Consider the following 67625-nt stretch of genomic DNA (forward strand, 5'->3'; position numbering starts at 1 on the left):
CCTCTTTCAGTTGAAGTTTAGCAATCGAGCCATCCTTGCTAGGCTCAAGCAAGTTCCAGTGACTCTACTGAACTACATGCACACAAGCAGCATTCAGCCTTCTGTGTGGAAGTGATGCTGCTTCCCTGAAATCTGTATTTTCTCCCTCCCTTAGATGGCACTGGGTTACAACTCCCTGCTTTGTGACTTGCCCTAACTTTTCTATTCTCAGACTTCAGGGAGTGTAACCAGTCATTAATAAATGAATGCACATTTTAAAAAAGCAACTGTAACCTTACACACGGAGTGCTCCACCACACAGGGGAAAAGCAAGTGAGGCTGCTGCAAAGGGAAAACCATTTTGTCTCTGTGATTCCACGTATGTTCTGTCTTTAACCTTTCCCCTCTCTGAATATTTGCCACGTGCAAATCACATGCGTTTCATATGGCTCTAAACCATGCCGTATTTTTATATAGGTTACCTATGAGCAGTGAGCACAGCCTGCAATGAAAAGCAGAGGTTTCTATTACTTCATATCAACATATGATCTCAGCAGTATCTAAAACATACACTACTTACCATACCATTTGCATGTGTATTCATATGTTTTTGTTCTACTTGGGTTATCTTAGAGCCTTAGGGCCTACCCTATTTGCACATGTTTGAATTAGATGGATGCAAAACCACCATACAAAAGTATAATTGTGGAGAAGAGGAAGGGGGACAAATCAGAAATGTGGATGATTTTCCTCCTTGCCTGTCAATTCTAGGCCTGCATCTGCAATTATATGCATATGTTGCTGTCACATATCCAGGTTTACCTGGATTTACTTTCAGGACAAACAGTCCTGGAGCTGCATCTTGCAGCATTATTTAAAGCAATTCAAAACAGGGAATATAAGACTCTTCTCACATTTGAAATACAGGTGGGGATTCCTATTTTCTTATCCCCTTTATTCAAGTTTTTCCACTGTCATATGTGCACCTACAAGCTATTTTCCCCATTACTAAGTGGACCAGTGGTGTGTGCATGAATATTGACTCTGGAGGTTACAGTGAGGCAAACTCATAGTATTCTCTCTTTATGGAGCAGATGCATTGGCAGTTCATAAGTTATTCATGCCCCGTGCCCTTAGGGATCCATTTATATAAGCTAGAGAGATGTATTGGGTGCCTGACTATCTCTTATGCCTGCCTATCTGATGGCCCTCATAACCATAATCATATCCCAATTTATACTGTCATCATTGCAACATGCTTTTGAGGAAGAGAATTGCAACTGTTCCCAGTTTTCTCAAGGTCAAAAGGGCCCTGGGGGACTTGAGCTGGTTACACCACATCTCAAGAAGTTCATCCTGGCTCTCTGAAAACCCAAACTAACTCTGTTGTCTGTTGGACCTCTGTTACCCTCTCTGCCAGGGTGTGTGAAATTTCCTGTCAAACACTTAAGCAGCAGAAATTGGCAGATCCCAACTTGGCTGCCGCAACCCTATCTCTAGGCATCAACCTTGTCATTAGACACCAGCTCTTTTCTTAGTGGAAGATGCTGTGTTCTGTATGTTCCACTCAGCTTTTGCCAGTACTCTGTAGGGGAGGGATGGGTCACGGGTTTTGACATTTCCATCACTAGACAGAGTAGATAGTGGATATATATGGATATAAATTCTTCTACTCCATTTGGTTTGGTTTGGTTTGCATTTTGTAACAGATTGAAAACATGCAAAACTAGTGCATGCTTGGGTGCCTTCTTAATGCCTGTTTAGAGTTATGTGCATCATTCCTCGTGCTTTGTTTACTGTTGGATTTGCCTGCTTTTCTAAGTCAGCTGTAGATGTCCAGCTTCCAATTTATATAGAGCCAGAGATGCACTAATTATCTCTGAGCCTAGTTTTCCTGTGGAAAAACTCCAGGGAAAGTTGTGGATGCACTGTTGAATTAATCAGGATGAGGAAGTTTTCTTGGAAGAAGCAGAACTTCCTTTCATGCAGGATAAGACACAGCCAGATGCTAAGGGTGGGGAATAGGGATATGATTAAAAATCTAGATAAAGAAGGAAGTGTTTTTCCTTGCAAAGATGATGCATTTTCCTAAAATTTGATTTCTTGCATTGCTTGGAAATCAAGTTGTTCCACCCTTTTTTTTTTGCTTTATCTTCTGCTTCAGTTGCAAATTTTCCCTCTAACTCAGCAGACCAACCAGTAGAAACAAAATTTCCTTCCTCTTTGAAGCTTGCAGATGCTCAATTCAGGAAAGGGCAAATGGAGGAAGAGCACAGGCCATGCCCATTTTTGGCTGCAATTTATTCCCCCAAGGCGTGGATGATGGAGGGGAACACCATGGTCCTTTCCAGCTTTATTCTCAGTATTAGACCACTGACATCATCAGAATTTATTCCACACTCAACTTTAGCCTCATCACCGTTATTTGCTGCAGATCTATAATTAGCAGAGGTAGTTATGTGCATGCGTACACTCACAGAGAGGATTTATGGAGACAGTAGTGTGTTTCATTACTGCAATGACTACCAGGTGTTTAAGTGTAATAGGGTTACAGACAGCTTGATATTTATACAACAGCAGGACATGAGTTCTCACCCTCCATGCAAATCCTTTTGACTTTGTATGACCATACATCTAATGGCGCTGGCTTTCCTACCAGACCCCCATAGCCTTGTTCTCACTGCCTGCACGGATGTATTTCCTTTCATTTCCATGCAGAGTGTGTTACTGTTTCATAACTTGGTAAATCAGCTCACTCTTTTGATTCCTCCCACCAGTGCAGCTGTACATCAGAGCAGACCCCTGAGTCCCCCTGCGTGGTTTGCCAGCTGTGGCAAACGAACAAGGAAGCCACCAGAGCTCTGCACTTCTATTTTCTTAGCTTCTATGTGAAGACATATATATGAGGGGTTTTTTTCACCATGCAGACATCCGCCAGAGCTAGCATTGTTTTCATTGATTGCGGCCACTGGAGCTCTGGAGGCAGCAGTACTGATCCATATGGAAACAAGGTTTCCATAAATCTGTCAGACTTCAATTCTCTTGCAGTGCCTCATCCGGTTGCTTGCTTCTATTTTCTTTTCCGTGTTTTCAATTCCTTATTGAGTCAAGTTCAAAGAAGCAACTTATTTGGCAGTGCCCTTGAAATAAAGGTCTGGTTTAATTGTGCCTTGGGAAGCCTGGGAACATAAGGTTTCCTCATGCATTCAGAAAAAGTATATTCGCAGGTACATGTGCATCTGCTGTCCCACGTCCTCTGCCACACTCGGGGTAGAGCTCTCCCACATGCCTTTTTTTAGCATGTGGGGGCTGAGTGCTTTTCAAAGCCAGGGATTAGACTCTTTCTTCTGTTAAGGAGTGGCTATTAGCATTTGATGCCTTCTGTCCTGCCTGCTGCTTTTATGCTCCATTGGCGCTGTTTCAGAAATGACATTATCATGGGATTGAGCAGCTCTGAGGGATTGCAAACCAGCAGCAGAGTCTTTCCCCTCCAGGTCAGGAGTTCATCACTGACCTGAGCTATTACTCGCTGAACTTCATTAGCATCTGAAATGAGTTAGGGATCTCCTTTCCTGTTCCTACCAGATATCTCATGGCTCCCCAACACTGAATTTTGATTTACTGAACACTCTCTCAGTGTGCTGCAAAGACACCCACAGCTAGGAAGTATCCTTTCAGTGATGGTGTCAGGGCAGAGTGGCCAGGTGGTGTGAGCATAATATGCATAATATGCAGATGTGTGCTCCACTGTTGCCCCTGTCTATCTGTCACCACTATCAAAGTTAACTTGCACAGCCTTGGGCTACAACGGACGTGGTGAAGAGCACGAGTCTGTGCTAGGCTGAGAGTGTTGTTCATAAGCAGAACCACTTGCAAGTAAACTAAAATGTCTGCTCTCAATAAAGACTTCAGACTTTCACCGCCCATTCCTGTGTTTCTGTGGAAGGTTATCACAGTGAATCAGAAAGAATTTATGCTAATTCGTTGTCACCTTTGGGGATCAGAAGATGGTGTGGCGATAAAATCAAAAAGAATTTTTTTCCTTCATCTGGAGTAAACCGCGTGAAAGAAAATTTGCTTTCCATATGATACAAGATGCTACATAGATACCACATGCCTGACCTGCTCTAAAACCATCTGTCATCAGCTCCAGGCAGCGCCCATTTGTCCTGGTGGAAGATCTCCTCTGGCTGGTTTAGTGGTCTGTCTGTTTATATTCATAAGCCTATATATTCATAAGTGCTGCAGCTGGCTTAAACAGCTTATTGTTTACTGTATTTTGTTGTTTAATCAGAAATACTGATAAACAGTCTAAAAACTAGTGGCTTTTCAAAGGCTTTCATATAAGAGTGGCATTGGCATGAAAGCACAAAATCAAGTCTTGTGAAGATGCAGCTCAAGTCTGTCCTTGGCTCCTCCCCTTAGTTTTGTATTTTACCCCTCAGGAATGTGGGAAAATTTTCTCCTCAGAATTTTCTCCTTTGAGTTCTTCAGCTGTGGTGGGTTTATTATATGACCTTTTTTGTATCTAAGGAGGCTTGCTCATGTAATTTCTACATAAAACTAATATATCAGGTTCTCTTCTCCCCTGGCAAGCATCAGGATGTTTAAACCAGTGAATCCTGCTGGGGCCCATTCCTACAGCTTTTCTGCCCTCTCCAGTACTGAGATTGAACCTAGAGCCAATCTTGCTTTGTGGTCTGTGTTCATGGAGGTTACTGTGTCTGTGAGTGGGACCTACCAAATCCAATCTTGTCCTGAAACCTGTCTCTCAGTATGAATCAGCTGTTGGGAAAGCTTGCGGAACTGCTGGACAGCCATGAGAGCAACCGCATTATTAATTCCTGGCACACAAGAAGGAAAGGCGTGGAAGAAACCCAAAGGCTTTCTTAGGGCTCTGTCACTCATGGCCATACATGGAATTGCTACCCAGACAACACCATGGCTATTTGGCTTCCTCTTGCCTTTTCTGTGATGCTGTCTCCATGCGCAATATTTGCCTCCCTCCTTAGTTGCCATGCTACTGTTCGTTCCCTTTTAATCCTCACTAAAGAGACACATTCTCCTATGATTTCCTCAGGAAATGGAACAAACTTGAGTAAGTTCTTGAGTCCTCTGCCCACCCCCTTCCCCTTCTGTATTCTGCACATCTGCCTGTTAGATTATAAATGATTTGTAGAGAGGCTTAGTTTTAGCTGGAGCATTGTACATGGTCAACTTCATTGTTGTCAGTAAATGCATACTTTACTTGGGCTTCTTGCTTTCTTCTTTTCCTTTTAAAAATGAAAAATCCCTTGAAGTTCTAAAATAAAACTACAAATCCACAAAGGTTTAACTGCAGTGCCTTAAACAGGTTCTTTATCCACTGTTCTCTTTGAAATATGGATTCTACCTTTTGTGACAATCTAACAGCGATGCTTTGTCCACTAGAGAAAGCCTAATTGCTCCCCATGATGGCAAATAAATCTGTGGAGATTTTCAAGTTCAAATTTGGATTTCAGACTAGCTGCATTGTACGATGCACAGCACTATCTCCACATCACAGATTCAAATGCACTACAAATTTCCTGGAAAAGCCATGCTTTTTCTCTTTTTGTTAGTATTTATTTATTTGTTTTATCTAATTGAGGTACTTGTCAGAAGAACATTTGTTGGTGGAAAATGGAAATCAGATACTCTACACTGTAAGAAATTAGTTGGGCCATCCCTGTGAGAAGCTGGTGTGACCAGAGGGGTGAGGCCAGTTTATTCATTTGGGCATTAATCTTGATATTGGAATATGAACAGGTCTTTGGGCATTTCCGCAAGATTTAGGATTAGTTCCTGAGAAGTCTGGAAATCAGCCTAATCTCTACTTGTCTAAGTTCTCCATATGAGCAGTTCCTTTTTCCTAGCATAAAATGGATAGGGTTCCACAGTGGAAAATCAGGTTTTGCACTGAGGCAATGCTTTATTTTAAATAATTCCCAGATGTTGTTGGTTTAGGGTAATTTTGAAATTTCCCATGATGGCAAAGCAGCTTGTGAGAGAATATTTAGACAGGTTTGTCTTGAATCTGAATAGGTATGAGAAAGCACCTCCTCATTAGGCTGACTCGCACCATGCAAGGCAGCCAAAGCTAAAGCAGAGACCTGGCAGTCTGGAGACCTGGGCTCTCCTTCACTCTGCAGTAGAACTGAGGTGACAATGGCCCCAGGTTACACCATGGGAAGTTTGAATTGGATATTAGGAAAAATTTCTTCACTGAAAGGGTTGTCAAACATTGAAACAGGCTGTCCAGGGAAGTGGTTGAGTCACCATCCCTGGAGGGATTTAAAAGATATGTAGATGTCAAATTTGGAAACGTGGTTCTCTCTGTGCATCAGCAACTTTACATCATTGCCAAAGAAGGTGAGAGGGTGATGGTCACTGTGGGTTTGGGTCTTACCCTGAATCTGTGCAGAGCTCACTCAGAATTCAGCATGGTGTGAATTTTTGCATGAATAAATTTGGCTTTGTTGCCAAGTTGATGGACATAACCCACGTGTCCTGTCATAGTTTTGGAGCAAGTGCCTTGTCTGGATGCTGAAGGAATGCTGTACGTCCAGTTTGTCGAGGTGCTCGGAGTGTTAAAGGGCTGACAGGCAGAGAGCTTGCTCTGCTAATGGATCAGAATTTTTATAGGCAGAAGGGATATGCCATTGTTGGAGTGGTAAATCTGTAATGACAGACGTTCGTTCTATATTTGTGAATGACCTGATTTGGCATGCATGCGGTTCATTCTCCTGACAATAATGGAAACATGGTGTGAGACAGACAGAGAAATAAAGTGGTGGTTAAAGTGAAGCTATACCTTTATAAACGTTTTGATGTAAAGTATTTGCCCCACTTAATTTCTTGTCTTGTTAAAAAAAAAAGCAGCCCCTGTTTGAATAGTCTTTGTAAAGCTTCAAGCTCTCCTCCTCCTTGTTTTTCCTCCTCCCTTACCTCCCTCCTAAGCTGAAGAGATGAGTGTAAGACATCTGTCAAAGCTGTGGTAGCGTATTTCTGCTGCTCCGTGAGGACCCCAGGAATCTGTCATAGCATCCCTGGCTGCTGCAGTCCTGTCACTGGGTGATGCCTGCCCCAGAAGGTGAGAGTCAGGCACCGCTGGGACACAGACCACTTTGTCACAATGTTATTCGTCCCTGAATCGAGGGAGGGGAAGGGGAAGTTTCGTTATGAAAAGAGAGTTTTGAGGGGAAGATACTGGAAAGTTTAGAAAATATTAGCAGAGGTTGTTTTGCCCTTAAAGAGCTCTTGCTTTCTGCTTCACGTTTCTTCCTCCCTCCTTCAGGAAAAATTCCTAAACTGCTTTGGCTCAGTACCAACTATTCCTTTGGCCTCCCAGCCAGAAAAGCTTGCTGAGGATTGAGAATTAGCCATACACAGTGGTTTTGAGAACTAATAACACATGCATGCAGTCCAGCCTTGAATTATATGAAATTTGGTGCATAGCTTTCAATCCTGTTTTGTCAGAGCCCTTGGCTTAAAAGCCTTCCAGTCCCTCTCCTGCTTCTCTTCCTCCTCAAAAATAAATCCTACACATTTTCTCCCAACTTCCAGCATGTGTGACCGTAATTGTGTCTTAGATGTTGGCAGAGTGCCCGATCTGTCAGCCTCACATGGGAATGAGGAAGGATGCCTGCTGGATCAGCTCAGCTGGGAGGCAACGTGGGGGCTAGAGGCTGGGACACTTGCTCCCACAGCCCTACAGAGGAGTGGGAGGGCATGGTGCTGCCCCTCGCCTGGGATGCACACAGCAGGTCAGGATCTGCCCCAGTGGCTGCTCCCTTCTGAGGCAACTGCTTGGGGCCAGTGGGTACAACGGAGAGCAATTAGTTAAATCAAAAGGGGCCAGCCACAAGTGAACTAATGACATAGGTGCATTGTGCTTGTAATTCTTTTGCCCTGTGTTAGTACAGATGGGTTCTCCCTCGGTAAATGAAGACACTCGATGTGTTAGTCACACTGCTGGATCAAGGAAAGGTACTGAGTTTGCAACTGAACTGGATAAACTTGCTCAGTACCTGGCCCTTCTTTCATGGTCTCCAGCATGGCTACTTACGTTACTTAAAATACACAAAGATGCAGATCACACAGCTCTCCAGAGAGGATTACTCTTGGAAGTTGTGTGATGCCTAGGGGAACAGATATCTCTCTTGATTATGACCCATAGGGACTGATGTGATAGAAAAATCAATTTATTTCTGGAAGAACTTACCATTAAAAGACAATTTGTGGAACTTAATTGCTCAAAATAATTTGAGGTAAGCACAATTCTGGAAAATCTATCAGAGATAACAACCGTATACGAGTGGGGGTAGCATCATCCTCTAGTTCTTAAGAAACTCAGTTTCAATGGAAAAGGCTTTCAAAAGGCTTATGCTGTGATCAGCAGTGAAATAATTAGTTGTTAATCATTACACATTATTTTGCCACAACATGGCATGGCAGAAGCATATTTCCCTCTGGATTGTCCTCCAAAAGCAGGTTCAGTGTGAGGGATGTGGATGCAGCGTGATGCCATGGCTGGAGGAGAGAGTGAGCAAGGAGACGGTGTGCACAGTGCGTGTGATGAGTGTGTCAAAAGACAAACAGCAGGAAACGTGCTGGAGCTGTGCTGGGGACTCCAAGGCTTTGTTCTTATACTCAAAACTTCCAGGAAAACAACTCTCAGTTGCTTTTTCCTGCCCCTGCAAGGAAGATGAGGGCTCAGCTCCACAGCAGAATAATGTTATCTGCGGACATTTCTGCCATCATGACTGGCATTTGGCCTTGGTTTACTGTGGATGTGGTGGATACTGCGTGTACGCAAGGACATTGTTATGCCAGGCACTTTAAAACCACTAGTAGCCTGAAGATCTGGAATCCTAATGGAGCATCCTTTTCCCCAAGGACAGCCAAGCAGTGGAACAGTTTGCTCACAGAGTCTATGCAGTCTCTGTCTTTGGAGTTTCTCAGGGCCAGACTGGACAAAGCTCTGGGCAAACGAATCTGATCCCACTGATGGCCATGACTGAGCAAGTGGTTAGACCAGGGGCCTCATAGATTCCTTCACCCTGAATTATGATCCTGTGATCTTTATCTGGGGTTGTTTGTGTTTTTGTAGAGCGCACTGTGCCCTATCTGCAGACAAGTACCTGCCTACAAACTAACTCAGTGGCATTTTGTCCCATGCAGGGCCTTCTGAAGGAAGTATTATGCATATGGATATAGGGAGTCTTAGTTTCTTCTTACCTGCATCTTAATGATCGGGGCAGTTCAACATTAATTTGGAATATTTCTTTTAAGTATTATTTGTTAGCTGCTTCATATGTCTTCCTTAAGCTCATTAAGTAATTACTCACTGTTCTGTCATTCCTCTGATAGAGGCTGAGTACAGCAAAGCATTCTTTTTCTTTCCTCTCATGCTAAGTATGTATTTGCACAGCCTTTTTTGTTTTATCTGATGATGCTATTTTTTTCCTCACAAATGGATAATTCCTTCTCCTCACCCTCTCTATACCCCCATGCTTTCAGTACCATGATGGCAGCTCTCAGACTGCTGGTAGTCCCTTGGCTGTTGCAAATCAAGGGCTTTAATCACAGCATGATGCCATCATGTGAGCAAATATGATATTGATGGTGTTTGCTATTTTTTTTTTAAATGAAAATGTTAAAAATTTATCTTTTTTAGGGGGTATACATATTAATATGTGGTAATTTGAATATGTACTAATACATTTTGCATTTGGAATGCTTAATTGATAAAGATTATGTGGATAAAGATCTATAATTAACTGATAAACATTAAAACATTAACAGATAAAGATTTATATTGTTCCTGAGAAAAAATATAAGAGGTTTTCCTCTCTGCTGCACCCTTTTAAGAAGCCATAAAGGAAGAAAAATAAGAATATGGCATTTAGTGCAGTTTAAATATAACTTGCTTTATTCTGTTGTTGCTGAATTGAGGTAATTAAACTTTACACAAACTTTTAAAAATTATTTTTGAAAGAGACAGAAGTTAATTTCAGCATAATTGTTAGACTTTATTTTTGGAACCTAGAATTCCCATAATCAAGGATCAAAGCAGACAGACAGTTTTCCTTCATCTGGAAATCAGCAGACACCACAGCTTGCATAACAAAAGATCAGAGACTAAAGGCTATGCTGTCTGTCTTCATGAGACTAAAAATTTGCTCACATATGAGGAAGTCCATCAAAGCTTGTCTAAAAGTTGTATGTGACAGGAAATACATTCATTTTATAGGCAGAGTGGTTAAACAGATTTTCCTACCAAATCAAAAGTATAAGGAAGATTAGACCCAAATCCACCCACCTGTGGGACTTCAGTGAAAACACTCCCCTTGCCTCCGCATCTGGGGATAGTCCATCAGACTCCCAGATCTTACTCCTGCTGATCCCACCCTGGACTCACCAGATTTTTCTGCAACTCTACTAAGGAAGCTGCAGCCCTTGACTCCAATGGGCCAAGGGCTTTGCTCACTGCTATCTGTTCAATCTCAGTGGCACACTGAACCTTCCTTATTATTATGTCCAAATCCATCCTACATTTTAAAATACATCTTGTATGCCAATATTTTCAACTGTTGTTTTCTTTTTTGCAGCTTTTTAAAAAGGTTACTCAATGTAGATGTCTTGAATTAATGCTCCTGCAGAACAATGCTCAGGTGCAAGCATATATTAGTAATGTATGGACTATTTACAAGGTTTTCTTTTCATTGTGATAATCTACTCCTCAGCCAAGGCTTTTGCATTAATCCAGGTGAGGACAGTATCTTTCAATAGTTATATTTCAACATTAAATGCATGCCCTTTTACTTCTAAATGTCTGAGTCGTAAATCAACTACTCTGCTTGTGGAATATCTGCTAGTGCAATCCCCAGGGTCTCAGGTATTTTTTAAAGGGAGGACATCTCACATGCCCACCAGCACTTGTGTTTCGTGAGGAAACAGGACTGTCTCATTAGCACAGAACCAGTGTGGTTTCAACATACCAGGATGTACTGCTGCCAATCCTTTATCCTCCCAGAAGGGCAGTTAAGCGTTGGCATGGCCTGCCCAGGGAGGTGGTGGAGTCACCATCCCTGGAAGTGTCCAAGAAATGACTGGACATGGAACTTACTGTTATGGTTAAGCTGGCATGGTGGTGTTCAGTGAAAGGTTGGACTCCATGATCTTGGTGGTCTTTTCCAATCTTAATGATTCTGTGATTCTGTGACTGGCCACATCCAGTCTTTCATGTCTTAACAGCAATCACCATCTTCATCAATTCCCTTTTCCATCGTGGCCCTGCCTAGGAAGACCAGCAATGTTCAGGTAAATGCCAGTGGCAGGTCCTAGTTCTTCCTGAAGGCATCTCTGGTGACTTCTAACAATGTGATGGGATATGCCTGTGCCACTTGTCTCTCTGACTTCAGGCTCACCTGCAAAGAGAAGGGCCCTTCTGACAAGATCAGAATAAACAGAGGTGATAATTCTGTGATTACATCCAAAATAGTCAAAAACAGAGTCCCAGCATATCTGAACATAAATGGGCACTCTTCCCCTGGAGTTTTGACTCTCTACTGTCAAAAAAGCGCAACACAAACTCCTTTAATTTTATTTCTTATAAAAAACAGTCTGTTTGCCTTAAAGCATTATTGTGGCATGACTAATTTCACCTAGATTTTTTTTAAATTCTTGGTAACTAACTGGATGATTAACTTTATTAAGAAATCAGGTACAAAACAGGCAGCTACATTATCTTTGATCTCCTTGCCTGTGCTTCAAAACAATAGCCTATTTGGGTGCACTCAAGTTTAACTTTCTCTGGCACCACTGACTAGAGTCAGTGGTTGGAGAAATAGCTTTAGGAAATGTTGATTAAAAAAAAAAAGAAAAAAAGATCAGTCATACTGCTCTACTAATTACATTTGCCATATTAATGGCACAGACTGTTCATTTTCGGGCTCTGTTGGAAAGATTACCCAGAGAGGTGTTATCCTCTCAGTACAGTGTCAGATGTCACCCTGTGGGATATTAAAGCCAAGTCAAGATTGTGCTGAAAAATATTTTTTTTTCCTTCTGTACAGTAACACATACAGCTCTAGATTGCATTAAAAGAAATCCCTTTGCAGAAGAAATGTTAATGTGGGCTGCCAAATGGGAAAGATTTTTCATAGTTCACTGTTAATGTAAGACCTCAGCTCTAGTGGAACATGCTGTCCTCTAATGAAAAGCTCCTTAATGAGAGCAGAGAATCAGGATTTCACATCTAGACAGATGACAGCAAAGTTTGGAAGGTGTTGTTTCTGTTTTTCTTTCTTATTCTTTTTAATACAAGCACTAATTGGCCTTAAATAAATGTGAGTAGTACACAATAGATTTATGATATTTTTGTGAAGCAAAACCAGCTCTCAGGCATTCAGAGAAACAGACTCCCCTTTTATGAGGTAATTATGATTTAGTGTTTGCTCTCTCCCTGTTCAGTCTGTGGGTTGCCTTTAAAGTGGCTCTGGGATGAATGTCAGAAGTGGAATTTACCTTTTCAACATGTAAAATGCAGAAGACATATATTATTTTTGTGAGTAATACTTCTCTGCTGCTACATTAGTTGGGTATTTTTTTCCTGACAAACACCTATAAATTAGCCCCAGTGAACAGGTTGCTGCATAATCAGAAAATGTTTGTTTTGGAAGCATGTGGGGAAGTTTCTAAAAGTTCAGGTATCTCTTCCAGTAGTAGCAACACTCCTCCAAGCTCTACTTCGGTCTTTCAGTTGGAAATCAAGTTTTATTTGATTTAAAGGGATGTAAATTAAATATGGAAGGTGACACCATCACACAGGCTTGCCTTTAGGTTTGTTTCTTGTTTTTAGGAGAAGACATTCTGCCACACAGCACTGGCTCAACAATGTTGTTCTGGAAGCACCACTGGACAGTTTGCTACCAGCTCTCAATCTGACTTTTTCCAGAGGTCCTAGGAAATGAGGCATATCTCTCCCTCTAGCACTCTCTGCTCTTTGTTCATTGAATCATCCTGCACATTTGGCAACCCACCTGAAGGGCATGCAGGAACTCTGTGCTCAGCAAACCCAGCACCTCACTCCTGTCTGAACAGCTCTCACAGACACCCAAACAAAAAACAATCTCATCATTGCTAATTTCGTACCTGCACAATTTATTTTTTAAGCTCTTTTCCCTCCCTTCCCTAATATCAAACTCAGAAACATTGGGTAGGACTTAGGAATGGTTTAGGGGGGAAAAACACCTAACAATGAAAAAGATAGATATTGCAAATAACTCCAATAGCATGGCAGTGTACAACGTACTTCAGCTGCAGTGTAAGATGGATGGTGGGCTACCTGTGAATTTGACAGAGCTGCAGGAGGTCAAGTCATGTGTTCATGCAATCTGGAATATTCACTCTACTTTATAGTCTTCTACCACACAGCTGGTGCTGCATCAAAAGATGTGTGGCCAGCAGGGTGAGGGAGGTGATTCTCTCCCTCTCTGCTCTCATGGGACCCCACCTGCAGTGCTGCATCCATCTCTGGGGTCCCCAGCACAGGAAGGACACTGCCCTGCTGGTGTGTCTCCAAAGGAGAGCCACAAGAGTGATCAGAGGGCCAGAACACCCCTTCTGTGAAGACAGGCTGAGACAGCTGAGGTTGTTCAGCCTGGAGAAGAAAAGGCTCCAGGGAGACTTTAGAGCAGCTTCCCATTACATTAAGGTGGTCTTTTTACAAGGGAATATAGTGACAGGACAAGGGATAATGGCTTCAAACTGAAAGAAGGTGGGTTTATATTAGCTATCAAGAAGAAATTCTTCAGTGTGAGAGTGGTGAGAGACTGGCACAGGCTGCCCAGACAGGTTGTTGATGCCCCATTTCTAGAAGTGCTCAAGGTCAGTGGTGTTCCTGCTCATGGCATGGGGGTTGGAACAAGATGAACTTTAAGATCCCTTCCAACCCAAACCATTCTACATTTCCATGATCTCCAAAAGCCCAGGGGCATTGAGAAAGTATGTTTAAACCCAGAGGAAATGTATAAATAAAAATTCCAGAAAAGCTATTATCCCCAGAAACAAAGGGAGAGATACAAAGAATGCAGACAAATGGTGAACCTGCATCAGCTCTTGGTTGTGTGTAGCAGAGGATGAGTCTAACATAGATCAATAAACTGAAATACTGACTCATTAAAACCCAGCATAAGATTCAAGTGGTTTATCCAGGAAGATAACTGATGGAAGACAATGATTAAAAGAATATGCTAGGTGCATATGGAGGGTGAAAATCAGAGCTCTCTCCTCCTATACTATGGTGGTATTTGGCAGAGACAATTTGACATTTACATGGCATTGCTACAAACAACAGTGGGTAGTCAGTAGAGCTGAAGGAGCACTTTTGGAAACACACACCACAAAGAACTCCTATCCCTTCGGGGGAGGAGTGCCAGGACTAAAGGGTGCAAAGTGCAGCCCAGTTTATGTATTCTAGGGTGATGCTGCTGGCTCCCACCCACAAAACCTGAGGATATTACAGGCCTACGTGACCTACGTGGGCCACATGTTCACTAGCTCTCAAATAAAAGGGCAAGGGTGGTTTCCAGCATTTTCAGTGTTACAAGCCTTGGTGATGCTTGGGAACACACTTATCCATTTATCTCACCCAGGTGATTTGCATCCACACGCTCAAGCTGTGTTTTTGCCACCACCCCAGTTGTGCAAGCACCAGCCTGAGGAATGACTACTAATTCTAAAATGTTTTATTTATGACAAACAATAATGCAATTATGTGGTATGATGGGCAAGGCAAACAGGACACCAGTCAAGCAAGTTTTTGGAAGAGTTTCAACATGTGATGTGTCTTGGAAAACATTCTTGCTGCATGGGACTGGATAACCAGCAGGACAATTAATGGTGTTTGGAAAGTCACACAGAAGGACCACACTCACAGATCTGGAGGATCTGAGGGAGAAGATGATGGTGCAGCTCAAAGAGTAAGTCTTGGATGAGAACTGCATTTGATGAAAGAAAAGAGATATCCGTTTAAGAGAATTACCTGAGGCTGAACCCACTGAAGAAGAACAGAAGGCAAGAGAAAGGCATTACAAATATGGAATGACAGTGAAAAGCTAAAAATCTTTCTAAATTGTTATAGAAGACCTATAGCTAATTCTCTTTAGAAATAGATCTGAACATAAACTGAAACTTGAATATAAAGATTACCAATGTTATTGCAGTTCGTCAAGAAATACAAAAAACAAACAAAGTAATTAACTTCATGGGGTTTTTTTTAGGAACACACAAAGCCATTGGAGTTGTCTTTCCTGTTTTAAGTTAAATTCAACCTGAAGTTCTTTTGCTTTCCCGTTCCTACACCATCAGTGTCTGACAATGACCCACATGAACCTTTACTGCCATCCTATATCAGCACCCAGTAGGTTTAATGCTTTCTTTCCCATCTGTCTGCAATATGTGTGTACATTACATTTCTTTCAGGTACATTATTACTACACTATATTTATTCTTGTGTAATTTCATCAGCTTATAATTAACCATTGTGTTCATACTATCTTTTATTTCCATATATTTCTATGGTGATAAATGTGCATGGGACGCATTAGTGAAAGGAGTTGAAATATATTTCCCTTACTTCCTGTGGAAATAACAGTTTGCAAATGGTGGTTTTGATATTATGGATTTCCCTTAGGAAACACACATCCACATCCACAGGTATGTGTATCAGCACGGGGGGTGGGGGAGAGTGTTCTAGCCCAATCCCAGAACAACCCACCCTCACCCAGCACTCTCACTCACCTCTTCCTGGTAAACTATAATTATTTTCAATTTCTGGAAATGCTGATGCTGTGAGAGAAAGAAAGATCTAATATGATTTGCCCATCTCCATCCCTATTTGGATGTGAGGGGAGAAAACAGAGAGCTACAGCAGTTACTTGTTTTAAAAAAAAAATCTTTTATTTATTTCCTGAACAGTGTATTCTGTAGACTTAGTAGTGCTCTATAAAATAGCACAGTAATGTAGTTCAGGGGTATTTTTAGTCACTGAGATACGGGAAGGGCAAGTAAAATCCTAAAATTGAAAAGCATAACAGGGGTCATATCTATTAAAAAAAAAAAAAAGTAAGGATACTTTATAGAAAGCTAATAATATAGCCACTGTAAACCCTCAGTTTTCTACAGAAAAGTATTGGAAAATCAGGATGATGTTCACAGGTGTCTCTGTGCACTTTTGTGTGTTGTTAATATTGCAGTTAGTGTAGCATCATATTAAGAATCATCATTAAATTTCATCTGTGTCATACAGGAATTGGAATGATAATATAACAGGATTTTGAAAAAAAAGTAACTCATTTTGATGCGGTAACCATAAAAAATAATAACTGAACATGCAGCAGGAATGTCTAATTTCAAACCATATTCTAAATATCTCTTCAGTGACTATACTGTGATAGTGTCTTTCACACGGTAATTTTTAAATTTTTTTCCTAAATTTCCCTTTATTTCTGTATTATGCCCAAGGCATAGGTATAGAGATGAAAAGAAGTGTGAATATTTTCTCAAAACTGCTTTTTGCTGCTGGCTTTGCCATCTGTAGCCAGGGTAGGATAGATACAAACAAGCCAGTAAAATTAGGTTATGGCAGGAGGATAAGGAAGGGCATTCTCCTGAATGCTTAGGACCCAACACACCTACTGCTTGGCAAAAATGTGAGTATTTAATGAGAAATAAAAATTAAAAACATAAATATATAAAAAGGAGGATCTGAGGTGCTGTTTCATCTAGCTGTAAAGTTGGCTGTCTTCATCATGCATATGGCCAAAGCAGTGACAGTCCCAGCTGCAGAACCCAATGTGGGTCATGTGAAAAACACACGGAGTCAGGAGAGCTTTGGAAGCCAGGTAGAGCATTTTGAGATGTATAAAGGGGGCAGTGAACCTGATGGGAATAAAGATGAATGTGAGTGTGTGGTCTTGTGTGTGAAGGACCCTTTTGGTAGTTACAGTAAAATTAAAATTTTGGAATATGCTTTCAGAAGAATCTCAGAATATAATTGTAGCACCTGAATAAGAAAATCAACAGCTGGCAAATAAGATAAGTCAAAATCAGAGTTGTAAATTATATAATTTTTACATTAAAAAAATTGAAACAATTTTCAGAGGCCAAATTAAAGCAACTATATATATTGGTTTTAGTACTTACGTGGCCAACTAAGCTTGAAAAATTGAACCTTCTGGAAGAAGCACATCAGACTGTCACTTTAACAATGGTCTAAAAAAGGCAGGCTCTTTTTTAGAAAGCAAACTAACTGAGAACAAATATCAGAATGGCTTTATACATTAAGGCAAGGTGTTTCATGAGGGAGAGATAAGCATGGAGAGAAGGGACAAAGTAAGTGTCCCTATGTAACTGGAGCCAAACAATGCCACTCCTAAAACAAGTGTTATTGAACTTTCAACAGCACTTTAGGAAAGTAAGACAAGGCCTTGAGAATAATTACTTTTGATAGTTGTATTCCCCAAGGAAGCAAAGAATTAAAACACAAAAAATAACATTGAACAGAATTTTAACTTTTTTTTTTTCTCTCTCTACTTGCTAAACCAAATTCTGAAAACAAATCATGGGACAAGAAACCTTTGGTGAAACCCCAGACGCAGCACTTGTAAGGAAAACAAAAGGGAATGTCAGAACTTTGACTTCTCTTGCACCTGTGGAAAGTTTGAAACCAAGTTTGTCATTCTTCAGAAAGGTGTTCCAGCTGTCAGACTAGGCAGCCAGGAGGGCCAGGGCTGTGTCCTGGGGACATCAGGCACAGCACGACCAGCTGGGCAAGGGAGGGGATTGTCCTGCTCTGCTCTGGGCTGGGGCAGCCTCACCTCAAGTGCTGGGGGCAGTTTTGAGTGCCACAATGTAAGAAAGAAATTAAACTGATAGAGAGTGTCCAAAGGAGAGCCATGAGGATGGTGAAGGCCCTTGAGGGGAAGCTGTGTGAGGAGCAGCTGAGGGCACTTGGTCTGTTCAGCCTGGAGGAGACTGAGGGGAGAGCTCATTGCACTCTGCAACTTCCTCATGAGGGGAAGCAGAGGGGCAGGTGCCAATCTCTTCTCTCTGGTGACCAGTGACAGGACTGGAGGAAACAGCATGAAGCTGAGTCAGGGGAAGTTTAGGTCAGATATAAGGAAAATGGGCACAAGTAGGCAAAAATTTCCCCTGCTCCAGTAACAGGAGTCCAATAGAGACAGCTTCTGGCATTATGCAGTAAAGACACTCCCTTCACGAACGGTGTCAGATATTTGGAATATTCTGCCAGGCAGAGCATAACTGAGATGAGCTTGCCAATTTATCTCTGCTACTTTAAAAGATAATTTGCTCTGGAAGTTCCCAAAACCTTTTCACTCTCTGACTCCAGGACTGTATGAAATAAATTCAGGAGGATTTTTTTCATTACTGATTTTCCATCAGGGATAATTAACTTCATAACCTCCCCATGCATGTGTGTTTGTGTGTGTGTGTGTGTGTGTGTGTGTGTGTGTGTGTCTTTCCTCCTCATAAGCCAACATCCCAGATACATAGATAATTTATGAAAACAGAGTAGATGCTTTTTAATAATTAAGTAATAGATAATAGGAGGGGACTTTTTCCAACAATGTACAGTGGCTTTGAAGTAGAATACAGCACTGAAAGATTAGTGGCTGTGGATAAATTACATTTCAAAAACGAAAACCTGAAGAAAGCTGCTACACTTGCACTGTATTATTAAATAAATTAAAACACTGAAATGGTTCTTTTCATTTCGCAATGCATGTACTTCATTGCAGTAACATGTGAGCAGTAGTCCTGTGGCAAAAAGCCAATTGACTGCCCCAGAGTAAATCACATAGCATCAACACGGCCCATTCTCTCTAAATTACAGGGCAAACAATAACACAGGTAAAATTAGCCCCGGCTGTAATTATATAGCAGAATTGTGCCGAGGATGCAGAATGATAAACGGCAAGCGCAGAGTGTGTTGTGTCATATCATGTAATCTCGCCTGCTGCAGAGTTGAAAAACAAAGGGAGAGTTGTGCCTTGTTTGTCTAACATGCTCTATATCACAAATTAGAGATCCTTCCTAATTAAGATATTGTTAAATTTCCTTTGTTAACAATTTTTTAACAATGTTAATTAGTGATCATTGATGACATTTTAACAATGTTAATTAGTGATCATTGTTAATCTAACAAACAATTAGGGTGATTTGCGCTGCAGTTCTCAGGCGCAGAAGTGCATCCCAGAGCCTTCCTGCCTTTTTACCCCGAGGCTGCTTGAGCCAAGGAGGGCATCTGGGAATGCTAATGCAATACGTAGCCACTCATTTAGCAGAAGCACTGCAAGGAACATGATGTCTGGCTTATGAACGTTTAATAGTTTGAAACAGCTGTAGCCTCACAAGGGTGTTCTCATCATACAAGTGCTCCATGAGGTCACTCAGGCCATTTTTACACTAATGTAATATAATACAATTCTAGAGTCACATGGACGTTCATTTCCCACTATTCCATTAATTCTCAACTAGCTGTGCAGTTGGCAGTGGCTCTCAGAGGCCTGAGGCTGTGGTGTCATCTAACTCCAGCCATTTTCTGGTCTATGTGCTGGTGACAGTAGTAGCAGCGGCACCTGCTGTGACTCATGTCCCTGATGCCTTTGTGAAAACTGGGACCAAAAACATCAGGATAAGAACCACTGGCACATTTACAACACCAGCTCTGGGAGTTGCAATATCACTTTGATTCGTAAGAAACGTCCCTGAGAAAGAAGGATGTTAGCAACAAGCATTATGAAGGAGCTTGAGAAATCAGCTTGTCAGTTAGACCACAGGAGCACAGAAATTGGACTGCATTTCCTGGCAGAGACAAGTGGAGGGCTACAGGCTCTGACAGATGTCAGGCTCAATGTACGCTTCCTCTCCACAGTGGTCAAAGCATTATCTCTGGCTGGAGCCAAAAGACCTCTCTCCCACCCAAGAACATCAAGGGAAGTTGGGTTAAATGCTAGTTCAATTAAAAAAAAAAAAAACAACCAACCAAACGAAAAACAGACTTGCACTGAGGAAAACAGACATCTGAGGGTTGAGCAGTAGGATAATATTGCTTGAGGCACCTCCTGCTTTGCCTACTGCAGTGATAGCAGCAGTCAGAGGGGCAATCAGAGGAAGGGCCACCACACAAGCACTGGGCAGTAACACTGTCGGGGCACCAGCAGCCATTTATGTTATCACTGTGCCTCTGCTCCAGATAAGGGCAGACAGCCTGTGTGATAAGACATCAAGGTATGGTACGTGCTCCTACGGTGAGTGCTGATGGTGGACCACAGGAGTAGCTGTGCATGTGGAAGGCCCTCAGCATGCATTTTGCTGCTGGAGGTGCTACCATGCTTACCATAGTGCTTAGCAAGAGGCATAAATGCATTTTTCTGTGAACCTTGTCTCAGCAAACATGCTTGAACACTGCTGAATTACAGTTTTGTTTCTCATTTTATATTTCTTTACAGCCATGAATACCTGCTGTGCACCCACAGCTCAGTTGCGTAATTTATCCATCTTTTCTTCATGTATGTAGTTTCTTCACTCTGTGATATGAATACTGAATTATTTGCATGTTCATATACATAAACAGTTCTGCAGAAAATAGTAGAAATGAGCGCCAGAACCCAGGCAACAAGTTCAAAATGTTAACTGCAGATTTGGAAAATCATTGTTAATTCAGGGCTGACATAACAGATGTGTTCTTGCATTGTCCAGGTTAGTGGATGGCATTGATATGATTAGATTATAAGAATGAGCCATTAATCCCTCCTTTTCCTGATTCTTACTGACAAAATCGGAGTATAAACTAACACTAACCTACTCAGTTCCAGCTACATTCTCATGAATATACATGTATCAGTCCATCAAATTTACATTTATAAAATGCCCTTCATTCAAGGGCCTCAGAATGCAAGAGGCAATCAATATAACAATAAAATTGTTAAGCTTGATTTGGTAAGAAAAATTAAACTTAGGAATTCCAAGATTTTTCTACTGACACTTTCTGTGGCCGTAGCTGAGTAGGAGATGCCTGAGTTATGTCTTTCACCTCGCCACTTGGTCTTGTGGTTTGTGTGCAAATCTAAGTGCTGATAGAAGCAAAGGATTAGTAGAACTTGCTAGGATAAATCTCTGTACCTGTTTTTGCAGCAAAGTAGGGCTCTTTTCCCCCACCATTTCCTGGGAATGGCTGCAGGGAAAGGCTGTGAAGCTGCTTGCCTCACTTTATGAATGGAAATCAGACACCAACCCTGGAGAAGAAGCTGAATATGCTACTTGTTATGACAGTGAAATGTTCCTAGTTTTCCAAGTCAGGAACCTGCAACTGGGAACTTAAAATCACAATCTAAAGAAGAAATCCATTTCAGTGCTGCAGGGCTCATCTATGGCAGGTTGGGGCAGAAATGTCTCACTTTAGGCATCCACATTTGGTGAGGTGAGAGAGGGAACTGATAAATGCTTGCTTGCATTTCGAGGTAGCTTTTTGTTGTAGGAAATTTAATTACTGTTTGTATTATGGATTGTGATTGTCAGACCCAGATATGAAAGTCAAAATATATTTTGAATTCCATGGGAGCAGATGGAAATTGTAAACTGATTTTCACCTTTAAAAAACAACCAGTCTTATTTTAAAAATTGATTAATTTGTTCTGTTTTTATGACTTTGCTGTGCTCTAGATTCCAAATAACTGCTTTTTCTGAAACAGAAGTAGGTATCCCTAAGGGAAAGTGTAAATGTTTTGTGAAGATGATGCTGACAATATGCTAGCTGTGAGGGAGTTGGCTATAATTAGAGACCCACTTGCACACAGTGATTTTCTATTATCATTTGTAAGTGATGGTAAAGTGTGCTGCATTTCCACCGTCCTGTGGATTTACACATTCACTAATTCTATGAGTCTTCACACTCCTCAAGTCAATTTTTTCTGGCATCATTACTTGACTGATTTCTAAGCAGAATATTCCCACGACCCCAGCAGAAACATAGGACACCTCAGGAGTAGAAAAAGGCTAAAAATTATATTTGTGCTCAGACTAGCTGGCTTTGCCAGCCAGAAGTCACCAGTAAGCATTGCCTACACAGCACCTCTATGACCGCTGACTTGTGTTGGAATATTAAACCAGGCTTTGCTAACATTAGGCAAAGGCAGCAATAAAAGGTAGAAAGCAAAGAAAGAAAAAGGTTCCCCAGTACTTGATCTGCTTATTTTGTATTTCCTTATGTACACCTGCTCCTGAAAATCTGTTGGACTCTCTTCCTAAGGCTTAGCAATTCCTGAGTCTGAAGGGGTTGAAGACCAGGGCAGGGGAACATGCTGTTTTTCTTTTCTTTTTTTTTTTTTTTTTTTTTTGCCCCAGTGTATCTCTCCCCTATTTATCTGCCTTTACAAAAGAGGCAAATACCATCTATGCCAACATGCATTTTTTGAGGTTACACTCAGGACTGTTTATGCAGACTGGGAGTGAAATCATCAAAGATCTGCCAAATATAGGTATTTTAGTTACTTGAGCTGCGTGGATGCTGCAGTGGAGATGTAACACCCACCAGTCAGCACTGGCTAAACACCAGCAGTTGCAGACAGGCTGCTGGCTGGCAGGATAAATTGAAGCTTCCCCTTGACACAGTTCCACTGGGCATGGCTGTTTTGCACTTTCATGCAAAACATTCAACTTAACTGGAATTAGTTGCTTTCACTAAAAACTAACAAGTCCTTCAACAAATTAATTAAAACAAAACCAATCCCAACAAACTACAAAACACCAAAAACCCCAAATCTCCAAAAACCTAATCCAAACCAAAATATGCTGGTGCAAATGATTAGCACTTTGCAGTAGTTCATGATAAATCTTACATTCTTGGTCATTCTGCAGCTGGAGCATAAACGACGAAAGCACAGGAAAAATGCAGCATTTAGATCCACATCACAGGGAGAAATGCTGATAAATGGTCAAGAAAATTCCAGTAGATGTGTGTATTTGTTTTCTTAAGAGGAGATAGAGAAGTAGTGTAATGTAAGAAATCAATATCCGCTATTTTCTGTTTAGACAGAGAGCTATATCTCCTTCTAAATTCAATTCTTTAATCAGTGGGAACTGTACCTCATAGCACAAACGAAATATGTTATTCAATGTTTTTATATTTAATGCCAGATACATTAAATCTTTGAAATATAAGAAGCCAACTTGAAATATACAGTTGAGCTGTTTGCTCTCCCCTGTTCTTTCTTCTCTCTTGGCTTTGAAGGCTGCTGCTTGGGAAAACACATGGAACATTCCTCCTGAATGAAATACTGCTATTTTATATTGTATGAATTTATGAGTGGATAATTATGTTCTAATTCCTCCCAAGTGGCCCTCTCCTGTTCTTTTCTCTTCTGCTGTGCTCCATCTTCCTGAGCTTCAATATACTTTTCTGCCCAGCTTGCACTCTTATTTTTTCACCAGTTTTTATCTCTTCAGGTCCCGCTGCTACTTTGCTCACCCTTCCTGATTTCTTAGCATTCCACCTTACAGCCCTTCCTCCATGCGTGATGCCTCCTCTTCACCACATCTTGCCCTGGGCCATTTCCAGCTCCCTCCCTCTCTCTCTGTTGCTTTGTGGTCCTCCTTGCTCTGCTTATTTCTTCTTTCTTCTCATAAGTTTCCTTTCTTCTGCTTTCATGCATGAGATGTAGCAAGAGACCACCTGCCTTATCAGCAAGGCAGGTATTTTAGTAAGGCCCTAGTTAGCTTTATGGTCTGTGGGCTGCCTGGCACCAGCCCATAATAGGCTTTACCAAGATAGAAAATTAAAATGTATCATGGAAATATTCAGTCCATCATGTTACTATGCAAAGTGTCATCTAGTGGCTCATCTTATCAAGAAAATTGCCCAGCATCATAAGAGTTTTCTTCAGTCTTTACAGTCTGGTCATTGCCTCATTTTCAGTCAGGAAGGATTTTCTTAAACAATAAAACAATCCATAATGAGTCTGCTTTCTAAATTATACTCAGGCATGCAATCTCTCACTCTAATTTTGAAACCTGATTGTCCAAATGAAGGCACCCACTTCTAAGTTCTAATTTTCCGGCAGGCATTTAGACACCCAAATACCCATTTTATTCCCCTAAGTGCCGATCCGAGCACTCCAATAGAGAAGGTGAATGGGCACCCTCACCTAACCTGCAATTTCAGCAGCGTTGCTGTGTCTCACTGAATGCACCTGTGGTGCTGTTCATCGTCCTGTGCCACCAGCACCTCCTCCGTGAAGCTGCTGCTCCTCCAGCAGAGCCCATGGCTTGGCTGGCTGCTGGAGATGTGTCCCTGTGCAGCATCCCACTGTCCCTCAAAGGGACAGGCTCCACTGGCATGTACCACACCACAGACCTTGGGATTGTTTGACAGGAACAGCCCAAACTGGAAGGTGACTGAAGGACACCACGAGTGCTTCTGGCTTTGCGGCAAAGTTGCCAGCTTTGGGGGCAGCCGCTGAGCCCCACAGCCCGTGGGAGATGGTGCTCACAGCATCCCCCAGGAGCGGCAATCAGCACCTGGAGCTGGGGTCTGTAGCCTGTAGGAATGCTTCTGTGCCTCTAGCACCTTCCCAGCCAATGCAATGACCTCTCCAGCACCGCCTCAGCTGCTTTGCGAATAAAATCTGAGAGCCCCTAGCATCCCACCGCTAGCATCCCACCGCTAGCATCCCACCGCTAGCATCCCACGGCCCGCCGGGCCCCGAGCAGGACTGGGAGAAGCGGCGAGGTGTGCTGCCGGCAGAGAGCTCGGCTGGGCGCTGGGGAGCTGGGCCGGCCCCGGCGGGCAGGGATGGCCGGAGCTGCCCGGAACAGTCCCGGAACAGCCCCAGGATGAAGCTGAGGAGCACAGGGGCCGCACGGAGAGCGCGGAGGGCCCCGCACGATGCAGCGGGAGGTGCGCAGGCGGCCGCGCCGCGGAAGCGATCCTATTCTTTGTTCGCCGGCTTCATGGAAGCCTCCTCCACAGCACCAGCGGCTGATTTAAATCACAATAAGGCGCTGACTCCGGCTCACAAAAAAAAAAAAAAACAAAAAAAAAACAAAAAAAAAAAAAAAAAAAAAAAAAAAAAAAAAAACAAAAAAAACCCACCCAACAAAACCCAAGGAAGCAGACATTTATGGTTTAAATCTGGTCTGACACCTGACCTTAACTGTGACTGCTGTGCCAGCAAACAGCAACAACAACAACAAAAAAGCTCAATTTAAAGCCTGTTCTCGTTAACGCGGAGTGTTAGATATAACTGTGAAATTCCGGCTTTTGTGGGGTTAATTGCATAACTCTTTGCTGTGCTTTAACAAGATGTTTTGTAGCTGAATAGCTGTGATTTCCTTTGTTTCTTTCTGTGGGCCGAAGGTAGTTTAAGAGGGGAAATTAGCCATTTAATTATTATGAGTGCAGGAGAAGTAAAAAGACCATATGGTTTACTGTTGAAATTAGTCACAAGAAACTTTTTTTTTTTTTTTTTTTAATAATATGTGATATTTTTAACAAGCAGATGTGAAGCCACGGCGTCTCCCACAAGAGCTTTGCCAGGCTTATCTATTGTACCAAGTGCTGCAGGGGGGTATTTTTAGGACAGGGGGTCGTTGCATGGAGGAAGAGGGTAAGGAGGAGTGGTTGCAAGGCAAACTGGAGGCACAGCAGGATCAGCAGGGACTGGCCCCTGATTCCAGCACTGCTGCTGTTCCTCTGTGGGACTCGGGGTCCCAGACCAGCACTGGAAAGGATGCTGAGCCCAGATCTCTGCTGCAGAGTATCTACTCTGCGCCTTGCTGTCTTGAGTACCTGGGCATCTCTTCACTGGCCTGGGCTTCTGCCTGTGGCCCAGCAGGTGTCCTTCCAAAATGCCTGTGTTCCTCTGTTGGCTTTCTTCCTGTCCTGATTCTCTCTCCAGTTTCTCATAGGCAGCCCTGAAGCCTTTTCTCTCACTCACTGTTCTAGGCTAGTCACCAGCACAGTGGGATTGTGGTGGCATTCCAGGCACTAGCTTTCCCAAATTACAGTTTAAAAGCAGCAGCAGGAGCCCTGTGAGCAGTGCTGCTCAACAAGGGAAAATGCTACCCATAGGGCCAGGAGAGATGCACACTCAGCTCCCAGCTCCCCTCAGGACTCAGCTTGGTGGGAGCAGGGAACAGCTGCCTCTCACAGATGCACGTCTGCTCCTCCTTCCCCGTCCTCCTGGGGGCCATTGGAAATCTTTGCGTGATATCTTTGACACCTGTTGGTACAGCCTGTTGACCCCTCTACCTGATAACACAGATCCTATTGCGTAACTGAAAATTCATTGGTGTGTTTTCTGCTTCTCAGCCAGCTTTATGTTGAGTTTTTTTTCTCCTTCACCTTAATCTGTTTTCCCTCTCATCCTATTCTTTGTTTGTAAGGGAAGTTTCATAAATGAAAACAGAGACATACCATTGCCTTTATTCATTGTTTTTTATCACTTATCTAGATACAAAGGTTATAGATTAAAGAGGTTAGAGGTCACAGTTTAAAGAGGCATAGATTTTATCTAGCAAAGTTGAGCTGTCTTTCCCCTACCTTGCTTAAATTTACTTTGTATTAAACTTTTGCAGAAGGCAGAGAAATAATAAAACAAGTAAAGTGTAAGGGAAGTGAATATTGCTTTATGAGAACTTCAGAACATTTGAATAGCAAGAATGACACCAGGTTACTTTTGTACTGGCTCCTGGCCAGACCAATAAAGTCCCACCCAGCAAGAAATACTCTGTTTTTGCTGCTAACCCATGCAATCCTTTTGGAATTGGTGGGTTTGCACAAAAAAAGGTAAGTCAGGGCAGGATTTGAGCCCTTCAGGAAATTTTGAACCAATTGCTTGATCATTGCATTGCTCATGCTGCAGAGCAGGAACTCAATTAAGTTGGCATTTACTGTGCGCAGGAACACCTACGCTCCTTTTTAGGCCTCTGACACTGGACAGCTGTAACACTGTATTGAATTGTAGGCAGCACTCTTAAACAGTGCTGCTTTTTAGATTGGGCATTTCAGGGAGTTAACACTGCTCTGATGTTTAATTTGAACCTTCTTTTCTAGTTTCGTATTCTCCTTTGCAGTCAAAGGATTTCTGATACTTCTCTAACACAAACAATCAAGGAGCCTGGTTTGCTTTTGCCTGAAATTCAGGAATTATTCAAGTCTCCTTATCAAGATAATTCAATAAGCTCTTCCTGTTCAAAATCGCCCAGTTGAATGGCCTACGGTATCTGTTCCTTCTGTTCCCTTTTTTCCTGCCTGCCTGCCTTCTTCTTCCTCTCTGTTTCTCTACACCAGTTCTAATTATTTTACACTCAAATGATAAATGAGTTTCAAATAATTAGAGGTGGTATAAAAGACCACAGCTGGGAGATTTATGCCAGCCGAGCCATCCGAACAAAGAGCCTTCTGTGGGTATCGTTTTTCTCTCTGGACTTTGAAGCCCTGTTCTGCTGTCTCCACCTTCAAAGAGCTATATCATTTTTAACCCACATAATTTTATTCTCCTTTTCCATACCTGGGCAATGTCACAGGCCCTTATTAAGGAGCAGACCAAATGTCAAAGTTTTGTTGTAAATCAGCAGGAAGCCAGTAACAAGTAGGGGTGAGAGGGCTCAGGGGAGGCCCTATGCAAGGACCCAAGTCAGATGTGCTGCCAATTCATTAGAAAAGAGTGCTGTAAAAGATAAACCACCTCCAACTTTCTTTAGGACAACTTAGTAACAATAACAACATTGGATTACTTTTGCATGGGCCCCTGGCCAGACTGGTCCTGTCATCTGGAAATAAAGGTAAATCTGTCTGACTTCTGCAAATGCTAAGCAGTGTTCTTGCCTGCTGCTAAATTGCTTAAGAAAATGTATTATTTTTTAAAGTCAGATAAATAAATAAATGGGCATCCAGGACAAGAACATGCTGAGAAAGAAGCTTTGAGAGAGAATGTGTTATTGATGATTCTCTTTTCTTTTTCATACTCTCCTGGCAACTTCCTATAAAGTTTGAAAGGAGAGAAACTTGTCCTATCATAAAACAACACAGCTGAAACCCCTCCTTCTCTCTGAGGCTCAAGCAAGGGCTTCATGCTCTGGCTGCAAAGAGCTTCTGCTGAATCAGAGCAATGTTTTGCTGTCTAACAATTGAAAGACAAGTTGCAAGTTGAAGTGAAAACTGGTTTGGGTTTTTTTCCTCATCAGAGTAGGACCTTCAGCTGTGCACAAGCATTGCCATATGACTACAGGAGGGGAGTGAGACATGAGGTGGAGAGGTGGGTTTAACACAGAAGTATTTGATGCAGACCTGTGGAAACTGTTTCCCTGGGAAAGCCTCCTGGGCGCTCCAGTTCTAGTGTATGTGGTGATGGTAAAGATGTAAATACTTGTCTTGTATCTTTTCTTGTTCAGCTGTAAAAACTAAGGTGAAAGGCAACAATTAATATTTAGGGGAATGCCTAATGTGATTTTTGATATCTTAGCTGAGAAGCAGGTGAAGACAGCTTTGGTTTCTCAGAGAGATGGAATGGGAGAAAGGGTGGCCCATGACCACACCGTCTCTTTCCCTCAAGGCTTTGTTTTGCTTTTTTGTTTGGTTCTTTGTTTGGTGTTTAGGCTGTAATCTCACTATGCCAGATCCCTTCAAGTCCTTTGTAGATCTACTAGTGTGATGCTGTGTTGCTGCAACCTATGAGAGGGTGCTGTCTGCTGCAGGAGTAGTTATCAGTGACTATCAGTATTTTCACAGTGAAAAAAGTGTATCTTAAAACAGTTCATTTCTCTCCTGAGCTTTTCCACTATAACTTACCTCGCTTTACCAGCTGCTGGAAAATCAGAACTGAGAGCAGTGAGTGTGAGAGAGGGATGTATCTTCACTTTCTCCAGGATGAAGCCACAAACTCCTTCTCAGTTCACTGGAACAACTGTGTTTATGCAACTTAGCATGGGAACACAACCAGAGTTTTTCCTCTCACTTTTCAGCCAGGAAGGATGAGCAAACACACATCATAGAAACAGAGTATTTTGTGAATGTTGCCTGGAACATGGGCACTATGTACAACAGTTTTGATCACAGTAAAACAATTGCCATGAAGATGTGCCATTCACATTTGATTGAAATCATAATTTTGAATCCTTTAGCAGAGTTATGGAACTGTATGTCCAGGCAGACAATTGAATGAAAGAAGAGCCCGTATTTTCAGGTACAGCAGCTTAATGGTCTATTGCTTTGGCATACAAAAATATGTAATCTGGAGAGAATGTAAGACAACACTATGAATCAGAATATGTGGGGTATTTCTTCCTTGCTGGTGCAAAAAATCCAATGAGCACAAAAGAGAATGAACATCTAAAATAAGTCTGTTATAGAGTGGCTATAGGAAGGAAGATCAGGTCTGTGGACTATGCTGAAGGCAAGAATTAATTTCAAACAAGGGAAGGGATGAAGCAGCCTGGCAAACTACACCTGCACAGAGGAGGCAGTGATGATAAAAGTAGAGGAGAAAGGGATGTAAAAAAGGAAAAGGAAAAACCCCACATTTGTCTCAGCAGGTCAATACTTCTAAAGCCACACTGTAAGACTGATGTCTTGTGGATATGATCCTCCAGAAAAATATCCCATACTTACATGTCTAAATTACATGTTCCAGTAAATGGCTGACTTGCCTGGATTCTGTTGCTTGGATCTTGTGTTTGTGCTACACTCAGGTATTCAATAATTGCATGTTACAGATTATGAAGCTCAAAGAAAGGCCATTTCACTGCACAAATGTTTGTGAGCAGTGTTGGTTAAACCCCTTTTGACTCTGGCTCTCTATCTCCAAACTATTTCTGAAGTTGTAAAAGAGTTCAGGGGGTACCCAGAGGGGTTTCTGAAGGCTCCACGTCTGGAAAACACTGCAAACATCATCACTGAATCAGTATTTCCATGGGCTGATAGCTGGTGTGCAAGCACAAGACCACCCTGGCAAGGTGTGATCTAAAAAAATAGGAGGATACTGAGGAAATTTTGTTAGCAGAGCAGTGCAAAATGATTTAACTCAGAAGTTTTTGTAATCTTGGCCAAACACATTTACAACATCTAGCTCGTTCTCTAGTTAGGTGGTCTGGAGACTGAAATCATCCTGGGGGCCAAAATATGAAATATTTGGGAATGCTGGCAGACTACATGCAACTATTCATGCTTCTTGTTTATCTCACAATGTTTCTTTGCATAATGATTGGGAAAGGGTGAAATAAACACAGCAATATTTGAAACAATAGAATGTTTTATATTGAGACATTACTGACCCCCATTTAGATTTTTAGCAACAAGGCAAAACGGTTGCTTTAGAGATAATAGTACTTTTTTTTACATTGGATATGTGTCCAAGAGCTCTTTCTCTGCTTGCAGCACCACTTGGGAGGAAATAGAAATGCCTTTGCTGGCTGAAATCCTGCCCAAGTTTGGGTTTTTTTTTTTAGCTCAGAGTGTCACTTCTCTTGCTCTTGCAGCAGACAGAAGGTAGCCCATACAAGAGATCTATTGCAAATACAAGCTGTTGCAAACACATTTGTCCAGCAATTCCAGACAAATTTTCCGTCATATTTTCCAAGTCCATGGAGATGGTGTGGTTTTTACTATGGGCAGAGAGGTGTCAAAAATGCTCAGCCTGTTTGTGGACATGTACAAAGCACCCACAAGGCTGCACACAAAATAGCTGAGGTGCCCATGGGCAGCACTCAGGGGTACATAGCAGTGTTCTGGGTACTCACAGAACAGAGGGAATTTGTTGCTGTGACCAGCACAGTGTCTCTCAGGCACATATTTTGTCCTCAAAGTGCCCTCCTGCTTATGTGGTTTCTATTCAAAAGAGACAGATCTATTATTGTTTAAATCACTGTGAGGGGGCCAATCTTCTCTTCTCTTCAATGTCCAAGTGCTTGGGCTGTTAATGGGAGAGTACTCAAGTGTCTCTACTTTCAATTAGTTTTCTTTAACTAAGAAGAAGTTTCAATACTGATTTTTGGAATCCCATACACAAAAACATTCCATACACTTTTAATACAAGTATGATAGGCCAAATTCTGTTCAGGGTCTAGAAAAATGTGGCCATTCTGGCTTTGATGAGTGTGCATACTGCATAAATCTGCATGAAACGTGGCTCACTCTGCTTATTCACAAGTCCAGTGATACATTTTGCACTGAGGGAGAGAATCAACAACTTGCATATACATCCAGGGATTTAGCTGAGTGCATCACCACATACAGACACCAGAACTCACATACTCAGGGCAAATTCTAAGCGCACAGTTTATGCCACTTCTTGCCAAATCTTCTCTTGCAAGGAAATGAAATTATTTCCAAAACTGCAAATTAATAATTAATATCCTGTCAAGAAATTAATATTTTCCTCAAAGTGTTTTGAGGTAGCACCTGATCCTGCAAACAGCTGTATTTTCATGTAAAGCAGGTTGCAGACTCAGGGCATTCCTTGCCATGTCAAATAATCATTATCTTTTCAACAATATAAGGGGAATCTGTTGTTTTGTTTTAGTTTTTTTTCCTGCTCGCTTTTGCGCACTGTAGAGCACTTGGATGTTCATTAACATACATGTCCCTTCCAATTTCACTCTCATTTGCACTATGTTAACAGCTACTTTTTCATCTTTGCTCAGACAAACGATGGCCTTTGTAACCAGGAATAAAATTAGTCGCAAGTGGAAACCTGTTTTAATGAGGCCAAATTGTTATTTAACTCCAAATGTGTACAGTATTTTTTGTCTAAATCTCCTTTAATCCCTCCCTAGTATTAATTATATCTTGTCATAAACAGGCCTTGGAAATGCTTGCTCCTTCAGCTGAGTTCAAAACAGAGCCTCATGCCAGACCACCACATTAGTAAGGTAAAATAAAAAAAAAGGGGGGAAGGGGGGAAGCTCCTTTTGTCTAATTTTTCCAAAACTTCTGATTAAAATAAATGAGATCACTGGAATTTATATAGGCAGATTTGGCAGTTCCTCTATATTTATTAAAACTGTGGCATAAATCAAAACTGAGACTCTCCAAGAATGTGTTATTTGTTATCAGAGTAATTATGTGTTAGTGACTCACACATGAATAAGGTACTTCTGTTACAGCTGTTTATTAGAGTTTTCTTGGCTTCCATTTCTTGCTCTGCCACTGCCTTGCTTCATAACCTTAGGGAAGTTTCTGTGTTTTGATTAATTCAAATTATGTATATGTATATGGCTGTACATAAACACAAAACTATATAAATATGTAATAATTTCTTGCTAAAAGAACATTTCAAAATGCTGTAAAAGACAAAATGGGGATGACCTAGAGACTTTACTTGTTAGCATACCTTCTTTATTTAACTGTATTCATAAGCCAGAGATGTTCAGGTAACATACAGGCAGTATGGAGTTACAATTCATGGAGCAACATGAATTTTTAGGTGAAGCAGCAACTATGTCTCATACCTTCCCCTCTCCCCACTACCCCAAATGACTTATTCACAATGACAACAAGAAGGTATTGTTTCTTCATTAACCCAGCAGTTCTTGCCCACTTAGAGAAAGAATTTGGAAAACTATGTGTTGTTACAGTGCCATCTGGTGATTCCAGCATACAAGTGGGTGAAGTTGCTCATCGCTGTTACTACTGCTCTGCATTACTTAGCATACTTCCTCAGGCAGCTTGTCTTGCTGATTTTTTTTAACTCTTTAGCATTTTAATGCATAGGAAATTTCAACAAATGGCAATCAAAACATTTCCCAAATGTACTCCTAATCAAGTTTATCAGTACCGGTTTGATTTTGAGAAATTGAAGGTAAAGCAAAGGAAAAAAGTATTTCCTAAAAATTTATAATTCATCAGAAGCCTGATTATTCTGGTGCTGCACCCCTGGACAAAGGGATATGCTCTTTTTGGTACCCAGGAATTGCTGTAGGTGTGTTGTTAGCATCCCATATGCATTTGCATGGCACCTGACTCTTTCAAGGTGATAAGCAAATATTATTGACTACCAGTTCTCAGTGAATTGGAGAAGCCTGGTCCCTGTTTTATACATGGAAAAATGAATGGAGATGTTTGTTTGAGATGAGTCTTGAACAGAGCTGGAGTTAGAGCTCTGTGTGTCTGTTTCTCTTTTACTGCCTGAGAACTGGACATGCTGTCCCTCAGGTTGTACACTTTTGTGATAATGTGGTGTAATGCTGGTTTGGACCCTGGCATGCCTCTTTTGTCAGGTTTTTTGGTCACTTTTCCCATTTTCCCCTCTCAGAATAAGAATAATGATTGCTTGGTTCCTCTGTAATAATTAAGTATTTATGTATAATTTCATTTAATAGACAATTAGGAGTTTCCCCCAGTCTGGGGGATCTTTTGAGGATGGTCTTATGTGCAGTCCTCATGCAAAAATGGAATAGCTACTAGTAAAATTTAGCACTTAGTGTGCCTCTGAAGCTTCAGATTCTTGCCTGAGAAGTTCACATAACTGCAATGACTGTTTCCTTCATTTTAAAATAGATTGAAACAAAACGAAGAATCCTGTTGCAAGCAGAATACCAGTTGGCCTTTAAAAATATTTTGCATGCTTTATTAATTTAGGCAGAGGCATATAAAATTCCAAATTTTGAGTATGAATAAATATTGAAAAGCAGTAACAAATCCACCGTTTCCCTTCCATCTTTTGATCACCTATAGGGGAAGGAGACCATTTCTCACTCTTTCTTGTTCACTTATCCCAGAGGAAGTGCAGTCCCCTCTCCTTCCACTCAGGTGTTAGCCTTTGTCTCCTCTGAAAAGCAGCAGTTCTCTCCATCCTGAATATCTGCAGCGCCAGCTCACTGTCCTCGCATTCAGCTCAGCTCCAGCCTGCTGTGAATGTGGTCTTGAGGCAAGAGGTGTTTTTGGTCTTCTCCCAAATCCTCCTGGAAAGTCAATGTCCACTCCTTAGAGTCTGCAGGTGAGGGTATCACAGCTCAAGGTGCCAGTGGCCACTCTTCCATGGAAATGGCATATGGTAGAAAAGACTGTTCATATAGTTGCAATGGATATGAACCAAAGGGCATTTTTAGAAACACATTCCCAAGAGCTAATAAAAATATATGGTATATATGCTTCAAAAACTGAAGAAAGTAGTCAGAAGCAAAAAAGGTGTGATATCTGCAGGCAGGGCCAGCTCTGAGAAGAGTTTGCTGTTTAATTGGCCAAGTTAAACAAGATACAATTAGGGCTAACATGGTCTCCTAGGATTCATAAACCCTTATTTGGAAATTTTGGGGAGATGGTGGGGAAGCAGTGGCTTTAATTGTATCTTGTTTAACTTGGCCACTTTAATCACTTACACTTCTCTGACTTGGCTTCTTTCATAGATGTCACACCTTTGAACAGCTGACTAGCCTTTCTTTTTTCCCTTAATTTAACTTTTTCTCTATATTAAGTGCTGCAAATCAGATGGAAGCCACATTTGTTTTCAATTTCTTGTATAACCAGATATGAATAATATTGTTATTATAATGGCTCAAGTTCTCTGTAATTTTTATTCTTGATAACAAAAGTCTTCTCTGCCATTCACAGAAATATGGAATAGAAGCATAACATTTTCTAGGTCAGAAAAGGCCTTTAAGATCATCAAGTCCAACCATTAACCCACAACTGCAAAGTCCACCACTAAATCATGTCCCTGATGCCACATCCACATGTGTTTTAAATACCTGCAAGGACTGTGACTCAACTGCTTTCCTGGTCAGCCTGTTTTAATGCTTGGCAACCCTTTCCATGAAGAAACCTTTCCTAATATCCATTCTAAACCTTCTCTGGTGCAACTCGATCCCATTTCCTCTTGTCCTGTCACTTGTTACCTGGGAGAAGAGACCGACCCCCACCTGGCTGCAGTCTCCTTTCAGGCAGCTGTAGAGAGTGATAAGGTCCCCTCTGAGCCTCCTTTTCTCCAGGTTAAACACCCCCATCTCCCACAGTTGCTCCTCATAGTACTTGTGCTCCAGACCCTTCACCAACTCCTGACATGCCCTTCTCTGGACACACTCCAGCCCCTCAATATCTTTCTTGGGATGAGGGGCCTAGAACTGAGCGCACCACTCGAGGTGTGTCCTCACCAATGTCAAGTACAGGGGACAATCACTGCCCTGGTCCTGCTGCCCACACTGTTCCTGATACAGACCAGGATGCCACTGGCTTTCTGGGCCACTTGGACACACCCTGGCCCTTGTTCAGCACTGTTAAGTAGCCCCACCATGTCCTTTTCCACTGGGCAGCTTTCCAGCCCCTCTTCCCCAACCCAGTGTTGTTGCATGGGGTTATTGTGACTCACGTGTAGGCTCTGGGACTTTACCTTGTTGAACCTCATGCAATTTGCCCCATACCCGTTCCAGCCTGTCCAGAGCCCTCCATAGAGCCCTCCTGCCCTCGAGCAGATAAGCACTCCTGCCCAACTTGGTGGTATTGGCAAGCTGACTGAGGATGTACTCAAGCCCCTCATCCAAGTTGTTAAGGATATTAAGCAGCATATATCCCCAGTGAAACAGCACGTGTGACTGGACACCCCCAGGATGTAACTCTCTTCAATACCACTCAATACTAGCTGTCCTGCCTGTGCCTGTGACGGCACTCAGGATGATCAGTCCACGACCTTCCCCAGCACTGAGGTCAGGCTGACAGGCCTTTAGCTCTCCAGATCCTCTTTACAGCACTTTTCATACATGGATGTCATATTTGGTAACCTCCAGTCAATGGGACCTCCCCCTCCAGCCAGAACTGCTGGTAAATGACAGGAAGTGGCTCCATGAGCACTTCTACCAGCACTTCCCTCTTCCCCTTGGGTGAATCTGATCTGGCTCTATTGACTTTTGTGTGTGTGTGTCTAAGTGGTGTAACAGGTCACTGATCATTTCCCCTGGGATTATGAAGGCTTCATCTTGCTACCAGTCCCTGTCTTCCCACTCAGGGGATTCAGTACCTGGAAAACAACTGAGGTTACTATGAAAGAAGGCATCAAGTACCTTAGCCTTTATCCTCATCCTTTGTCGCTATGTTTCCTGCTGCATCCAAGAAACGATGGAGATCCTCCTAAGCCCTCCTTTTACTCTCAACAGCAGCCAAGAAGCAGCTCCACTAATCATGCACAGACTCATTGCATATTTGTGCTGTACCCAGGGGCAATAGCCACTTTCCATACCTTCTGCTCTCCACGTCAGCCAGTAACTGAAATTACTGATCCATTAACTTCTCTGCCAGCACGAGACTGTGGCAATCCATATGGGTGAGATAAGGTGATTGCTATGAGCTTCCTACATGTGCCTACCTGTTAGACACAGCTGAGACAGTTAACACTGGAAAAGCAAGAATTGGGTGCCAAAATCCAAAACTATTCAGATCAATCCTCCAGACGTACCTCACTACGCCTGTTCTGACACACTGTGATTTTCCCTGTGTGCACATGCTGCTGTAGAGCTTTGACTATCAAGAGGTTCAAACTTTTGTGTGATGTTCTTCACAGGGTTTTCCTAATCAAACCAGTTCCTCTCTCTACTCACAGCAACTGCATATATTCAGGGACATGTGGTCTGAACAGCCTAAGCCGTGGGGGAGAATGGAAGCATGAGACTTTTGGCTAACCTCTTCCTAGGGCAACATTTTCACCACTGGAGGCCAGAGAAATGTTTATCAGGGAAGACTGAGCACAGCTGATCCTGCCTTGGGGCAAGGCTCTGGACCAGGGTCTCCTGAGCACCATAAAACTCTGTGGTTTTAAGATTTCTGAATGGAAATATTTTGATTTGGACTTTTTTTTTTACTGGTCAGGTCTTTCCTTTCAAAGGAAAACTTCAACAAATTCAAATTTTCTTTGTAAGGAAGTTAGTCATAAGTAGACTTCAATTTTTCTAACTGGTGCTGTTTTATGAGGGAACAACAAATCCCCCTACAAGACTAGGGATCGAGTTTATCAATTCCTCTTGTCAGACACATGGTTTGGCCCCTTTAAGGCTCAGAATGTCATTTAAGGCTCTAGTTAAGCTGAACTAATCACCTATGACTACTCAAAGTGGCAGTGTTACTCCTCCCTTACCTCTTTTATCCCTGGCTATCCATTCTCTCCCATCTGTTTCTGTCTGAGCCAGCAGTGAGCCACCTAAGTGGGCTGAACCAGCACCAAGTGCCTCTCCCCTTGCAGTGCAGCTATTTTCCTCCCATCTAAGCCCCTTAAACCAGCTTGCCATGAGGTCAAAAGTAAAAAGAGCCAACAGCCTGCAGACACAAGGAACATGGAGGATGGAGAGCGGGATGCCTCTCCATGGACTGCTGTAACATAAAAATAGGGCACTTCATTAAATGTGTTAGATAAATTGGGCCCTGACCTTTTGGCAAAATCTGCACGTGAAGGTGTCAGTCCTTCAGGGCATAAAGTGAATGCCCATCCATTTATTCCTGGCTCTGGGACAAGCCATAGGGAAGAGGCAGTTTGGGAATGAAATGAAAAGTGGTATGTTTGTTCTCCCCTGAAGAGTGGCTTTTTTGTAACATGTGATGTGTTAGTCATGTGAGCCAAATAGCCAAAGGTAAAAGAAATTACCAGTGCTGCTGATGGAACTGCATTTATAAAAGCAGTGTGTCTCTGGATTTTTCATTTTCTCTCTTCTTCTTTTCCTCAGGGAACAAAAAAACCAAAAACAACCAACCAAACAAACAAACAAAAAAACACAGGAATTTAAATATAAAGCCATGGATATTGTGAAATTTGAACTCAAAATTGATTCTTTCCAAAGTTAAGATTTCTCCTTCAGTGATAAATTTGCTATGGGATACATAAGTAGCATTTGCTATTATTTCCTTGGATTTTGATGGACAGGTGTGGTTTGGGATAGATTTGTCATTCCCAACGGTCTTGCTAGAGGAATGTGTGTGGGCAGATATATTGCAATGAAAACCAAAGGCCAGTATGCTTATAATAGGTATATATTATATATGATACACACCTCTGCGCCAAGCCTCCTAGTGAGACAAGGTTTCATGCAGTTCTCCTGGATTTACCCAGATTATTCAAACCAGTATTCTTCCACCACACTCATTCTTGGGAATGTTAGGAAGCAGGGCCCATTTTTGTTGAATCCAATGCCACAGCTCCCAGCTCCTTCTATTGTTCCTTTTGTCAGTGGCAAACTTTGGGATACCAAAGTAGAAAGAACAAGAAAAACAACCAGCTGAAAGATCCTGCTCATGGCAGGGAAGGGGGGAGGATGGGGAGGAAAGGGCTTTGAGTCACCTAGTGGTGTTTATATCTGCTTTTTCTTTTTTGTGTGTTTGTTTGTTTGTGTTGGTTCTGGTTTTGTTCTTCTGGTTCAGTAACGTGAAGGGGGACAAAGGGAGAAGAGATGAGAAAGCAATGGAAGGGTGTGGGGTCACAGAGGCATAGTCACATGCACCACTGTCACCTGCTCAGGAAGGACCTTATCTCACGAGTCCTGGATCAATTTGACTAATCTATTTTATCTCGCCATCTAATCTATCTGTTTCTGCTGAGCTATCCATCTGCCTCGTGGTATTGATCCCAACAGTTTTGTAATTGTATTTATAAAATGCCCTTTCACCCTCCTGGGAAGAGGGGTCTTGTGTAAAGGCAGATGGGGGAGCAAGGGGTGGAAATAACACACTCCACTGCTCCTGATGACAAAGCCCCGGGCACCCGCTACAAGCCCTCATTCTTGTACATTCCTTCCTCCTTGTGCAGCCCTTCCTCATCACCCTGGCTTCAAAGCCCTGGAGACAAACACACCAGGGGAGCCCAGGGCAGTGTGCAGTGGCAGAGGGATGACCACCAGAAGCAAAGCCATTTGCAGAAAATGGAGCAGTGTCTCATTCCAGCCCTGTTCCAAGCTGAAATACATCTGCTTCCAACAGTTAGCTAGAGAAGGCTGGAACTGCCAGATCATCTGAGGGAAGATAAAGTGAAGGAAGAAGTATGATATTTGTGATTTGGAAGGAAACGGCTTTTTATCCCCACACAAAATCAAATTTAATCCCGAGATGTGCAGTGACACCTTCCAAGAGTAAACAGATCTTTAGAGAGGCTCAGGAGCATCCTCTGGGTAGATAATCTGCATGGCAACAGAGCCTCCTCCTGACTGCAGAACCAGCTGCCACGTGAAACCCTCAGCAGTTTGCTGTGGTTCTTTCTGTTCATCCCTATTTAGACAGGAACCTGTTCTCTGCACGTGGTTGGGCATTTTATTTAGAAATCAGTGCATGTTACTTTGAAATCAAAACTTATTTCAGTCCTAAATTTGCCTACATTGACCTCCACACTTTTTAACCATAGAAAACACTGTATACCAGCAAAGTTTCCTGCATGATGAATTGCGTGTGTGTGTGTGTTCATGCCTATGTATTCTCCTCATTTTCCATCTCTGGAGTGTGTCATGTCTCACCTCTGCAATTTCTGAGGACACTAAAGGACACTGGGGTCACACTGGTCTCTGTTTACAGGGATCTTTCCAACTTCTTCCTAAGCAGGAAGTGCTTTCTGATTAGCCTCATTTTTTTCACATCAGTATAAAGCTTTTATCGTGTATTTGTTGTGCAGGAATAATTTGCCAAACTGTGGAGACCTACTGCTTCCACTCAGCACTATTTCCATGTGCAAAGCACAGGAACTTCTGAATTACACATTGGATAGACACAGGGATTGCAGGGAACACTGTAGGCATAGCCCAAGTGTTCCCAACTCAGAGCACTGAAAAAGGCTGGTTCACAGGGATGCAGGGGCACCAGGCTGCCTTGTGCAGCAAAGTGTGCTTGCCACGCTCTCCTGCTGCTGGTTAAGTGGCAGAGGGAAAGGTTTAATTTGCTGTGTTTGGAGACAGCCTTTGAATACAGGCTGCAACCAGGCAAGGTCTGTGTGAGACTCTACAGAGCCGTGTATTTGTCAGCTTGGGTTTAGAAATATCCCAGCGATTGCAGCAAGGGATCCTGAGCAAGCTAAAAACACTTTTCATTTCCTGTAACACCTAAAAGTCCCTTTTAAATTCTGTCAAATTCCTTTGCTCATGGAAAGATTATGTAGCCCATTAAGTAGCCTATTACCCCTCTCCTGGCTCCTGTTGGAGACACAGAAGCTGGCAGCCAGTGTAGGACCAGGTCTTCTGGCTATGGAGCAGGATTGTTGCTGTGAAGGATTACCTCTAGCCCTGTAGGAGAGGGTCACATTTCCCCATCTGTTTATGACTTGTTCTGCCCTCAGTTATGTGTCTGCCTTTCATTAGCAAGTGTGCAAATAACATTGCATTTAAAAACATTATTCAAATATGTTAGTTGTCTAAAACTGGCATTTATAATGCAATTTCATCAAAGTTATATATTGACAGTGCAACACTTTCAAAGGGCCTTTCTGATTAACAAGGTTCAGTATAGTTCCTCTGATTCCCCTGGTTCTGTTTTAAGAGAGGGAATAAAATGCTATGGAACTTGAAACAGCTGAAATCGTAATTTTCCAATATTGTCTGCAGCGCTGTTCTGAGGAAGCAGAGGCTGTGATCAGCAGAACGCCTGCCCCAGAGAGGGGTACAGCTGGCAGGGTGGTACAGTGGCCAAATGACACTTTGGCTGCTCCTGCTTCCATCTGAGCCTTGGGGACCATGGCAGTGCCAGGTTCCTGCCTGAGCCGATTCCATGCACCCACAAATCACCTTTGCTCCCTCAAAGAAGTACAGAAGCTCCATGAGATGGGAATTAGTGTTTGTATTCCAGCACCCACGGCAGCTGCTCAGTTCTTGATATCTCTCCAGGTGAAAACAAGATTGCATGTGCTGTATTTTCACCAAAGAGCTCCCCTTGCCCCATGTTCTGGCAGTTCATGCACGAAACATGTGAGCTCCTCAGGACACCTGAGTGAAGCTCAGAGTCTCCAAACAGTGAAACAACAGATTTTCTGGCCAAGTGGAAGAGCAGATAGAGGCAAAAAATACATTATGTGGGCTGGGCAAGGGAGCTGGTGATGTGGACTCTGGTCTCCTGTTAGAGATGATTCTGTGAGTGCAACCTGAGTTGTATCCCTGCAGGCACATAATGGAAAAGGAGATTACTTTTGATTTTGTCAGTTAGAGGTAGATGGCACCCCTACATCCAAGTCACACTCTTCCCTCTGCCACACACAGGATAAACTGGTAGGAACACTGTAACTCCTTTCATTGTCACAGCCATGGATTTACCTGGAATTTTAATTGCAGATTTTTAGTTTTGTTTTGTTTTGTTTTGTTTTGTTTTGCTGAAATTATTTTTACTGGTTTGCTTCTCTTACCCTCCACCAGCACATTCCACAGGGACTAGCAGCATATCATCACACTGGCTCACCTGGAGGAAAGCTTTGGAAGAAGGGAACTGAAATACAGAGAGCAGTGTCTGCTCTTTTACTTAGGCAATAAATCTACTGCTTTATTATTGCAATTGGGAAACTCGGAGCCAAATTCTTTGCTAGCAAAACATTGGCTTCGATGGAGTTCAGCCAGCAGAGAGTTTAGTTTCCTGTTTTTGTTCCAAATCGAAGACTCTGCTTGGCCCAATTGTTGTCGTTGTTTTGCTAGTTAGCTGTTTTAATTTAAAATAATTATGTGTTGTGGGTTTGTTGTTTTTTTGTTTGAGGTTTTTGTTGATGCTGTTGTTGGGGTTTTTTTGTAATTTCTTCTTCACACATCACTTTGTTTGTAGCAGTCAGAAATAAAAGAAGATGATGGTATTGCTACATATCCCCTGCTTTGTTCAGGAGTTATGAAACTCGAGGTTTCATCCAAAGGGAAGGCTTAGCCCAGGCTGAGCCCACCTTGGCGTGACCTGCTGCCCAGGTAGGTGAACACATTACCAGCCCAGGGATGAGTCTGCAGCTGGTTCTTGCAGGAGACCCTGGGTATCAGCTGGGTTTTCTAGTGCCCCAGCAGCCACCCAGAAAGCCTCCTCTCAGCCCTCAAAGAGTGGCAGAAATGTAACTCACAACTTGCCAAGGCAAGCCCCATCCCTCAGGTACCTGGCATTAAGACGCTGAAGATGTTTGCTCCAGGGGCTGTTATTAACTCTCTGCTTGTACAGGGGCTGGCACCTGAGGGTCCCAGCCTAGTTGGGGCCTGTAGCTATTCCTGCAGTGCAATTAAGCAGAGGTTTAATGTAAACTGCTGCCAGCATTGGGTTAGGTACCAAAGTGAAAGGACACCTTGTGAGACATTTTTGAGAACAAAAAGAACAAAGTTTTAAACTCCTGTTAAACAAAGAGACAGCTTTCAGAGAGGTTATGCAAAACAAATAAAAAACAATTTGTTTGGGGAAGTAGCTATCTCATGAGCAAGCTAAAGCTAAATGTAAGCCAGAGACAGGAGCACAGCCATCTTGTCTGTGTGCTCTCAGCCAGCTGCAGGCTGCCTTATTCCTAATTCTTGCTATGGCAGGCTTTGGGAAAACAACTTGCTGTGTTTTAGTACACCAAAATTAACATCATCACTGTCCTGTAAATATATGTCAGAGAAGGACTAGAGCAAATGCTCATAAATATTACACCCTGCTGTTCGTCCATTTCTTCATCATACTCAAGTCTGGAATCCCCTGGGGATTTCCACATTCACCTCACCTAGAAGAAGGAAGGACACAGGAGCAGGCCTTGCCCCTAACCGAGGTCCTGAGCACCAGCCAAACTTCTGGGCCTCTCCATCTTCCTGTCCTTTGAAACAAGCAAAACAGCTGGAATCCCATGTCACAGGCCACGCGAACTTTTGGAGTATGTTTTCACTGGTGCAGCATTGATTTTACTGGGATCAATGTAAATATTATGTTAGCTTGCAACTGCTAATTATACCAGCGTAAACTTAATTTATGGTGATGATCACAGTCCTAATGCTGTGCTGCTGCCAACCCTCACAACTGATGCTTTGAGACATCATATAAACCCAGCCATTAGCAATCAAGTAAATGCTCCCATTACATATCACTGATATTGGCTGAAGAACTTTTTAATTGACTTAGGATTTGTAATAGATGATGCAGACTGTGTGTTTAAGTTCAGGATTCTTTTTCATGTTTTATATCTGCTGCTGCTTAGATAGATACTGGTCTTAGAGTAAACAGTATAACATTACGTGTTTGAAATTGAAAAGACTGAGTTTGTTTCACTTGGAAAGAAGATAAAAAAGAAGGCTCAAGAGAAAACTCTGTGAAGGAATGAACAGCACAGGAAAAGTTAAATGGGAACATCTCTTCCCCACCTGCAAAAATAAAACTACTGAAACAGTCATTGAAATGAAAAGGTGGTAAATTCAAAAGTGGTAAAAGGGTTTTTCCCTGTAAACAGAAAGTGAAAATTTGGTTACTTGAGAAATCACTAAGGTCAGTAATTCAGGAACTTTCAGATATGGATTGCATATTTATATGTTAAAGACTACCAAGACAGGCTATACTTAAAGCTCATGCTCCCAGGAATGTAAAGCTTTGGGATCCTGTGGCTTAAACTGCTCTCTAACAAGCCTGGAATCAGGCTGATATCTTCACAGAGGCTGGATTAGACAATAGGGGTTTTCTTATCCCTTTCCACTGAAGCATCCAGCAACAGCCATAAGGAGAATTAAAAATGAAAAGCACACCACCAAACAAAAAAAAAAAAACCCTCCTGCCCTCCCCCCCTCAAAAAAAAACAACCCACACCAAAAACACACAAAAAGCCCCCGATGCATATAACAAACAAACAAACTAAATGGCTTTCAGTCCTGGAAAATTTTAGGTTTGAGGTTAGGTACTGAAATTTCAGATGCTCCAGCATTGAAAGAGAGCTTACTGTATGGGGGATTTTCAGTGCCCCTGTCTGCAAAAAAAATTCCCAGAGGTATCAGTGAAATAGGGTTATTGAGTTGCACAGAGACTATGGCAGCGAGCCAGGAGGCAAATTATTGTAATAAACTCAGGATCTGAAGGCTAGGGGATAGTAAAATAGTGTCTAGACTACTAGAGGTTAGAGGCAGCGCTGCGGAGTGGATAGAGCAGGGAAAAATCACACAGGGTGAGATGAATGGCATATTTTACTTCCCAGATAAATCACAGTGACAAAGTTTTACACCTTTGAGCAGCACTTGGAACACGAACTACCTGCATAGTCATGCACCAAACTGATAAAGCTTTCTGTTTGTTTTTAATGAGTATTTTTATGTCTCTCTTTCTATATATATATGTGTGTGTGTATTTGCTTATTTAGAAATTCCATATGTTTATACATACATAAATATCTATATTAATTATGTGTATAGATGTTGTTTATGTGCCATAACTTCTATGATGCATATTCATCACATCAAAAAGTAGCTTATTCTGCCTAGACTAAAGGTTTAAAATGATACTTAAATACATTTTTTTGAAAGCATGCCATCCTAACCAAGATATATCCATAGCTGTCAATATAGAGACATTTTTCAAAGGAAAAATCTCCAAAGCCCACTGGTCTGTGGGCTTAAGCTCAGCAGGTTTTGGTAACTGCGGGTGACATTTCTAAATACTGAATAACTCTGAAGCAGTAGAGCAGAGGTAGGTAACATCTTCCTGTAAGATGAGTACAGGGAAAGGACTCTGCCCCCCACCAGAGATCTTGGATTTCCTTTTTGTAAAGGGGTATTACAAAATGTACCCTTAAAAAAGAAGCAATGGATATGAAAGTATTCTTGCTGAGCCCTTTCAGATTAGCATAAATCTAGATTCCCTGTGAAGATGTATGTCACCATTTATAGGATGTTTATTGATCTGTATTTATCTTTGTCAAGGACTCGGCTAAACATGGCTTCAACTACAATGGAGGATTCAGATGAATTGATTAGAAATGTATCCAGATGAAGCTGTTCACTTTGCCTGGTTTTGTCTGCATCCCTGTCACACAGAATAGTCTGCACACTAAATGGTAGCTGGATCTCGAGATGATTCTGTTTTGGCAGATTTTCAAAACGCTTTCTGTGTTTTGCCTACCTGATTTGCCTTCTGTTGAATCTGATGACATTTGTTCACGTGCAGCTGGGGGAATTTATAAAGTGCACATTGCAAGTACATGTGGATCAGTGAGTATTCTGTGCTTGTGTATAGAGCTGAAGATTGCTGCCATGGATAGAACAGACTCAAAAATACAATAATTTCCTTCAGGTCAGGATGAAATTCATGCTTCGATTATCTGATTTCTGGGTTCCACCACCTGCTGGCTTTTAGGTCTAAAAGCCCTCTCCCAGCAAAAAAAAAAGTTCAAAGAAGATGAAATTAATCATTGTAATGAATCATAGTAAGGAACAAAGGGGTTTTAACTACTTCCAAGTTCAGCAATGTTCAACAGCCCATTTAATGGCACAAGACATTTGCCATCATAGAGGATTTCCTGTTCTGCAGACATAAATCTCTGCTTGCATGCAAAGCAATAGGCTAAAAATCTCTTCAGATTATTTTGCATTAAGCACACGCTGGCAAGTGCATTAGAAGTGTTGTGCATGCAAAGACTAAGACAATTTAGAAGAAAATATTTTTGGCCTATGACTTCACAGTTTTGTGTAACTTGGAGGTTTTCTCCTGGAAATAATAGTGGTAGCCATATTTTTATAAGCTTGAAAGGGATTCAGCATTCACCTTTTCATCATCTTTGTTTTTTTCACTCAGTCTAGTGTCCTTCCTAAAAGCTAAACCTTCCTGAAAGCTAAAGCTACAAAATTGTGTCTCATCCCCTAGTTGTGCCATTGCTTGGCTAAGAAAGAGTAATGGACATAAATGTCCCTCCTGCTAGGCAGCCACTTCAGAGTAATTTGGACTTCAGATTTACTCTATGCAACCAAATGATTAAATTATGACTGAGACATTCTGTTGCAAGACAGAGCAGCACCCTCAAGGCTTCAGGCTGATACATTTACCATAGAAACACAGAGAGAGAAAAATATTTGTTTCATTAAAATTAAGACTGTTTTTCACCATGACATATCCTTAAAATGGAGAAATTTTCTCGTTAAAATATAATAATTTAAGAACAGTTAGTTCCACAGCATGACGCACCCCACAATATTATGCCAAATTACAGGTTAAGCAATTGAAATGGCTTAAAAAAGCTTTAGCATAAAGATTAATTCCTGACTTTCCTTGTCTTCTTTCAGAAGCTCTGAAAGGTTACAGCTGGGTCTAACAAAGCCCTTAGATCCAGGATAATACGAACGAAATATAATACCTAAGACAGTGTGATAAGAAGGTACTGTCCCAAAGCTGGCTTCTTTTTTTTAACCTACAAAAATTGAATTGAACTGCAATTGAATTGATCTCGGAATTAAAAAGATAAATTTGAAAGTGTTCAGTGGACCTGCAACCCAGTGTGAGAGGGAAGTATTTTAATATTCATAAGCAAACACTGGAAGCAGAGTCTACAAATTTCAAAGCCTTTCTCTTTTCATCCAACAGTGGTCCTTATGCTCACTGAATCTGGAGGAACAGAGTGGGTTCTCCTAAGGTTTTCAGGGCAATGAGCATGGTGCTGTTCTGATATTAAATGAGCCATCCCACAGTTTAACAGATTCATAAGGAATTCTCACGGGAGAGGATCTGAGAGCTGTGGGATGATTGGCACTGAAAGATGTTGGGAGAGGCACTCACTCGTGCAGCCTCACCAGATGGGTGAGTAGGTGAGACAGAGGTCAACTGAGGTTGGCTATTCCTCATTCTCTCCTGCTGTTTTTACTGACCTGGAGTTCCTCTGAGCAATAAAGAGGATGAAAGCCTGGAAATGATCTGGGGGTCAGGAGCACCATTTGATCTGTTGGTTCTTCAGGCCCCATCAGTGAATGGCCTGTAGACCATGGCTTGGGACTTGCAAGGGAACTGAAGGGAAAGGAGACCAAAATTTTGATTACACAAAAAATTGCACCGCTTACAAGAATTCAGTTTTACATGGATCTCTTTAAAACAGTGCAAACATCTCAAGTAGATGTACATAAACTAATTTAATGCTTTGCTTAAATCAGTTTACAGTGATTCATCAATGCTAGCTAAAAGCAGTGTATGTAAGGATTACACTGGTTTAAATGTCTACAATATAGGTGTGCACATCTATATCAAACATTGGTTTGATATATATCTGATTATGTGAATGCAACTTTCCCTAATTTCATTGGTTTATTGATATGGTAGTTAATTAAGAAGGAAAGGCATATAGAAAGATGGAGTAAAAAAGGGTTAATGAATAATTTAATATGTTTATTCTGTTTATAGATATTTTATAAAAACACTGACTATTTTGATTTTGCATCCCCCTTTTTTTTAACAAATATAATTAAATTATTTTCATGTCAATTAGATTATACTAATATTGAGGGCAGGACTTGTGCTTTTATGTCAAGGTGGTAAATTTGAGAGAGCTGTTGCAGCATAAATTCCTACAGGTGGAAACCACAGGTAGTTAAGGTCAGTCTGACTCAAGTCAAAAGACTGTCACTGCCCTGAGAAGCTCATGGTGTGAGTGCAGGGCAAGGCATATACAGTCAGATGGTGGAGCCCACACAAATCACTGCATGCTATCAGTCAGCAGGATTTGCTGCTGATCTCAACCACAGTCTAACAGTTACCATATTTTGCATAAATACCATGATAAGGAAGAGTTTTAAAGATTCAAAGAGGGCTAATGACATGTCAGTGCAGACACTTTTTTGTTGGGAAATCCTGGAATGAGTGCTGGTTTTACAATTTGCCATGTTTTTATACTGAACATGGGACATTAGTATGAGGGTGGTCAGCCTGAACATTTAAGACAGACTGGATACATTCAATGCAACTGGAAAATGGGAAACAATGGAAGAAAAAGGTATGGGATCTAAGTAATGGACCAGGATCCCTGGCTCTCTAGGAACGTGATGCATTCATAAGAATCAGGAGGACACTAAAAGGATGTTGCAGTGATGCAAGTGAAGTGAAACGAGAATTTTAGCAGCATGGCATTACAAGGAGATGCCATGGAAAGACAAAGTACATGACTTGGCCACAAGCAACAAAGAAGAATATGAAGAGTGACATATGCAGAACAGAATGTACAGACAGCAGCAGAGAGGACTGAGCAGAGGCTGACATGGCAATAATTAAAATGAAGAAAAGGAGGCTATCCAAAGAGTTTAGGGACTCTACTTTTTTAAACTCAGTTGACTTTGAAAGGGTAGATAAAGAGGTGTAGAGGCAAGGTGGCTGTGGTTGTGAGGTTAGCAGATTGAGACAAGAGATACTGACCTGTGAACTTCCCTCAGCCATGTGATTTATGGGTGGCTTATAGGTCAAGGAAGCTCAAGATGAAGCAGTGACCCAACCTTTGGCCAAAACAAGGTAGTTAGAAACTCTGTGGAAAAGGTTTCTGTTAAATGCAGGCAGGAGAGCATCCAAACATAATTAGGAGAAAAGAGTTCCGGGTAGTGTTTGGCCCGATATAGGTGAGTGTATATCGAGAGGCAGGGAGAGTGAAGGTGCATTCTAAGGTGGGGTTACTGTACATCTTCCTGCAGCGAGAAGAAAGACCCAGGAAACTGTGAGAAGAGCATTGATGAGATGGATGGAGGGGCCAGAAGGGAGATGAAAAACTCCTGTATTTTGGAAGACGAGAGGTTACAGAGGAAGAGGCAGAAGGGAAGGTCAGATGGTTGAAAAGCTGCTCTGTTTTTACCTCCAAGGAGGCTGGATTGAGATGGTGAATGGCAAGATGAAAGGAGGTGGGTCAAGGAGTGACGTGAAGGAGCAACTGGCATTGTGCATCATCCAGTCAAGTTGAGTAGGGGAGTGATCTAGGTGAGAAGATCACTGACATTAAAAGATGGGAGGGGATATGGGAGGATTTGGGAGAGGGATGTGCCACAGCCACCTAAAAGGGAGTTTGGAGGGAGGGAACAAAGCAAAAGTGTGAGCAGTAGCCAGGATAGTAAGTGGTCATGGGATGGGGGTATTAGATCTGGACTTAAGACAAATGGAGGAAAGAAGGCACAAATAGATACTATGAATTTGCAGTGGTGGCAGGGAAGGGAGACAATGTCTAGGGAAAAGCACATGGCGGGTTTGTGGGAAATGCTTGTGCATCAGGATGACAGGAGATTCTGCCAAAAAGAAGTCTGGCATATAGACAAGGCTGGGAGAAAAGCAGTCACAAATTTGGAGCTGTGGCCATAGATCTTTCCTCTTCCCTGCCTGTGTGGAAAGGCAAACCCTGTGTGATTCAATTACTTCAGATTTCCTTGATTTGGAGGCAGTTTCCTCTTCCTCAGCAACAGTGTGCACAGTCATCCCTCTAATTGCAGCAGGAGCGCTGTCATACTTGGCAGGCACAGAGCTTGCAAGCTTTCAAAACATGATGGTGCTCTGGGATCAAAGCTTGCAAGGGTCCTTTTTAATTAGTATCACTTTATATTTTGTGGGTCTGTCTCCATATCTCTAGCTTTAGCCTGTTGTAAATAAACACCTTGGAAACCTGAATTATGTGTAAACATGATTATGTGAAACAAAAGGTTTGAGAGGTGTGAACTACTTTATGCTTCCAGGAGTGGTGAAACCCGACACTTAAAATAATGATTTAAAAGTCAGCATTGTATGGTTCACAGCTGATTTTAGCTGAAAGCTCAGGTTGGGAGCTTCACGCTGCCATCCCAAGAGATTAAGCCCCATATTTAATGCCCCCATCTCCAGTGTCACAACCCACATCTTCCTCACAATCACTCCTGTATAAACAATCTATCTTGATGCTTGTGGTGCACCGAAAATGGCTCTGGCTGTGGCTGTCTCCTGAAGTGGGGTCAGATCTGGACCCAGGGCAGGGGACAGGGCAGAGCAGTGTCACCTGCTGCCAAGTCATGGGCAATGGTTTGTTTGTTTTCAACAGGAGTTTCGTTTTTCTTCTTTTCCCCTCTTTCTTCCTAGTGTTTAGACATTGTTTTTTAATTGTGCTTCTGTTGAAGCTATATTTAGGGCTTGTTTTCTAATTTGGCACTGTTTAGTCTCTCTCACATATATCTTCTTGGGTTTTTTTTTATTTTTATTTTAAGTGTGTGATACCTTTAAATGTGTAAATATCCGGCCTAATTGGAATGCCTAAACAGTCACTTCCCAAACTGCCAAGATGTTAAAATCTGTTGATGTGTGCAGTCCTGAAGTTACCATGGCAACCACATCCATTGCTAGAGAGACATGCTAGATCCCCTTCAGCTTGTGGAGGGCATCCCTCAGCCCCAAACTTTAGGCAGCATGTTTATTTCCAGCTCCTGAGCAGCTTGCTGGGCTATAGCTGCATCCTGATCACCATCAGTGGGAAAGGGGAGGGAGCCGTGGCCTGATCCCAGGTTGTAAAGGCTGCTCATATGCCCAAGTTTTGCTGCACAGGGGGCTCAGTCTAAACAGCCCAAGGGTGGCATCATTGTCCATCACCCTAGCTGAGGCAGGACACAAGCAGGGCTCTCATGGGATAATATGTCTGTTTTTCAGTGACTAATGGATGAGAACCACCTCAAGTAACTGAGAAAGTGTGTTAGTGGTGCTGGCTTACTCTCATTGTGCAGTGGTGAGAGTCTCAAATCACAGCCCAGGTGGTTCTGGGCCAGTCACCACCATTGCTGCTGGGGCAGCTGCCAAGGAGCACCGAGTACTCACCATGGGGGCCCACCTCCAGTATTGAGGGGTAGTCCTCTGAAAAATCTGACTACATTGTGGGAGAGGCACAGAGAAACACATTCAATGCCTCTTTATGAAAAATACCAATCACCTTTTTATCCTTCAGTTTGTTCTCTGAAGCAACTTCTTCTGGAACAACTTCCACAAGCTGGTTTCATTCTTTACCCCACAAACTACAGTTATATGCTACCGTCAAGGTAAACGTGTAGTTTGCATTTTCTCCTTTTGTGGTAAAGCATTATGTGAGCAAGATGAAGTTTGCAGTTCCTTTTTCTTGTCCTTTTGTCCTTCTTTAGTCTAAGGGTTTCTAGCCCTGAACGATCTACAAAACTTTTGCAAGAAGACTTTTGAAGAAAGGCTTGAGCATGTGGTGAGTGTTTCCTGCATCGAGGCTTCTATTGACAATACACAGGGATGGACTCAATGTTTACTGCAGCTTCCTGGATATGAGAACTTGTTTTCATTTTACATTTGAACTAAATCCAAGAAAAACAATGTGACTGTGCAGAAAGGTTTGTCTTTTGTCTTGCTGCTTCTGTGAAACTTGTCTGGGCTTTCCATTAGGAGTGAGCAGCTTTTATGATTGCAGTGTCTAACATCGGACAAAATACTTAAGAACTTTGTGCCTTTAATAGCTTTGGTATTCCTACCATCTCTGACAATTGCAATCTGTGTAACCATTAGGTTTATTTTTACATCTATAAATATTTACTTATATATATATATATGAGTACATATATGTGCATACATCCCTTCATTTTCACAGCTGGACAGATATAGCATCAGTCATTGTGAAAGTATGCTCCAGCAAGTCACACTCTGCTTCTGTTTAATAACCCCTCAAGATCAATTTACTTACATCAGCATTTTCAAAAAACATGTCAAAAAGTCTCCTTGCAAACTCATGTATTGCTTAAAATTAATAAATACATGTTTAGAAAATGAAAAGCAGGCTGTGTTTGAATTTTGAGTTTGATTTCTGCGGTTTTAAAAAAATGCTACTGTACTTTGATCTTTACAGATTTGCATGAGTCAAGTTTAACTCTGCAAGAATGAGGATTAGAAATTTAAAGATTACTGATATTCTTGTGAAAAAGAATGATTCCAGACACAAGTGCAATGAGCCATTTGTTTTTGTTCATTGTGGCAGCTCCTGACACAATGTTGGGGTGCCAGTGAGTCAGGGTCCAGCTGAACAGGAGAACTGCAACCCCTTCAGCATCTCAGCACCTTAGGGACTGCTTTGTTCTTGTTCTCTGTACCAGTGCATTTCTGTTAGTCTAGTTTATGCCATGTTTACTACTCAAAACTCAACAATAATTCTACAATAGTTAACTTTTGTTGAGGATTATGTCAGGTTCTTAACAGATGAGCTGTCCTTTTACTGTGGCCACATCAATATACACTGGTAGTGTAAGGTACACTGTCCCTTGCAGCCTGGCCAGCTCTGCTCTGCCTTTTGACTCCTGTACCAAGGGAGAAATCTGTGCTGGGTTTCACAGAACTTTCTTAGTTGCTTTGAAAGCATTGTCTAAGGTTTATAAGATAAAACAGGTTTTTTTTTTTTCATGGGGTGGTGTGTTGGTTGCTTCACCTCCAGCAAGCTCTTGTTGCAGTCTTCTGGGTGATTTATCACAGGGATGTCTTGTCAGGTCCTGTAGCCTTAATACGCATTAAACAGTATTTAAGCAAATATTTTGTTCAAAATTCACTAAAGATGCTGTGTCAGCTGGGAAATATAGTGCACTCTTTTCCAAAGAGGATCCCAAAAATTCCACCTGCCCCCTGGGATAACGCTTCCAGAGTAACAGGGAGGCCTCAGGGGCAGGACGTGAGATGCTTTATTCCCCTCTAGTCCCCAACACCTGTTCTTACTTTATTCAGGGTCAGACCTGTGGTTTCCAGCTGCTGCAAATCAGAATAGTTTGGAAGACTTTCAGCTAATGAAGGGAAAATAATCAGCTGTAATCCAATTACAGAAGAAAGAGATGAAAAGAGCAGGGAGGTTTCCCACCCCCTACACTAGGAATAATAATTTTAACTATACTTGTAATCCTAAATATTTTAGCAAATGAGCTGCATGAGGTCACCATACTGCTGACTCTTCCCCATTCCAGTCAGTTTATTGCCTGCACAGCCATGCAAAGCATCCCCCTCTAAAATGGACATATCTGTTTTAAAAGGAGCTGTTCTTTGTCCTCTCTTTTTAAACTTGATCACCCTGACACAGGCAGACTGGGAAGAAGAAACTTTACTGCCAGCTGTCTCACTTTTATGAAAATAAAGAGACATGGCTTCTCCAATCCTAGTATCTTTTCCTTGAGCTTCATAAGCAAAAAGGATTGCATGGCTATTTAGCCCAAACAAGACTACAGACAGTTTTAGTTGTCCACCAATTACCACCCATTTGTCATTAAGGCAGGGAAGGACAAGCAAGTTTATTTTCTATTCTAGCCCTGTTAGTTCCCTGAAGATTTTCACTTTGTGGAGAGATGGAGCACGTTTTTCTGTGAATACAAGTTTCAAACACAAAAAGGAGAAGAGAGTGCCCTTCAAAACTCTGGGGACAAATGTCAGAGATGCTTTGTAGTTACAACATATCCTTTTCAATCCCATGTGGGTTCCAACAACCCTGGGGTCCTGCAGTCCCAGGTTAGGTCAAACCTGGTGCAGCTCTTTTGAGTAGAGCTGTGCTTGTGCCACATAAATGTACAACTCTGCCACAGGCAGGTGTGTGGGCAACACCAGGCAACAATGATCTGTGTGACCCGAGGCTCAGCCCTGCCTTTCTCTTTTTGGGTTTCTTCACCCATCTATTTGGGCTCTGAGTTTCCCAAGGCAGAAGCTCCTCTCCCAAGCCCGTGGAGTGCTCTCCACAGAGATGGCTTAGTACAGCAAGGAAAAATTATTGTAGTGGAGAAGGAGCAACTGCAAGCCCAGTCAGAAAGAAAACTACTTAGTTTCCTTTGGAAAGAAGCCCTACAACATCAAAGGATTTTAATAGTGTTTAAGTAATGCTTTTTAAAATGTGAAGATACTTGTTTTCTCAGTCATTTGTAACAAAACCTATTACATGTACGACAGTGCAATCCATCATAAACACAATGAAACATGTAAGGTGGGAGGAGGAACTCATGACATGTTTTTAATAGACATTTATTCCCTTCCCCCTCCAAACCGAAGGTATTTGTTATGACTTTTACGTAAAATGGGGAATGAGGAGAGGGAGGGGAGTATGTTTTGAATTCACTGGAGAAGAAAGAAGATTTGTTTTATTTTATTTTAGTAGCTCCAGGCTGCCTTTGAGTAACTAGGTATTACAGTCCTGGTGCATCTCTAATTAATAAGATCAACTGCCCCTGAATTTTCTTTTACAAACTAATTTAGATATGTCAAGGCTGCAATTATTTTGAGAAAGATCTGACTCCTTGCTTATTCATCTTTCCTCCTACTCTATGAGAAAATAAAACCATTGGCTTAAATGCCCTTTGAAGTCTGTTTTAGGTACTTGATTGAAAATTAAACACTGCCTTGCTGCTGTTAAAAGTGGTCAAGGTTCCCGTTCTTTTTTCTTTTTCCCTCACCACCACCCTACAATTTACAAAGGATAATGAACCTTGGGATCTGGCTTAGTTCCAGATACAGCCTAGCACTGCCGTGGCCATCTGGGCCCCTACCCCCGTGTGTGATGGACGTCACGGGTGAGATGGCAGCACCGCTGGGGTCAGTGGCAAAGCGCCTGGCTCTGCTGCGCCTGGCGTGGGAAGGGTCTGACCCTGCAAGGTGCCCAGTGTCCTCTGGCTCCAGCTGACTTCTCAACCCCATGCAATCAAGCTCTCCCTTAATCCCAGAGAGCCCTTGGATTTGTGGGGAATGGCTCTGAAAGGTCATAAAGATCAAACCGTTTATTGGGGTGAATGGTTTACTTTTATTTGGCACTGTTTGTGGTGCCCAGGCACTGGGCTTGGGTTATAAAAGTTATTGCATGTCAGGTGCCTTCCAAAATCCTGCTCTAATAATCCCTTCTTCTTTCAGGAAGCCTCCAGAAAGAAAGAAATTAGTCAGGGGAGAAGAGGAGGGAGAATCTGGGCTCCCATTTGTTAAATCCTATCAGTCAAGCTTTCATCTCTTGACTGAGGCTGTTCATCTGGAATAGTCCTCTTGGGATGCTGAAATAAAAGGCTGAAACAACAGGCCCAGTCTGGGCTGCACATTTCTTTCTTGTAGGAATGGTGCAACAAGGCAGACCAGCAATTCCCTGACCAACACAAGAACTGGATCCACCAGCAGAAAAAAAAGCTAGCCATGCCTGGGTTTTACAAGAAGATCTAGTTTTTGTTACAGAAGAAGTTGAGCCCCTTTAAATGAAGAAAAGCAGCCTCGTTCTGGTTTTGTTTTGGTTACTCAAGCTGGGTTTCCTATACAGGCAGCATGACTTCACAGTGACCTGCCTGCCACAGAGGAGAAATGTTTTCCCCCTTCCTCTCCCCCCCTCCTCTTCCCTACCAAATTCAAGCAGAATCAGCAAAAAGCCTGGCAGGAGGGACATTAGCAGGCGGGCAATTCTCTGACACCCCATTGAGCATCCTCCACCCTAACCCCTGCTTGGTGTGGTTTACGACTCAGACTTTATTATCTGCTGACAAACGAAGACTTTTCTGGAAAGCTTTTCCCAGAAGCTGACAGAGCCTGTCGGGAGCATAGCAAGCTCTCAGCAGAGCTTTAGCCGTGCCAATTCATTTATTCAAAGGTCTCAAGCTAGCATTACATCCTAGGTGATCATAAATGCCATCTGCCTGGACTGGTGAGAGGGGAATTTCTAGCCCAGTACTGTCTAGACCAGGGTTTGTCACGGGGAGAAAGTCACAAAGGGGACACTGTGAAAGTGCTCTGCATGTTGGTGCCATTATGGGGGCGTTCTGGACACATCTAAAATGTAAACCTGGCATCTGGCCCTTGTTAGGGTTGCTAGAAATAACTGGAGAGCTGCCTTTCTGTGGTGTCTGAGAAGCTCATAACCTGAATGCATGTGGGCTGCTGGTAGCCAGATACTAAAAAACACTCTATTTGGGGGCCTTGTTCTTTAGACATGCAAGTTTCAAGGCTGCATTAAGGTGAAGAGCAAGGGCATAGCTGAAAGAAAAACATGTTTTTTCTCTTCAACCCCAGACTGATGTTTCACCTGTCTCTAGCTCCAAGTAAGAGAAAGAGATAGATAAGATTAATATGATGTACATGCATATTTGCATAGCCATGTATACTATATGCTACCTGCGTGACATCCATGCCCATTTGAAGCTGAGTTAAATGTCAGATGTGCTGCAAGATGTGTTATCAATGCAGAGGGCACAGTGAGCAGTTTCCTAAACCTTGATCATAGTAACCACTCGCTATGTGGAGAAGCCTAACATTGAATGTATGCTGACAGTGCCTGGGAGACTTAACAGTAGAGCCCTTGTAGGATGCTGTTGCACATTTATCTGTCAAGTCTTTCTGCCATCATCATCATTAACTTTTGCTTGAAATTTTGTCCCTTCATATTCCATATTTTGAACAAATGGCATGATCACAACAATGGCATGAACGCAATCAATTGTGGTTTTTCATTATCACATTTTATAGCTGAAACTGTTTTTTAAGTACAGACAGGGTCAGAAAAGGAAAATGTTAGTATGGAATGTGTGAAGACCACCATCAGGCATCTCCACCCTCCCACTGCACCCTTTCATGCTCTAACTCTAGTCTGGCCTCTCGCAAAGTACTGCAATATCATGTTTCCTCAAAGTCAAAGTTCTGCCAAATTAAACACAAGCTTCTTTAGATCCATTTTCACCAGTATTTGTTTCCAATTATAAAAATATAGCTACTCTATTGAACATACTCCCTATTGTTGTTTCTCAGTGAAGCTAACATTTTAAAGTCTGAATGTGAATAGGAAATGATGACTTATTTATGAACAGTTTTCAGTGGGAAAAATATGGCAACTCCCTGGTATTTTGAAATGTTATCTGCCCCCTTCCCCCTCTTTCTGATGATGATTTTAGGAACTTAAACCATAACAATGTGGCATTTTCCTATCTGTGCATGTGGTGGTTTGCCTGTCAGATGGTTACAGATGAGGATCTCTCACAAGGACAGACTGCTGACACAGACCTGCCCATGCTGGAACAAAGATGGCCTTGCAGTTTATATTACAGAGAACTACTTTCAGTCATTTGAATCTTTCAGTAAATATTTTCCATTTTTACAGAAACTTCTCTGTTTTGACCCAAAACATTCTGGGTTTTGCTAAGCCAAGTATTGTAAGGCTATGCTTGTTTCTCCTTCAAGCAAAAAGGGTGTTCCAAGCATTGTGCAAAGGGTTCTCATGAACATCACTTTATTGTTACTGACGTTGGGTAGAACACCACTGAACACACCCTTGCTTGGAGAAGCAAGCTTCTTACGTGCCTAAAAATAAGCCAGAATTAAATATATACTGGTGCTTTCCTCTAATCTATGTATTAGGCTGTTATGTATATTATCTTTGTACATCAGACCGCACAAGTTATTTTTAAGTCCAAATTTTCTTCTCTTTATCCCATTCCAAAAACAACAAACAAAGCTCACAAGTAAAAGGAATAACAACATATAACCTCCCTGTAAACACATGGGTATCACTCCAACAGAATTCCTCTACTGCCTAGCAGCCACCCTAGGTCTCACCTCCTCTTTCAGGTCACAGTGCTGCATTAGACTGGGGGCTGTAGGCTGGTAGGATCCACCACTAGGGCATTTATAGTGCTGTTCTGCACTAACTGCTACAAGGCTTTCTTTGGCTGAAAGCTCATCTAAACCCACTGAGACACTTTACACCCATGCAGCCCAGCTAAGGTCACAGCCATGCTGCACATGATGTCCATACAACGGGTGTGATGTTCTTGCTGCCAGCCCTCACGTTTCAGAGCTGGTACTGGAAACCCCAGGTGGAGGGCTGTGGGACCTATCAGCTTGAGAAACAAACAAAAAATTTCTATCTCTTGCAGTTCTAGGAAAGAAATGGGGACCCACCGCAGACCCATTGCGGCAGAGGAGCCAAGCACCCAGAAAGAACCCAGCAAGCCACACCACCTTCCCATCTCATCCAGAAAATATGCATTTTTGAAGCTGCATTTAGCAGATGTTGGCCACAGCACTGCAGCAAGATGCACATAGGACGAAAATAGCTGCGATCATATTTCCTTCTGTTGGCCTCGTAGGTCGGGGGATGTGGGAAGATTTTTCTCTCTGCTGGGGTCACAGCAGGGCAATGTTTGTTGTCTTCTGCCTACTGTCATGTGCCCCATAAAGCCCAAAAGAAGCCTTCTCTCTATTGAAAGAAGTACTTGGCATATTTGGAGCACATGCTGACACCAGTTGCTTTTCAAAGGCTCTGTAAATTCCAGCTCACTCTTCTATCCAATTTTCCATTCAGAGACACAGCAAGGGGCATTTGGCAGACCATGAAATAAAACTGCACGTGCTGTAATCCTTTTCAGGGTGAGGCTCAAGCTCTTGCTCCCTCTCCTCCCTCCCTCTCTCTCCTTTTCATTCCCAGTCTCTTTCTATACAAGTGTGACCAACTATAGGAGCACCTTGCTTGGATTAGACAAGGTCATGGAAAATGCTTGGAAAATCTAGGGCCTGTTATGAGCTCAGCAAGCAGTGATACTGACCTTACCAGTTTTAATAGCACAGGGGTTTAATTCCACCCTATGAGCTGTCTTTTGTTTTCTCCCCCTCCTTCCGCTGCTAGCCAAGGTTAACTCTTTGCAGGCTTGAGAAAGGCTGCTTTGTCAGCCATAACAGAGTAATACACAGTGCCGAAATCCCTTGCACTGTACTTGTGGGCAGGCAAAATCAGCAGTTCTCAGATGCGTGACTGAGCCCAGAGGGGTTTGCAGTAGATGTGCCAACACCTTCAGTGTATTCCTGGATTAATTTGATATTTCATTCTTGGCACTGAAGAAACCTGCTGCCCCACTCAGAGTATAAGCCACTAGAGTAAAAACAATGCTCCTCGGCTTCAGTGCCTGTCAGGTCTTACTCTGCAAGGGGACCTTTAGAATGTACCAGTGCAAAAGTGGTGCAAAGCAAGGCAGTGGAAGTGATCCTTAGGAAAATCAAAAGGATGGGGGGAGAGACTTCATGCCAATAACTCGTGAGCTTTGGGGACCAAACCTACTTAGTTATTTTAAATTGGCTTTGTTCAGTTGACTTGGTTTCTCACTTATGTATAGCTTTGTGTGTTTCCAGATCCTTTAATTTTAGGCCTCTGAGAAAAAAAAAAAAAAAAAGTCTGTATGATTTCCCAGTGTCTATTTTCCTGAGCAAGATTGCTGTTCCAAGCATCTCATGAGTCAGTACTGCTGGCTGTCAGTTTGCTCCCTCTTTTCCTCCTCTCTCCTCCCACCAGCCTCCAGCCATTTGCTCCCATTCCACTTCTCAGTTAAAACACAGGCAAAATGGGTGCTGGAGGCACCAGCCAAGCAGTGGGAGAAGGGAAGAAGAGGAGGGGTTGGAGACGGGGAACGGGCTTCCCTGTGTGGTACTGGTTAGGTGTTGTGTTGGGTCATCCCAAAGGAGCCATCTCCTGTGACATTAATGATATATCACTGGAGAATCATCTGTGTTCATTCAGCCTACCCATCCATGAAGTCACTGTTATGAAGTCATGTGCTGCCACAGTGATGAAGTCCTTTTCCCATAGAGCTGACATCAAGAGATGAGAGGTGGCCACAGGCTCACAGACGGGTAGAAAATAATCTGTGGGAGTAGCAGCTGCCAAGGAATGCTCTGTAACGTGACTATGGTAGCCAGGAGGTGAAGACACAGATCAAAAGAAAATGGAGAAATGCCTGTGAGGAAAGGGAAGACTCAGGAGGGAAAGATTAATTACTTACATTAATACCAACCAAGTTGTATTCAAAGGGCACTTTTATTTTAAGTAGTTTTCCAGTATGTGACTCTGACATGACTTCCTAGCCTTATTTCTCTAAATTTAATTTTAAAAAATCCATTCTTGATTTGCTTTCAGCAACTTGGAGAGAATTCATATCTAAATGTAAACCTCATGGCTCAGTCCAGTCCTTTCTGCCTCTCTCTCCACTTATTTAGTTTCCAGATTAGAGCTTTCAGATGTGGGTAAGGGATAAAGCAAAGTTGTTTTGTAAACCTAGGCCCATTCCAGCTGCCTTCTGGTAGAATAGTCTTCAAACGCATATTTGTATGTACTTGAATGCCAGTACTGCTTTGGTTTAGAAATTTACAGAAATAGGTTATCAAATATGAATACATTAATGAATATAAACTGTATTTCTCCACATACCTCTAGACCAGTCTCTTTGTACTGAGCAGAGACACAGTTTTTAGTTGCCTTGGGTTTTAACCCAGTGACATCAGAGAAGCAGAAAAGCAATAGTGATGGGCCTCAAGGTGTGTTTACTTCATGTCTTTGGAGCTGCTGCAAACCCATGCCTACTACTGTCTCCTGTAATTCAGAGGATCTATGTGAAAAGGGAAAGAAAAAAAAAAAAAAGCCAATCTCAGCAAATTTGGGCAAAAGATCAGAGATTCTGTTTTTATGGAAACTAGTTCATCAATCCTTATCTTTCATGCAATAGATCTTTTTCTCCCTGCCCCCCTCCTTTTTTCTTCTTCTTGTTTTTCTTTCTTGGTAACTCTTGTTTAAAACATGAAATAGAAAAAATAAAGCTTTATCACTAGCCAGAGACTGATTTACACCACCACAAGAAGGTTTCTTTTCTTCAGTCTTTTCTAACAACCAGTAAATATCCAAACACATCTTTGTGCCAGATAAAAGAAGAAAGTAATAATGTTGTATAAAATCAGCCTGGGCAGCTAGCTAAGGAGTTGGCTTTCTTTTCTTTCAGAATTAAAGGAATTAAATCCAGTTTTGTGCTGGTATTTACTGTCAAGTGGCCTACTTCAGATTTTAATGATCTCTTGAGACCCTGGCCTGACCCAAAATGTTGTTACAACTTGGCCCACCCCGGTATAATAAACTACAATCCTGTCAGATGGTGCCCCTCATTCAGTAATTAGATATGTCCTAAGATATTAAGTACTGTACCTAAAAACAGGCTGAGCAAATGCCAGTTTACAAGGGATTCATGGTCAAGGTGCTGAGTGAGTTGCTGGCTGTAAAGGCAGGCCTCAAACAAAAAGAAATGAAAGAAACCTTGCTAAGCTCCCTTAGGGAAAATTGTAGCAGCCTCCCCTCTGCATAATCAACAGCTGCAGAAGCAAAAGTGTTGCTCATCTGTTTTTCTGCCAAGTGGAAAATATATACTATATGCATCATGGAGATGGAGGAGGGTTATAACAACACTATAGATAGAAAACATTTATAAATGGCTAGTTGGATGCTACTTTTCAGGCAAAGAACCAGAGAAGTAAGAAACTGTTGCAGCAAATGCCAAAATATGCTTTAAAAATGGAGGGGTGATGAATACACTCTCTTCTGTCTATACATTATGAATGCAGAATTAATTCATATTGCGTTTCAGCAACATTATACTCTACTTCACACTTAATTATATTAGATAAATACCTGGAGTGAGGAGCACATTGCTGACACTTGCAGCTAAGAAAGTCTTTTGTCATAAAAATAAGGACTCCATTTTTGCAAGGTGGAGACAGCTTTAAGTATTTTCATGGTTAACCCAATCTTTACTGCTGTTTCTAAGTAGCCTTTTAACACCCTATGGTCCCAGAAGCTTTTCTGCTTGAAGACCTTACACATCACCTCACATCAGTGAGATCAACCATTTGCTGTTCCATTCTTACCCTGGGCAGCTAAGCCAGGTTCAAGATACTGAAATGTATCCTCATTTCACTAGGTTTCCTGGTCCACCAAGGTGGAGTGATATCCCAGGTAATGGGAAACCTTCAATAACATCAGCAGCTCTCAAGTGAGAAATTGAGCAGATGCCTTCACAGGTCCCCTTGCAAGCCATCGTGTCCTCTGACAGTAGAGAGTTAATTGCATTTGCAGTAACTTTAACCCCACTAATCATCTAACAAAAAAACTCCCAAAACAAAGTGTCCTCACACAGTTCAAAAGGCCATGGTTCTACATATATTTATTGCATCTTTACAACTGAGTGGATCAGGAACAAATCCTTTCATATGCAATTTATTATTCCTTTTTAGGTCACCTCTGAGAGCAAGGGAGTGGGGTCCGGGCATGGCATTCTCTTATGTTTGGTGTTATTGACCTCCAAGAGGACTTGGGGTAGGCTCACAAGCAGGAGGGAAGGAAGCAATTGGAGGAGAAAGGCAGTTTTTAGAGATTTCACTGTGTGCTGTTCCCCAGCCCCTGGAATGGCGTGATGCAGAGCAGAGCTGTCACACCTTTCCATCATTCTGCCTCTCTGCTTGAGGAGGGAGGAAAAAAGAAGTGTCTGCAAGCCTTGAGCCAGGAGGCCTGGTTGTGCATCTTTTGTCAAGGTGTGGTGCACATGGCTGCTCCCAAACCCTGTCAGCATGCCTGGCCACAGCACTGTTGTGGAAAACTTGGAAACTGCAGAGACTCTTTGTTTCATTGTCCTGGAAAATGGAGCCCATAGGAAGAAGCTACTGTTTTCCAAAGTGACCCTATTAGGAGCAATTACCAAAAGTGGAAGATAAAATTAGCATGTGATAAGATTCATGTAAATCTCAGATGACTATTTGGGGATACAACAAAAGAGCTGACTTGATGTATTAAAATATTTTTTTCCATTAGTAACAGATTATGGTTTGAATAAAAAATAAAATCACCCTGTGCAACACTTAAGTGTGCAGTAAATAGAAATCAGCTTCCAAACCTGACATGGAAATAATTTTGTTGTGTTCTTGACCTTGTTGTGCATCTCTGTCATTCCAGCATTGGTGGGAAGGGTTTGATCCCACCGACATGGGCTTAGACACCTGGTTTTCTAGAGCCTCTTGGGAACAATTTTCAGTGAAGAGTCTCAGTGAAGAGCCTCACTAAAGAGCTCAGAAACTGATACAAAGGTGAGCTGGTAGCTGCCTCTGGTAGGATTCTCTGCTGTAGAAATGTTTAGAGCTCATTTTTGATGTGATTTGATATATAATATGCCACTTGATTTGGAACTGCTATCTTTTATATTATTCTATGAACACTCTTAGAATTAATATCCATCAGATTAGTAACTGCCCAGGATAGTACTTAATCCACTTTTAATTTGAATGAGAGGATTAAAAATCTCTAAGTAAATTTTACACTACTGCCCTCTGGGTTTGGTCCCTTTCCCAAGGATATAATTTAGATCATTATCAGAAGCTAAATAGGTCACTGGTAGGACAGCTCTTGTCCATTGGATGACACTGAGGTGGCATACAGAGGTGCCAGGTTTTAGGTGACTAAAAAGAGGGCAGACACTGATGGAGAATGAATGAATGCATTGAAATCACCCCAGCTCAATCTGCAGCTGGTATCTCTCTGTAGCAGCCAATCTCAGGAGTTTGCTTGCAGCTCTATCCAGACATCCCACCTGTAAAGTCTACAAACTCAGTAGTCTCTTCATGGGGAAACAAACTCAGGTATCTTATTTTGGGATCACCAGAAACCCAGCATGGCTGCAGGATAGTCACACCAATGGAACATGTTTCCTGCCTTTCTCCATACTGCTTCTCTCTTCATTAACTCCTTGAAAACAGTAGTGCATGTCTCCAAGTGCAACCACGTGCCATCCTTCTCAGGGAGAATTTGTTTGCACCAATATTATAGACAAGAACTACTTGGTTACTCTTCATGCTTGAATACTCCAGATTTGGAAATAGATGCTTCACCATCAAGTAAGTCAGAGGTGTCCCTAGGCCATGGATCCAAATGATAAGGTGGATAGGAAAAGGAAACAGGAGCTTTCATAATACATGGTTTTAATGAATGTTTAGATTGGCTGTAAATGTTCAAGTGCCTGTTTGTTTAGAGTTACCAGGATATGAATCAAAGAAATAAAAATAGCAATGCATTAAGGCTTAGAGAACCTCTTGGGAAAGAGCAAATTAATATTTCTAAATGTAAATATTTTGACCCAACCTATTAATCATGTTTTCATGCTACAGTGGGAGAGAGCTGAGTTAGATGTGGTAACTTGTCTTCTGTTTTCTGCAGGAAGAGCACATTGTGCTTCATACAGCAGCACCTTGTCTGACTGATTAAGCAGTGCTATTTTCTTCAAACTTTCCAGTATTATGCCATTGGGTTATTGGGGTTTTTTGTAACATAAAAATTAAATCAAAACTTATTTTCTCCAGCTTTTCTGTTTGTGATGCATGGCATAGCCAGCAAATTCCAAGTCTTGGCATTTCTTTTCATGTCTGTACTACTGTGAGAAATTGCTGGAGACCTTAAGAATACATCTTAATTAAATCAGTGAGTTTCCTTGTTCCTTTTTCTCTATTTCTTATAATTCCCATGGTCTTATGTAGCTCAGGTTTTTGAACATGGGTGGTAATGTTTAAAATGTTTAATAGATGACTAACAGATGTCAAGACACATTGTCAGTCAAAGATGTCAACATAGTCTTCTGTCAAGTGTTGAGATACTGCATCATTTTATAGCAGTTTATTACAACATCCTCCTAAGACATGTGCAAATATAAAACTAATGCTAAATATGAAATATATTTGCAATGATTTATCAAGTTGTTGGAACCAATGATACTTGAAACAATTATCTCTGCTAACAGATGTACATCCAGAAAATGATAGCAACAACTTTGTTCAGCTATGTCTAGTTTTTTTCAAGAATGCTACTAAGCCAGAGGAATCACCTAGTGTTTGTGCAGGGATAGTCCCTAGCCATGGTATTCAAGCACTCCAGTTGTGGGGAGAGTGCTTTTAGGAGTTCATGCCTGCCTCTGGTCCTCTAGGTAGAATTAAGGTCCAGTCTGAGGGTTTTCTCCTGATTCATCTTTCTTTTGTGACTAATGATTTGTGATGTCTACAGCTCACTTTGGGTAGCGCAAGCCTTGAAGCACTTTCTTGTGTTTACTTTATGCTGTTAATTAAAGAAAGTCTGTAAAAGGAATGCACCAGTGTCTGCAGTGGGCTCCTTATTTCTGTGGAGCTGTCCAGGCTCTGTGTGATGTCTCTGTGACCCATGTTGCTTTGGCAGTGTGTGATGGCAAGAGCTGGAAGTGTTTAGACCACATCATTGTTATCAAATGCATTACAGCTTAGCCTTAAAATCTGGGTTTGTAAAACAGACATTACTGTAGTGTGGTGGACCCAGTTGCTGGGCTTTTTCCATTAGTCTGAAAAAAGCACAAGCTCGTGATATGGAGCCTTTCTACTCCCTCTATTTCTGCCCTACAGAACAGCTATTGTGAGGAATGTAAAGAGTTTTCTTCCAAGGAAGTAGTCTAATGAGGTTTATAATACTTGTCGATTTACATTTTTATATGTCCCCAGAGATGCTGTAAAGAATATATTTTATAAATGATAGAACAAATAATGGAATTGTGAACAAAAAAAAAACCAAAAAACAAACAAACAAAAAACAAAAACAAAAACAAAAACAAACAAAAAAAAGTAACAAACAAAAAAAAAATGTGGGTCAGAGCTGCATACTTTGCCAACCTTTGTCTTGAGGAAAAATTCTAGGAGAAATGAAGAAAAGATTCCTTTTTCTGGGCTCACTTCCAGCCATTTGGCATTTTAACTATATATTAAGCCAACCCTCTTTCTGAAAGTTTTGAGTCTTACAGAATTTATAGACAAAGAATAGTAGTAAAAAGGAGAATAACAGTAGCTATATCTGACAATAAAGTGTTACCAAATTTTTGCCCATTTAATGTCTTTAAGGTCTCACTAATTTATTTATTTTCTAAGTCTTTCTTGGGTGCCTGTCAATGTGCAGAAAGAAGACAAATTTCTGCATTTACTCCTTAGCAGGGATGCACAAAAGTACATACTTAACTTTAAATATTAACAACCTTAGATTATCAGCTAAGAGGTTAGTGAATTGTACAATAAAAGTGCTGGGACTGAAAACTAGTAAGAGATTCTCATGGATAAAGGGTGAGACAGCTGGACGTCAGGCCACATCACATGAGAAAACAAGAAAAAGCCAAGAAAGTTTTAAAATTGGGCTCCTACAGATCATTATCGACCAGTACAGGTAGTAAAATGTGTCACTTAGCTCCAGTCATTATATCAGATCACATTAATTTTACCACAGCTCTGAAATCTCCTTCCCAGATTGCCTCTCTTATACTGTCCCCTGAAGACTTCCCCTGACTTTGAGGTGACATGCTGATTTCCCATTGGAGTCATAATTCAAATGAAATCACGTCAGGGTGACACCAGCACAATTATATCATAAATAAAGGCCATGACATGTATTTCTAAAAGCTATTATGAAATATATATAGAGACATATAATCTGCATTAGGTTGTTACTTAAAAGGGGTTTTTTAAAGCTCAATTTAAGTCAATATAGATTGCACATATTTACTGCCATTCCTTTCTAATCTCAGGGTTTAGCAAACATGAGCCTGTGTTACATCCTCTATTATATAGTTAGGAAGACTGAGATATTAAAGGTGACTTTCTCCTGGTCACAAAGCTGGGGGCATGGGAATTTTTCAACTCTCAGGCTCCTTAACTCCTCTGTCCTTTCCATTGTGTTAATGTGTTTCCATACCTCCTTTTTTAGCTATAGACTAGAAGTGATCCAGGCAATCCTTTATTAAATCTAGAATCCTACCACTTCTATTCCCACTAGGGCTGTTCTTCAGCTTTTACAAGCATCCTTACTGTCCATTGCCTTCCCAAAAGTAACTGGGCTAATTGAAGGTTTTACTGTATCTGAAGCAGATTCTATTAAAATTAGACATGAAATTGAGTTTGTAGGAATGCAGTTACTGGCATTAATGGGCATTAATTCTGAGGGGCTAGAGGTAGCCAAAACACACCCTGTTCCCAGCTCAGTAAAGAGCATATGACAGAAAAAGAAGGGGAAAAGCACTTGCACAATTCTTCCCTTGGGACTTAGGGGTCTGCAAGAGACATCAGCTGGTCTCAGATCCTCAGGAAATGGCTTGAGAGTCACTTGTTGGCACGTAAATACTGCAGAATAATCCAGTGCCAGATGCCATCTTTTCCTACCACATCTCAAACAGGAGCTGAGATGCATTAGTGCCATTTGAGGATGGATGCCTCGGAAGAAAAAGCCAGCATTTGCACCACAATGGCTAAAGGCACACAGGAAATGTCTCATGATGATGCATGTGACAACAACTGTGAGTGGAGCACTAGTGACTGTGACGTGAAAGTTTGGTCCCCAGACTTACTCATTTGAATCTTGTCCTTGTTTCCTAATCCATGTGACTACGTTTTCAAGAGTATTTCATTTCCTAGGCAAACATTATTGCTTTTTTTTCCTCTATTTCTGAGTAGTGAACAGTAAGTAATCAAGCAGATTGAAGTTACCATAAAAATAAAGGAAAAAAACTACTCACGTGGTGATGATCTGGAGATTCAGTTCCTAACTGGCAAAGGACCAGAGGAATTAAGACTCTGTGTCCACGGGATCTTAACAAGGGGGCAAGTGGGGATGTGGAGCATCTGAGACTGCATCTGAGACTTCATGGGCTCACATTAGCCTGGCACATGTTGTGTGTCAGCAACCCCAATGGACGGCACAGGAATTCAGCTCATTTTGGCTGCACTCCTGCAAGGGTTCAGGCCTGCACTTAAGATGCACATAGGAAGAATAATAAAGCTTGGAGTATGCAAACAACATTATGGAAGGGAGGCCTTTTCATCCAGAAACAGCCTTTGCTACACAATTTTTTGTGCCTCAGAATATCAAGCAGTGGCAGAGTTAAATGGAATCATA

At 41.9% G+C, this 67625-nt stretch overlaps 1 long non-coding RNA gene across 1 annotated transcript; it reads left to right on the top strand.

Annotated features, from left to right (window-relative positions):
- The first annotated feature begins 3270 nt into the window (after positions 1-3270).
- On the top strand, positions 3271-58609 carry LOC146768289 (uncharacterized). Its single transcript, XR_014952724.1, has 3 exons — positions 3271-5077; positions 31884-31953; positions 57757-58609. It is a non-coding gene; the product is annotated as an uncharacterized LOC146768289 (long non-coding RNA).
- Positions 58610-67625: the final 9016 nt, after the last annotated feature.

This window comes from Lonchura striata, chromosome 2, assembly GCF_050655825.1.
Source record: "Lonchura striata isolate lonStrDom1 chromosome 2, ASM5065582v1, whole genome shotgun sequence".
Taxonomy (NCBI): Eukaryota; Metazoa; Chordata; class Aves; order Passeriformes; family Estrildidae; genus Lonchura; species Lonchura striata.